The sequence below is a fragment of the Anomaloglossus baeobatrachus genome, chromosome 5 (assembly GCF_048569485.1).
Source record: "Anomaloglossus baeobatrachus isolate aAnoBae1 chromosome 5, aAnoBae1.hap1, whole genome shotgun sequence".
Classification (NCBI taxonomy): Eukaryota; Metazoa; Chordata; class Amphibia; order Anura; family Aromobatidae; genus Anomaloglossus; species Anomaloglossus baeobatrachus.
In genome coordinates this window covers 366860753-366921700 of record NC_134357.1, presented here as the reverse complement: position 1 = coordinate 366921700, position 60948 = coordinate 366860753, and the positions used below count along the sequence as shown (strand labels likewise).

General features: G+C 44.9%; 2 protein-coding genes across 5 annotated transcripts in view; both read right to left on the bottom strand.

Annotated features, from left to right (window-relative positions):
- Window positions 1-714: 714 nt before the first annotated feature.
- Window positions 715-28024, bottom strand: LOC142311483 (amine oxidase [copper-containing] 3-like). The gene is made up of 4 exons (XM_075349957.1): window positions 26409-28024; window positions 6683-6968; window positions 3570-3699; window positions 715-2437 (listed from the first exon to the last, which is right to left on the bottom strand). The coding sequence occupies exons 1-4, from the start codon at window positions 27988-27990 to the stop codon at window positions 2150-2152; spliced, it is 2286 nt and encodes a 761-aa protein (XP_075206072.1). The 5' UTR covers window positions 27991-28024; the 3' UTR covers window positions 715-2149.
- An 18482-nt stretch (window positions 28025-46506) lies between these two features.
- TMEM106A (transmembrane protein 106A) overlaps window positions 46507-60948 on the bottom strand; it is a 74306-nt gene continuing 59864 nt past the window's right edge. For all 4 annotated transcript variants that reach the window (XM_075347602.1, XM_075347599.1, XM_075347600.1 and 1 more), the window contains 3 exons: window positions 57126-57169; window positions 56919-56972; window positions 46507-47828 (listed from right to left, as the gene is read on the bottom strand). In XM_075347602.1, the coding sequence (XP_075203717.1) occupies window positions 47729-47828; window positions 56919-56972; window positions 57126-57169 (198 nt within the window). In that variant the 3' untranslated portion in view covers window positions 46507-47728. The remainder of the gene's footprint in view (window positions 47829-56918; window positions 56973-57125; window positions 57170-60948) is intronic.

Here is a 60948-nt window from a genome sequence, read left to right as displayed (position 1 = left end):
TATGCACCAGATTATATGTGTTGCTTAGCAATCAGCATAGATGTTGGTGCCAATTTGCCAGGATATATCATTAATATTGGACTGGGATGTCGTAATAAAAAGTGGCAGCTGTACCAGTAAACTTTGTCTCCATCAGTTTAACTTTTTCACATGGTTTGTTATGACGGGAATTGGACCAACCATGGGACCATTAACCACTACGCAAACAACCTCTTCTTAATCACAATAATAGCCCTTCTCACCTCACCGGTAGCCATTCCAGCGATTTTGGTTCCTGGTCTCCTGTGATTTACATGTTACGAAAGGCCTGCAGTCAGTCAGTGGCTGCTTTATTCTCACTTTCTTCAGACATAGCTGACATCTGAAGGTAATCAGAGAGCAGCAGAAAGCTCTCACTTCTTCCAGGTGTCACTTTCATCTGAAGGAAGTAAAAGTGAAGCAGCCGCTGATTGGCTGCAGGGCTCGCGTGACATAAAAATCATGGGAGACCAGGCACTGACATTGCTGGAATGGCGCCAGCACCAGAAGTGGGTATAGCTGGTAATATTTTATAAGAGGGAAATATAGTGATTGAGAAGAGGTTGTCTGCGTAGTGTATAGCCCCTAGATAAAGACAGTGAAGAAAAGGTAGCACAGACATTCCTACTATTGCCTGGCAAGACTTACTTTGTATCAACTGAAAATACTAAGCAAATAAAAAATACAGAACTAGAATTTCTTTTGACATATTCTTTTTATTCGAGAAATACAGAAGCATATGCAGGATCCCTTATATCTTTCTTTTTGAGTTCATAATTTGCTTCACTTTTTTAAGAAAAAATTGCATTTCTTAATTTACTTAAAACTCTTTTGATTTACAATTGCACCCAATTAATTATATTTCACTGGACTCTATTCCATCAAAAAGAACGGTACCTACACACAAGCTGACCGGCAGATATTTGTTTGTTTTTTTGCTTGTTTTTTTTAAAAACAGGCTTGTTGCACTTTCTTGCTCACAAAATAATTGTAAATACATTGTTTTGTGCACATAGCACACAATTTGTCTTGTCAGCACGTGTACTATTCACATAGAATGAGGTTCTGCTGAGAACATTGATTTTTAGCAAATGTAAAAATCATTTCACCAGACGAACAAGTGTTTTGCTTGTTTGTCAGGTGAGTGGCAACCTGTCCAGCTTTTCTAGGATTATCAGCCAGTCTAAATTCAACTTAGGCCTCATTTAGACGTCAGTGATGCAAAAAAACAGTCCAAATTTTACTTTCTGTCATTTTGATCAAATCTTTGTTTTCTATGTTGTGGATCTAGCAGTTCTCTGAATGCTGAGCTTTGTATGACCCTGCCCACACCACTAATTGGTAACTTTATGTATAAACGGGCTTAGGAAGAAAGATGCCAACTAGTGGAAGGGGATAGGTTATACAGAGCAGTAGGACTACATGACGCATGACAACTAGTCCTCTAGTGATAATCTTCTGCTGATAAAACAATGATTTTATTGAAAACACACACAGATCAGTAAGTGACTCATTGCTGGAATCAGCCTCTCTGACTCAAACTTCATACTGCTCTCAAATTACATAGCAATAATCCCTTGACAAATTTCCCTTAAGGCGAGGAAGGTGTTCAATGTCTCTATTCATGCTTCAAAATGTGATACTCGATAATCAATTTTTTCTCCAGTGATAGATTTGTTAGTAAATGTGGTTTCAATGTGACAACACGGGATGTTTCAAATACAATGAATGTGGTGGTATACTAATGCTTTTAAGTTTTTGAAGGAACATGATTTTCTAAAATGTGGTTAATCACTGTACAATAAACTGCTCCTTATCTATTTTCAGAAAAAGGTTGGATCAAAACTGTGCTACACCATTTATACACAGTGGCCCAAAAACAGGCAGATATGTGTCTACCCAACCTCTGGAGTTGGTGAGACCTCCACCAATATGTGCCCGTCTTCTATGAAAACTGCCAACAATCAATATACTAGTGTGGAATTCCTAAGTAATCTGGAATTGAATTTAGAAATGTCCTAATACTTCCAGCTTACCAATATTATAAACACTTTTATTTGGCCTCATCAATTTTATGGTTTAGTTTTTGAAAACTAAAATAAGGTTTACAGCCCTCGAAATATGAAGTTTGTTAGAGTACAATATACTCGTTATCAAAGCCATTGTAAGTAAAGGGAGGTGTTTGAGGAGCACACGAGGATGTTTGAGACAGACAGGCTATAGGATTGACACTACATGAACTGAAATCTTCATGTGCCTGGAAATACACAGCATCTTCCGAAAAGACTGAAGGGTCCTCATTGAAATAATTGTAAGGTCTGAGGTAAAAGCCCACTCCATTTCCCGCAGTCACTGTGTTAGGGATGTCCTCTGCGTGGGGAATGTGCAAGAAACCAGTGGTTATCCAAGCCACCAAATCCTATAAATAAAACACAACTTATTAAAAAATGTATTGCCAATGATCAAGTACCGTAGATGATATATAAGTATATTGATGGTATTATTCAAAGCTATAACTTTTCCTGCAAATATTGGCAACATTGGTGGAAAAATAAAAAAAAGGGTGTTGGAAATAGGGGGAGTAAAAAAAAAAAAGCACAAAACTAAAAAGTGGTTGCATCAGCAAGGAGTTAAAGACTGTTCAACTATCAACTATTTCTATCTATCATGAATGCCTACACATAGTATGCATAGTAGGTGGTAGAAAATGACTCCTCATGAAGCTATAACATTTTTATTAAATTGCAATGTCCACAATGTGAGGTGTGTAATATGAGGAGCAGTTGCCAGACTGGGATCAGGTCCAGAAATGCTCATGATAGGATAGCCATTTCTTTCAATTTATGTTGACATTTTTGCCCAACTTGGTTTCTGGGTTAAATTTCCATACTACACCCCAAAATGCTATCTGTACTTGAGATATTACGAAAAGGCCACAAAGGAACATGGACGTGGCCTAAAGGCTACTTTACACGCTGTGATATCGGTCCCGATATCGCTAGCGTGGGTACCCGCCCCCATCTGTTGTGCGACAAGGGTAAATCGCTGCCCGTGCCGCACAACATCGCGCAGACCCGTCACACATACTTACCTGCCCGGCGACGTTGCTGTGACCAGCGAACCGCCTCCTTTCTAAAGGGGCGGTCCGTGCGGCGTCACAGCGACGTCACTGAGCGGCCGCCCAATAGAAGCGGAGGGGCGGAGATGAGTGGCCGGAACATCCCGCCCACCTCCTTCCCTCCTCATAGCGGCCGGGAGGCAGGTAAGGAGAGGTTCCTCGTTCCTGCGGCGTCACACATAGCGATGTGTGCTGCCGCAGGAGCGACAAACTACATCGTTACTGCTGCAGTAAAGATAATCGAGAATGGACCCCCATGTCACCGATGAGCGATTTTGCACGTTTTTGCAACGATGCAAAATCGCTCATCGGTATCACACGCAGCAACATCGCTAATGCGGCCGGATGTGCGTCACAAATTCCGTGACCCCAATGACTCCGCATTAGCGATGTCGCAGCGTGTAAAGCCCCCTTAAGGTTCCCAAAGACTCACCTCATCTTGAATATTTTCATTGTCAATAAAGTTAGAGAACTGAACTGTCGGTGACCACGGATCATTTTGGTTATAAATGCTGCTGCTCATTTGCTCTTCTTCTTTGTGTTTGGTTACAGCCAATTTATACCTAGAAAGTAAAATAATAGCAAAAATTACATTGGAATGGTTCAGATCCCAGAAATTCATCATCACAGTAAATCCAATCAGGAGCACAGCTAGAAGGTTATGAAGATAAACCGGGTGGTCTTGCATCTGGGGGCTCAGATGGCTTTGTTCTACCGTACATAACAAGAGACCAGTATTCAGTATTATAAATGTCCCTTTTACATATTTTACTCTAGGGCCCAGGAGCTTCAAGATTCCGCTTTGAAACCCATTATATATAGAAAGCTCTCTTGAATACAAAACGACTAACATCATAATTACAATGGCATGTAAGGGTTTGGGCACCCCTGGTCAATATTAATGTTGTTGTGAAAACTTAAGCAAGTTGACGATGATATGATCTCTCAAAGGCATAAAGTTAAAGATGACACATTTCCTTTGCATTTTAGGCAACTAATATATATATATATATATATATATATATATATATGTATATCTATATATATATATATATATATAAATAAATATATATATATATATATATATATATATATATATATATATATATATATACACACATATATATATATATATATATATATATATATATATATATATATATATATATATATATATATATATATATATACACAGCTCTGGCAAAAAATTAGGAGACCACTGCAAAATTGTCAGTTTTTCAGATTTTTCTCTTTATAGGTATATTTGTGCGTAAAATGTAAATTGTTCTTTCATTCTATAAACTACTGACAACATTTCTCTGAATTTCCAAGCAATACATTTTGTATTTATTTTCTGAAAATGAAAAATGGTCAAAATAACAAAAAATGCATTGCTTTCAGACACCTCAAATAATGCAAAGAAAACAAGTTCATAATCATTTAGAAACAACAATACTAATAATGTTTTACCTCAGGAAGAGTTCAGAAATCAATATTTTGTGGTATATCCATGATTTTTAATCACAGCTTTAATGCGTCTTGGCATGCTTTCCACCAGTCTTTCACACTGCTTTTGGATGACCTTATGCCCCTCCTGGTGCAAAAATGTAATCAGTTCTTCTTTGTTTGATGGCTTGTGACTATCCATCTTACTCTTGATTACATTCCAGAAGTTTTCAATGGGGTTCAGGTCTGGAGATTGGGCTGGCCATGACAGGGTTTTGATGTGGTGACCCTGTTTGAGTGACCCTGTTCCTATAAGCATATTGACCCTGGTGATTATGAATTGTATTTAAAATTTATTTTAATTTTTTTAAACCACATTTTTTTTAAAAAAAATGTTTGTTAATAAAATTTATATATTTTATAAAAAATATTTTGTATGGTGTTTATGATTTTCATGCATGGCTTTCAGTCTGCCACTTATGCATGAAGTATTTTTTAATTTTCAATTATTATTATTATTATTTATTAATATAGCGCCATCAATTCCATGGCGCTTTACATGTGAAAGGGGTGTACATAATAGGGACAAGTACAATAATCATCAACAATACAAGACACAAACAGGTACAGGAGGAGTTTATATATTTATAGTTAGTACCTAGTTGCACCTCCTTTGGCAAGTAACAAAGCTTGTAAAATGTTTCTTGTAACTAGCCAAGAATCTTTAATTCTTGTTTGAGGGATTTTCATCCATTCTTTCTTGGAAAGTCTTCCACTTCTGTGAGATTCCTGGCTCAACTTGCATGCCCTACTCTTTTGAGGTCTAGTCACAGATTTTCAATGATGTTCAGATCAGTTAAAACCTTCAGCTTGCGCATTTTGAGGTAGTCTATTGTGTAGTTTGACATGTGTTTAAGATCATTATTCATTTGTAGAAGCCATCCTCTTTGCAACTTCAGCAGTTTACAGATGGTGTTATATTTGCATCAAGAGTTTGTTGAAATTTAATTGAATCTATTCTTCCCTCTACCTGTGAAATGGTCCCTGTGCCATTTGCTGCAACACAACCTCAAAGCATGATTGATCCACCCCCATGCTTAATGGTTGGGGTTATGTTCTTTTCCTATTCTGTGTCCTTTTTTCTCTACACATACCTTTAATCATTATGGCCAAAGAGTTCTATTTTAACCTCATCGGCCCACTGGACTTGTTTCTAAAATGCCTTATACATGGACTACGGGGTGCATTATAATAAATGGAGGACTATGTGGTGCAGTATATATGTAGTACTATGGGGTGCGTTATCATATATGTAGAACTATGGGGTGAATTATGATACATGAAGGACTATGGGAGTTGCATTATAATAATTGAAGGGCAATGAGGGCTACTTTATACATGGAGGACTATGGGAAATGCATTATAATACATGGAGGACTATGGGGATGCATTCTAATATATGAAGGGTTATGTGGGACCCTTTATACTATATGGAAGACTATGTGGGGGCCATTATTGTATTTAGAGAACTATATATATAAAGTTTTGTGCTTAGGGAAAAAGGATCTTTCCCTCAGCACCCAGCTTTCCCATGCTCTGCCATACATTTTCTCTCAGCACCCAGCTTTATCATGTTCTAATATGGGAAAGCTGGGTGTTGAGGGAAAGATGTATAGTAGAGCATGGGGAATCTGGGTGCCAAGGACAAGATGGATATCAGAACATAGGAAAGCTGGGTGCTGATAGAAAGAGGGATTTCAGATTATGGGAAACCTGGGTGCTGAGGTAAAGAACTAAGTGTCAGTGTCATTATCCTGTACCCCGAGTGTCGGCGTCATTATACCATACCCAGAGTGTCGGTGTACATGGAGGGGGGACCCAGGTCCAAAATTTCCATCGGGGCCCATCAAACTCTAGTTACGACACTGCCTAAAGTAATGCATTCAACATAACTCAGTGAAAAATTAATTATTCTGTGTTTTGATTAATTCCTCCTTCTCAGATGTGTTGTGTGATTAGAAGTGTTCAATAAGCCTCTGTCATTCTCTAGCGAACAGATAATAGACATATATATGCAGGACATTTTGACATTGCACTTACTTGGCCCAGTTCATTGATTTGTGCACAGAACTTTTCTCTGGGAGATAATCGCCTGCAAAGCTGACCATCTGGATCCTATAAGAACGCTCATGATTCCACTTATTCTTCTGTCTACTGGCAAACTGCATGTAGCGAGGCATGGGGCCATGCTGCTCAAATGCTGCCTGGTTTTCAGTTACCAGCACTTTCTTGGTAAGCTTAGTTTGCTGCAAATGCCTTTCTGGATTCCAGGGAACTTCCACATCTTCAAACTCCATATCATGAGCAACCAGAGAATTATTAATCCCTACAGGCAAATATTCACATAGGGTTAATTAGATATCATGCATTATCATAAATGATAGAAAATGCATTAACACAAAGTGACTTTTCTTCTGCCCAAATTTGTCCTTATGTACTTATTGATTTTCCTAGAAAGGTGTTGTATAAGATTTGAAAAATATGTCTACTTTCTTCCAAAAGCACTGCCATACCTGTGTAGTATCATAGCTCAACCCCATTCATGTCAATGAAGAAGAGCTCTAATAATTACTAGTTATTTGCATAGCGCAAACATATTTCACATCACTTTACAATTAAGCGGAGACATGTACAGACAATAAAAACAAAACGCACATAGTTATAGGTGGAGTGAGGTCCCTGCTCGCAGGCTCAGTCTATAAAAAAATAGGGTGACACAAGAGGAAGAACATGTTTGTTATGTACGGTCATCATTATAACAAATAAGGGTGTTCATAGTGCTGTTATTGTGTTCTATTGGGTGCATGGAAGATGTGGAGACAGATAAATTGGAGGGAACAGATTCTGATTAACATTTAGAAGGAGGGAACAGGGGAGAGTTAGGTTAGTGAGATGAGGTGATGAGGTGATAGGCCTGTTTAAAGAGATGTGTTTTTAAAGCACGCTAATAACATAGAGGCTAGACTTTAGTTTTGGGTAGTGGATTCTAAAACACTAGCGCAGCACGAAAGAAGTCTTGGAAAGGGAGGTGCGAGGTTTGGATTATGTATGATGTGAATCTTAGGTCAGTTACTGAATGGAGTGAACTGGTAGGGTGATAGAAATGAGGAATGAGGTATAGGATGGTGCAGAACTGTGAAGAGGTTTGTGAGTGAGAGAGATAAGTTTGTATTGTATTCTGTAGCAGATGGGCAACCGGTGTAATGACTGGCCCAAGGTGGAAGCATAAGTGAACAGGCTGGACAGAATACGCTTGTTGCCGCATTCAGGATGGATTAGAGAGGTGAAAGTTTGGTTAGATGGAAACCAATTAATATAGAATTACAGTAGTTTTTATGCCATCAGCACCCCCGCAAGACATTCCAGGAGGGATTTTTCGGTCGTTGATTCCTATATTATTCCCAATTACCCTTACCCGGTATCAATAATACACGGACACTGCTTGCGACTTGGTAAAAATGGCCACAGCAGCCCTTTATTGCCTATTGTTTACACACTAACACAAGGGGGCGCCGTTGGGTGTCCCCAACATTTAACAATAGGTAATACCAGGTAATACCATAATAATAATACAGTACGTAATACAATACTTAACCCTGGGTAGGCCCGGTCCAGAAACCACCTTCCACCACCAAAACATAATCCCTGGCCGCAAAACACACCGGGCCGGAGATGAGATATGAATCACCTACGGATCAATACCCCCACCTTGCAGGACCCATGCCTGAAAGATCCTTGTAACCGGAGCCATTATATCCTACAAGTGACTCTCCATTCAAATAACATTATCCGTTAAACCGCCTCTGGACCAGACCTACCCCTGCCACAGGACAGGCCATGTGACACCTTGCATGGCCTGGACCCCCACACACCCAACGCTTGCTTCTTCAACCTGCAAGCCGAAAACCAACCATTAAACCCGTCCATCCATCAACTCAAACTCTGAGCATCCCATATACGCACCAGCCAACGTTACCAACTCACCTTACTACACCGCACTCCCATCATCCTTGGTGACCGCATATGCCACCTCAAATCACATCTGGATGCCTTGGCACTGCTCCTGGTGGCTACCTACTAGCAGAAACCTATCCCCACCACCTGTGGCTTTAGTTAAGTCTCAATAGGCATTCAGGTATGCTCCTCATGGTCAGAGATCTTGCCTTGGTCCAGTGGGTACACTATTTTCCTCGCTTGCCCCTGCTGGGTGTGACAGTAGTCCAGATGAGGATGATTAAGTGTTTTTGCAGTTTCAAAAGGTGAGAAAAGGTCAGATTCTGGAGATGTTTTTATGATGCAGGTTACATGAGCTAGTGAGAGATTTTGGACATAGGTAATAAAGGAAAGTTCTGTGTCAAACAACGAGCATGCCGCTTGGGAATTATGGTTGAATCACCAGAAGTAATTGAAATATTGAGTATAGGTTGGTTAGTAGAGGGAGAAATAAAGAGAAGTTTATTTTATGTTTGGAGAGATTCAGTTTGAGATATAGGCAAGACATGATGTTGAAGACAGCGGACAGATAAACTCTGGTATTTTGTATTAAGGTGGTGGTGTTAGAAGAAGAGGTGTATAATTGGGTGTCATCGGCATAGAGATGATACTATAAACCAAATCTGCTGATGGTTTGTCCAATAGGGGCGGTGTGTAGAGAAAAAAGGAGGAGGCTTAGTACTGAGCCTTGAGGAACCCCGATAGTATGGGGAAGAGGAAAGAAAGAGGAGACGTCAAAAGATACAGTGAAGGAGTGGTCAGAGAGATAGGAGAAGAACCAGGAGAGAACCTTGAGGCCGATAGAGCTGAGCATGGTGAGGAGGAGCTTGTGATCCACAGTGTCATCAAAGGCGGTAGAGAGCTACGGGAGAAACAGCAGGGAGTAGTGGCCATTGAATTTTGCTGTTAATAGAACATTGACTTTTTTTAGAGAGTGATCTGAAAGATACCAGACACAAAGTAGTATTCTTTTATTAATTTTACTCATTTATGTAGCCCTATTAATTCTACAGTGCTTTTCACAAACTATTATCACTGACCCCATTGAGTATCACCATCTACGGTAAGTTCCCTATCAGTACAATATGTTAATATGTTTTTGGAGTGTGGGAGGAAACCATATTACTTAGAGGAAACCCATGCAAACATTGCCTAATTCATGACGAGCTGTGGCGTTCCCTACGCCTGAATTTTACTTCAGTCAAGGACAGAAGTAAGATCTCTGACGTTGCACATGCCACTCATCCAACATTCCTGTTCTGCACCTCTTCATGAATTAAGAGCATTTCGCACTACCACACCCTCTTATCAAAACCAGCGAGAAATCTTGATGAATGGGGACAATGTCTTTGGAGTGTGGAAGGAAACTGGAGTACAGGTAGCAAACATGGGGAGAACATACAAATTATTTGATGGCATATTTTTCTTGATGGGATTTAAACCCAGGACCCCAGTGATGGTAACCATTCCATTGAGCCACCATGCTGTAATATTTTCTAATTCTTTGTAATCTTTAAGACCATCATAGATGTAGGGATCATTAAGTCCAAAAAACACTTTATAATGAGCACTCACACTGATATCTATGGCAGGGGTGCACAACCTGCGCCCTGGAGGTTACATGTCACCCTCTATGGCATATGTCATATCAGCACTGGTAACAGCAGCACCGACATTGCTGAAATGTCGCTTCTCCAGTAGGTGAGTATAAAATGCTTTCATTTCAATTGGGCTACTAAATTAATAATGCAGTTGTTGTCTAATAGTGGCCAACCCCTTAAGAGTGATGGGCGAGCGTGCTTGGCACTGCTCATTACTTGATCGAGGAGGAACAGGAGATGGTTGTTTGCACTACGTAGGGTACTACCCACACCAGCTTCATTCTGTCTGTTCAGCGTAGGAGGCTGGCACACATAGTATTCTTTTTTTTTTTAACCAATCAGTTTTTATTAAAGATTTCCATAAAAGAAACAGATTAAACATAACAAGCATACAGAGAAAAAAATAAGAGAATATTAGCCACTTCAAGTTCCGTAGGTGGGCCGCTACCCTTGGTGTTTATATAATCTACATAATACATTACTGACAAAAATATACTTCCACCTGTGTTTTGATAGGTTATCTATGACTATTACATATTCATAGGTTACTGTTTGTCACCTTTTACTTTCCAAGGGCTAGACCCGCCTGTCTATATGAAGAACCTTACTAGGAAAGTGGTCAAAATATAGAGTGAGTAGATAGCAGAATTGAAAGAGAGGGGAGAAGGAGGGGACTTATACAAGGGGTTGCGGGAGGGAGGTAAGAGGGGGATTGTTTGTGCACTGTCACTAGAACAGGCTCCTGAATGCAGGGGATTCCTTGAACAGTATCCCCGGCTACCATAGTTTGGTAAACTTCTCATTTGTGCCCGATACCAAAGAGGAGAGTTCCTCCATGTGACAAAGATGCGTTAGCTCTGTCAGCCATTCCCCTATTCCGGGGGTCACTCTGGTCCTCCAGTGTCGTGGAATGACTGCTCTGGCCGCAATCAAAAAGAACCACAACAGGCGCTTCTTTTGGCATCCCAATGAACCGGGTAAAATAGACAGAAGGGCCATCTTAATGGAATGAGTTACGCTTTCTCCTGCCATTTGGTTGTAGGTCGCAAACACCTGAGTCCAAAAGTTGGATAGTTTGTTAAATCTCCACCAAATGTGTGGCAGCATACCTTTGTCTGAGCCACAGCGCCAACACTCCTCCGGGACCATAGGGAAGGCTCTATGGAGGTTGACCGGGCATTGATACCATCTTGCCAGTAGCTTAAAGCTCTTTTCCTGGGCATTGCATGCTACTGAGATCTTGTGGAAGAATACATATGCCTTTCGTTTTTCATCCTCAGTAAGGCTGAAACCTAATTCCGATTCCCATCTTCCAATGTAGCTGGGGTCCTCAGAATAGAGGTTCCTGTTCATCATATCGCAGATGAGGGAGATCTGGTGCGTTGGAGGCGAACTCTGCAGGAATAAGTGTTCGAATGGGGTGGACATATCCGGGGAGTGGGGCCTCTTCCCACCCAGCCAAGATTGCACAAAGGAGTGAAGATGTATATATTCGAGCCACCTCAATCTCAGCCCCGGGAACGCGGCCTGAAGGTCTTCAAAAGGGGGCAAGTCTCTGCCCTGTAATATCTGCCCCAGTCTGACATCCGAACTCCGTTGCCATCCCAGAAATCTCTCCACCATACACCCCGGAGGGAAGCCCGGATTGCCGAACAAAGGCAACAGAGGAGTGGGCGAGCCAATCAGGCCACTTTTCAGCTTTGTGGCCTCCCATGCCTCCAGTGTCGCTCTGAGCAAAATCCCACCTGGCTCCACCTGCCTCCTTACATCCTCCAACTCTTTTGGTAATAGCCAGGGAAGTGCCCCAAGCGGAACTGGGGAATGAAGCTGCTCTAGTGCCACCCACTGCTTGGTGTCCCAGTGAAAACGCCAGTCTAACAACCTAGCCACCAGGACAGCGCGGTGATAGGTACGTAAATCCGTAAATCCGGCTCCCCCCTATGTTTGGGTCGTATCAAAGTCTGATATTTGATCCTTGGTTTTCCCCCTTTCCACACAAAGCGAACCAGTGCGGACCTCAATGTCTTAAAGAAGGCCAGAGGGGGATTTATAGGTATCGCCTGAAAGATGTAAAGGAATCGTGGTAGTATGTCCATTTTGAATGTGTTTACGCAACCGAACCACAAAAGGGGTCGTTTGTTGTACTCTTCCATATCTTTTAGGGTTCTGTTTAATAAGACTTGGTAATTCAAGGAATAAAGTGTCCCCAAATTAGATGGGATCGTTACCCCTAAATATTTTATTGAGGATGCCTGCCATCGAAACGGGAACTTTTCTTTCAGTAGGGCGACTTTCTCTATTTTAAGGGAGATGTTTAGCGCTTCTGTTTTGGAATAGTTTATTTTAAAATTGCTCAAATTTCCAAATCGTTCGAATTCTTTTAGTAGTGAAGGCAATGTGATCAGAGGTTGGGACGTATAGAGCAGGAGGTCATCTGCGTATATAGCTGTCTTAAATTCCCTGTCTCCAATGCTCAGACCGTGTACATTGGGGTTCTGTCTAATGGCCACTGCAAGGTGCTCCATAACAATGACATATAGAAGGGGGGGATAAAGGGCACCCCTGACGGGTACCGTTTCTGATTTCCACCGGATCCGAGAGGGCCCCGTTAACCCGAAATCGGGCCGACGGTCTAGAGTGCAAGGCCATTATCTTACAAAGTTCGGGCCTAAACCAATTTGTTTTAATGCTGAGTTCATGAATCCCAATGTACACGGTCAAACGCCTTTTCTGGGTCTATTGAGAGCAGCCCTAAGGGCTCCTTTCTCGACGCGGCTCTGGCTATTAGGTGAATTGTTTTGTTCACATTGTCACGGGCCTCCCTACCCTGCACGAACCCAACCTGATCTGTGTGTATAATAGAGGGCAACAAAGGTGCCAACCGGCTAGCCAGTACTTTTGCGAAGATTTTTACGTCAATATTTATTAGTGAGATCGGGTGGTAGTTGGCTACCATTGTTTGGTCTTTACCATGTTTAGGTAGAACCGTGATGTGGGCTTCTAAGGATTGTGGGGTGAAAGGGGACGATTCTGATACTGAGGTATATACTTTTGTGAGGAATGGAGTGATTTGGGTTTTAAAAAGTTTATAAAAAGCAGGGGAGAACCCATCAGGTCCCGGGCTTTTACCGCTTGGGGAGATCTCTATCGCTGTGGCCACCTCCCCCTCCTCGATTGTTCTGTCCAATCCCCTGGCATCTTCCCTATCTAATGCAGGGAGAGCTGTCTCTGTAATGTATGACTCAATTCGGGTCTGTAATTCCTCCGGGGCCATATCTAAGCATATACCCCGTATGTTGTATAGTTCTGTATAGTATTCTTTAAAATGATTTAAATTTTTTGCGGGGTCTTGCATGTCTGAGTTTCCCTGAGTCTTTATTTTAGTAACGCGCGAAGCTGTTACACGTGGGTGTAATAGCCGCGCGAGTTGTTGCCCGCTTTTGTCCGAGTGATTATATAATAGCCTTTTGAATTGGTTTTGAAACCTAAGAAGTCTACAATTCAGTAGCTTTCTTAATTTGTCTCTTGTTGTTGTGAGATTGGCTAGAATATCCTAAGAGGGATTAGTTTTGTGTGTTGTCTCTAGTGAATTCATCGTTCAGAGAAGTTGGGCCACCTCCTGTGTTGTCTCTTTTTTGATCATCGTCCCGTGTTTTATTAGGATTCCTCTTATTACACATTTAAATACCTCCCACTGAAACGGTAGAGGTGTAGAGTCCGTCGCATGGGTGGACATGAAGACGTCCATTGTCTCCCTTAGATCTGTTACGCATGTTTCATCTCTCAATAAGGAATCGTTGAGCCGCCACGTCCATGCCCTGTTTGGGTAGTCCGGTGGGGAGATCTCCAGGAATACTGGGGCATGATCAGACCAGACCGCATTCCCTATTGCCGCGACCAGGTGCCACGAAATAACTCTTTGGCTGACCAGAATAAAGTCAATGCAACTGTAAGTCTGGTGGGGATTAGAGAAAAATGTATAATCTTTATCTGTGGGGTGCATGATTCTCCACACATCAACCATGTGGAGATCGGCTAACTTACGTTTCAGGGCACTCAAGCGTCTCTGAGGTATGGCACTTCTCCCCGTTGACACCTCCATTGTAGGATTCAGTGCAAAGTTGAAGTCTCCACCCACCAGCACCTCCCCCTCTGCGAATTCTGATAAATCCTTTAAAAAAGAGCAACATGCGTTAGTTTGGTTAATATTTGGTCCGTACCAACCCGCGATCGTGTAGACCACCGAGCCTATTTTAACTTTTAGCAAAACATATCTGCCTGTCTCGTCTGTCTTAAAGTCTAAAACCATGTGGACCAGGTTTTTGTGTATTGCGATTGAGACCCCTTTTGATCTTGATTCATTGTTCGTGCTGTGGAGCCAATGTGCGAAGTATCTGTTATGTAGATTTGGTATGTGGCCAGTTTTAAAGTGTGTTTCCTGAATAATAAAAATGTGAACTCTTTGTTTGTGCATCTCATAAAGAATATGTGATCTCTCTGTGATCTGAACCCCGGCATTCTATCCCAGCGCAGCACAATCTCCTAAGGTAAAGAACACTCCGGGTATTAGTGGATTAACACAGGGAAGAGGGAAAGGAGGGGGAAGGAAAGGTTATGGTTATAAGTGGGGAGAAGACTAGAGTTCCTTTAGAAGGAAGATGAATGTAAAAAAGAAGAAAAAAGAAAAAAGAATACGAGAAAGTCAAGAAGTCAGTACTTCAAGTCCACCTCTATCTCCCCGACTTTCCTCTAAGGGTGGGTCAGAGGAGAAGAAAGAGAACTTTAAATTCTCGTCTTCCTCACCCCCAGCCACAAGAAAGGAGGGCGATAATTTTAACTAATCCTCACAACGTGAGGAATAGAACCCTCTATAGGGGTTGTGCTTTCCAAGGGGAGAATCTTCCCCCGAGCCAAGAACTTTCAATATATGTAAACTTAACAAAATATTATTGCGAGCATTTGAACCGATGCCCCATACAGGTGTCAAAACTATATAATGGTACCAGGATTTGCTGTTGGTCTTCCTTTGTGGATCATATTATCAATGCATATATTTATCCACCTTCTTTATTATGAGGGAGCGACGGTCCCTCTCCACTTGCTCCACCGCTCCTCTGTGTTACTCCCAGGTTTGTGCTCATAGAGGCCGGTCACAGTGGGACCCTTAATTAGAGGCAACTGCCTCTAACCCTTAGAAAATATGCATAACTGGGTTGTCTTGGGACATGTGTGACCAGCCTCCGCAGCCCGACCATCAACAATAAATTTTACCAGTATAACCGTGATAAGGTCCACTCGCTCAGAGCCTCATTCACTACTGCTCCATTTCCAATTGTCTCATCCTTCTCCTCGGGTCTCTGCGCCGTTGTGGTTGCGGGTGATTCGGACCATTTGCCTGTAGACCCGATGGAAGCTCCGGCCACTCTGTTATCTAGACCCACGGGAGATTCAATGCTGCTGTAAAGTCCTGAAGCACCCGGCCCTCTCGGTGTACTCTCAGAGAAAAAGGGAAGCCCCATGAGTATGGTATATTGCGTTCCCTGAGGACGTCAAGCAATGGCCTTAGGGCTTTCCTCTTCTGTAGCGTCCATCTCGATAAGTCCGGAAGGATCTGCAGGCGGGTTCCCTGGAAACGAACATCACCCGCCGCCCGAGCTTGGGTCATTTTAGAGTCTTTCACTTGGTATCTGTTGACTCTGCAGATTACATCCCGTGGGAAGTTTGGATCCACAGGTTTAGGGCCCAGGGCTCTATGGGCTCTATCCATAGTGTGCCTCCCCGGGGGAACCGAGTAGGGAGTTAAAGATTTCTTTGAGTGTTGCATGCAGCTCTCCCGTGGGTACAGATTCTGGAAGCCCTCTGATCCTTATGTTGTTTCTTCTTCACCTGTTCTCAGCGTCGTCTATCATATCCGCCAGATAGTGGAGTTGAAAAGAGTGAATAGACGTATCCTCTTTTTGTGTTGTAATTTGGGCAGACAATGTGGATGCAGCAGCCTCAATTGCTGTGACTCTTTCACCCCATATTTCTCCATGTCATGTTTGGTTGGGATGTTTCTGATATGAACAGCCAGGCTTTGAATATCCATGGCCAGTGTATGGCCCCATAAAGCGGCTCTGTTGTTGTCTGTTTCAGCCTCTGTGCTTTGGAGCGGAGGAGGGAGCTCCCAATTTGTTATTGTATTGGTATGTGGCATTATTTTTGTATCTGCTTTCTGCCCCGGTTCGTGGCGTGCATTCATGTGGGGTAGATTAGAGTGAGAGGGAAGGCTTTGTTGGGGAGAGCTATGTGGTCTGCTGTCTGCTCCTTCATTCCCCTCCCCCTCATCACATTCCTGTTCTCAGCAGTTATCTCTCTCTGTGTGCCAGCTCCTGTCATGCACGCTTCTGCCTTATCACTGTTTAATGTCAGTGCATGTGGCTGCTCCCTTTGTCTCCTGCCGCCGCTGCATGAGATAATTAACTCCTTCTCCCTCCCTGACAGAGACTCACGTTCATGTGGTGATCTTTGTGTCATCAGCAGCGTCTCCTCTGCACTCGCAGCGCCATCTTCCCTCCACGTGGGCACTGACTCACTGCCTGTCGGAGGTCCCTGCAGCTCCTGATTCACTCCACCGGAGGCCCGCGGGGCTGTGCTGAGCATCGCTTCTGTCCCCTGCCTGTCTGCAGGACTCCTCAGGGACATGTGTGGGTGGATGGTCTCTGAAGCTGCTGCACAGTCCGCCATGCCCGCCTGACTGGGGCCTGTCAGGTATCTGGTTATGTCTCCCGTTGTTGCTGCGGGTGGTCTCACGGGTGCTGCTTTTGATCTCTGCCTCTTCCTGACTCTTATGGACTGGTTTTGATTGTGTATACTGCTCCGTTTCTCTGTTTATTCCTGGCTTGGGTCAGCAGCGGTGCTCACATGCGTCTTGTCTCCACCATGGCCAAGCCACGCCCCCACACATAGTATTCTTTATGTACTGCTGCCTTACCCGTAACCCTCGCGTTATACGCATTTTGGCAACACAGATAACTGGTTGTTCACCCTTCTCGACCCACACTACACGTAGAACTTTTCATCTATCCTTCCTGTGGTGGAGAGGTCTGCTAAAATGGTGCAATATCAGAAGGCCATATTTGAAGAATTGGTCAAAAAATTCCCATCTGACAACAAAGGTGATAGTTCCTTGGACAACTAAGGCATAGAGTGGTGGGAGACACACACTAAGTCCAAAAGAGGCAGGGGAACACTATCAAAGTTCTGGAGGGACAGTTCCATTAGATCCTCCCAGTTCCCAGGCCCTGATACACAGCCTACTCTGACAAGGAGGGCAAAGTTTTGGTAGATGGTGGAGTACCTAGCAAACTGTAACTGTGATTCCTCTGTGCCATACAACTATTAGGCATCCAAGCTGGCAATGTGTCATGAACTGTCCCTCTATGCCTTGGAGGTGCTGGCTTGACCTGACACTAGTGTTTTGTCCAAGTGGGGTCTTAGGGGGGCTTTGCACGTTGCGACATCGCTACTGCGGTATCGTCGGGGTCAAATCGAAAGTGACGCACAATCGGCGCTAGTAACGACGTTGCAACGTGTAAAGCCTAGATGCACCGATAAACGATTGCAAAAGCGTCGTAAATCGGTGATCTGTGTAGTGTCGGTCATTTTCATAATTTCGCTGCAGCGACAGGTACAATGTTGTTCCTCGTTCCTGCGGCAGCACACATCGCTGTGTTTGAAGCCGCAGGAGCGAGGAACATCTCCTTACCTGCCTCCAGCAGCTATGAAAAAGGAAGGAGGTGGGCGGCATGTTTACGTTCCGCTCATCTCCGCCCCTCCTCTTCTATTGGACGGCTGCCGTGTGACGTCGCTGTGACGCCGCACTATCCACCTCCTTAGGAAGGAGGCGGGTCGCCGGCCAGAACGACGTCGTAGGGCAGGTAAGTGCGTGTGAAGCTGGCATAGCGATAATGTTCGCTATGGCAGCTATCACAAGATATTGCATCTGCGACGGGGGCGGGGACTATCGCGCTCGGCATCACTACAATCAGCTAGCGATGTTGCAACGTGCAAAGCACCCCTTAGTGCCTCCGGGGGTATAATAATTGATAGGCACATTGGCCTGTCAACTGAACATGCTGACAAGCTGCTGACTCTTATAAAAATGAACAAGGCATGGATTGGACCAAACTTCTCACCCGACTTGTTTACAGCAGCCGATCATAAAGACAACTAAAATGTTCCTTTTTTGTAGTATATTCCTTTCCCACCCAAACAAGGGTAAAAAGTTCTCATTTTCTTCCTTTTTCGTGTCTTTTTCCTCCTCCTCCACCGTATCAACAGGGTCATGATGTAACCTTCACTCTTAAGTTTTCCAAGGTGTGTATGATGCCCTACTACATCATTTTTAGAGTCCTACCTCTAAAAATCTCTTTATATAAATATACTGTATATCATAATGAAGAACAGGATGAAACACCAATCTGCACCAGCACTTTATAGGTAACTTATCTTCACATACGAACTTTGTAATATTATGGCCACATTGGATTGTGACAATTTTCTTTTTCCATCTTATAACGTAATGATATGTAGCAAATAGCACTATTAACATATGTTTAAGTTACACTTTGCTCCTTTATTCTGTCATTGGAGTATTTATACTACTAACCACTAGGTATTTTTGTTAGAACAATTTTTAGTACTTGGAAAGGGATCCAACAATACAACTAGTTATATACTGTAGATATTCTACTATTGGTGTTAGGTAGCGTGTTTTTTATCTGCACCCACAATAATACGGTTTGTGTATATCTCTGATATTGTATTTACTAGTTGGTCCCTCTCTCATTGCTTACAGGCCACTGGCTATATATGTTGAATGCTAATATTATTATATTATTGGTGGGTATTTAAGTTATGTGGGCACCTCTTCTCTACATTTTTGTGCAAATATTTTTGTACACCTATTAATGATATTTTTACTATGCAGGTTCACTATTCTATTAATCAGAGCCTACCTTTTTTAGCCACGGTATCAACACTACACTGATGTGTATCCAGCTCTGTACTGATGCAATGGAGAGGTGGCTGTCAGTCAGGGCCGGGACATGGTTAAAGGGAACCTGTCAAGTCCAATGTGCACCCAGAACTGCTCGTATATTAGCAATTCTGGCCTAACTGTCCCTGTATAGGCTAGATTAAATAAAGAGATCTTTAGAAAAAGTATTTCTAAAGATCATTTCTTATATACTAATGAGGCCAGCTACTAGTTGCAAGGGAGATAGTTTCCTTTGATAGTTGGCCCACATAGCATGTTAGTGTGACGCCCTGGCAAAACCAGGTAGTCACAAATAGGCCCCCGCATAACACCTTTCCTCACCTAGGTAATACACAGCCGACCTAAAACCCTAGTCACCCCTCCCCTTAGGGAAAGATAGGCACACCAGTGGGCGGGACCAGGCAGTTGGACATGCCCACCCCGGGGTCTAGACAGCCTGGGGCGGGAAAACAAGTCAGTTAAGCTTTGTAGTTCAAGTTGAGAGGAGTGTGGGCTGGAACTAAGTGTAGCTCCAGCAGAGGAGGTTCAAGTTGAACGGTGCCATGGTCAGAGCCTTTGTGCCTTTGGCTAGGTGGCAGACGGTGGTCTCCGTCAGCAGGAGATGGGAAGACGGCTCGGCAGATCCGAGGTGGACCGAAACAGGGTTGTAGCCCGCTGGTACCGACACTGAGAACTGACCCGGAAACCGTAGCACAGAGGGGGTACTCGAACCCTGAAGCCAGTAGCGAAACCAGCGGCCTAGCTAATTAACCGATTGAGGGCAGGATTATAGGTCCTGTCCCACCCAAAGTCCCTAAAGAAGACAACAGCCCACCGATAGGGATAAGGCCACCGCCAGGACCCATAGATCCCATGGGCCAGCGTCTGCGGGCACGACTCCTTAGGCCACAGCCAGCTGGGAGCGGACTCCTGAGTTCCAGCCCAGGCAGTCCACCATACACAAAACAAGTGCAGAGGAAAAAGGATAGAGGCCACCAGCCCGGGTGGGGGACCTGAATGCAACCGGCCGCGGCGGCCGGCCACCAGCACCTTGGTTTACCAAAAGACTCGCGTGATTCATTTCCTGTGAGTAACCAAACATTCCCCTTCTTGCTCGGGCGCGCCGGCCCTTGCCGCTGCTATACCCTGCACAAAGAAACTGGGTCCCGGGACAACCATCCCTAACCATGGAGGGGTTAACATCCAGCTGCCACTACATCTCCCCCGGGTACCCCACAACAGCAGCGGTGGTGTCCCACCTCACCATGCACCGTGGGTGGTGTCACGAACTTAATACGGCCTAGCCCGTACATCTACGTCCCCCCTTTTTATTTGGCATGTCCGCGTGACCCACGGGTCCGGAGGATCCTTTGAGCCACAGACACACACAGCGGGTCCGGACCCGAGCAGTGGCGGCTGCTGGCACGGGGGCTGCACACCCCGAAACTTGGCATCACGAACAGGATTCAAACCCATCCACATACCTGGACAGTCAGCGGTGATCTGTTGAGAAATTTTCAGAAGTCGCCATTTTTAGGCGCGAAAACTGCAACCCAGCGTCTTCTTCCCCGAGAAAGGGCGTGAAGCTGAAGCCCCGCCCCTGGGAACACGGCCGGAAGGTGAACCCTAAGGTCGTAAAGCGAAACTAACTAGCCGCTCAAGTGAGTGCTTGCAAAAGACCAAGGGGGCGGGCGAAGAATCTGCAGTATGTAACTCGAGTAGATAAAGGGCAGAGACACCAGGACTCTGCCACCCTATTGTTCCTGGATCCCGACAGAGGAAGATGGCCGAAAAGTCTGGCAAGCCCGTCATGGAGCGATTTGTGCCCGGAATAGCCGACTGGGTGGAAGCCCAGGCAGCGTGGATGTGCCACTGGATACAGGCTCAGGCCAATGTGCTGTTAAGGTGATGAACGGCTAAGATGGCGGAGCTGGCTGCAGCCGTTCGGGCCAGTGAAGCGAAGGCAGCCTCGGAGGAACGGGTAAGCGACCTATGCCCCTATGTGCCACCGGGACCGGCCCACCAGGCTGAGGAGCCCGGTCTGCCCCCGTCCGCCACGCTGCCTCCCTCGCCGCCCGAACCTGTAGCGGACACCCCGCTCGGTCCGCTGCCACAAGCAATGGCAGCGTACCCGTCCTTCCTGCCTGTGAGGACACACCAGCAGAATCCTCAGGCCGTGAGCACTCCACCGATCCAGCACCCTCATTAGCTCCAAGCCAGACCGTGTCCCAGCAGCTGTCCCGTCTGGTCCCGAGCCAGGCCGCAACCCCGATGACATTGCCCCCGGTCCCGGAGAAGGCAACGCCCGCGATGACGACGGCCCCGGCAGTCCGCCCGGCCGCAGCGGAGACAGCCCCCAACCGGAGGTCAGCACCGCCAGAGACACTGACCGCTCCCAAGTTCCCGGCCTCGGCTGAGGCACAGAGGGGATGCACCTGCGGGGCAGCAGAGCAGGCCATGACACAGCGGGGCCCTCCATTGCCAGTGGTGCCAGTCATAACCGGCACGGAGGGACTCCGGCTTGGCCCAGCCCTCGCACAGGTGGAAGCCGAGCATGAAGCAAGTCCTCCGTATTGGGAATGGCAGCGGCGCCAGCTGAACAAAGAAATTGCGGCCTGGGAGAAGAGAAAGGCGGAGGTACTGTCCCGGACCTACACAAAAAGGACCATCTTCAGAACGCCACCTTCCGGGTGCGGGGCCAGACCTACCAAGGCTAGGTCCGGCACTTCAATGCCCAGAAAGGCTGGGGCTTCATTTACGAGCCGGGCTTGGAGGCCGAGATTTTTGTATCGCGGAGAGATGTGGCCCCTCATCTGCCCGTTGGCCATCCAGACTGAGACCTGGAGCCCGGAGAGCTAGTTTCATATACCCGGCACTGCGGAGAGAGGGGGTGGTTTGCCCTTGAGGTGAAGAAGTGGGTGAAAATGGGCACCCAGCTGCACACCCACCCCTCTCTGCCATCTTCACATGATTAAAATGTTAAGGTAGCGGTTCCCAGCTACCCAAGTTATGCAAGTCCCCATTGGGACCGTTTGCTGTTTACAGTTCCCGTTTTACAGTTAAAATGTCCCGTCACAGATCATGGACCATGGCTTTGGACTGGAAAGCCAACCCAAAAACTATTGGGTCTTGTAAATAGTCCCAGACCAACCTTCTCACCCTGCTGCAGTCTCCGGAGAGGCTGGTTGGAGGAAGGGCCTGTGGTACAGTCGGCAGAGGCCCAGTCACCATCAAAACCGGTGACTACCCTCCGGGTCAGGGGTCCCCTGGATGTGGGGCCCTTGAAAAAGACTGCTGGATAAGGAACTTTTTACCCGGCCCGTACGGGCAACACCCAGACCTGTCGTGGACTTGGGCAAGGGGTGCGCACTAGTGATGAGCGAGTACCAAAAAGCTCGGGTGCTCGAGGCTCGGGCCGAGCATCCCAAGATACTCGTGTACTCGGCCCGAGCACCGAGCCCAATGTTATCCTATGGGAGATCCGAGTATTTTTATGAAATGACCCCCGGCAGCATGTAGAAACCATAAAAATGTCACAAAAGTCTTAGAAGAGTGCTCAAATGACATGGCAACAGCATGGGGAAGACCCCTTGAAGCATTTATCACTCAAAAGTCACAGCTGTGAACAATTTTGTCCGAGTTTTACGTTTATGTTAAGGGCACATACCCAATAGTGAGATAGAGCTGGTGTATGTTACTTTTTGAGATTACATGAAAGATTTTACGTGAAAACATTGTGTGGCACTCCGATGTCCAAAACGCACGTTTTGTGCTTTTTACTAGCGATGTTGGTCATTTTTTTTTTTCATTCTATCTCCCTCAGTCCGTCGGTCGGTCTCTCTGTCTGTCTGTCGGTCTCTCTCTGTCTTGTCTGTCCCCCTCTCACAGTCTGTCGGTCAGTCTCCCCCCTCTCTCATACTTACCGTTCCCCGATCACTGCCGTGGCGCTGCACAGCTGTTCACTAAACTCCGGCGGCTTGTCCTCTTTTCAAAAAGCCGGCCGCTCATTAAACAATCTCGTATTCCCTGCTTTCCTGCTTTTCGACGCCTATGATTGGTTGCAGTGAGACACGCCCCCACGCTGAGTGACAGATGTCTCACTGCACCCAATCACAGCAGCCGGTGGGCGTGTGTATACTGTGCAGTGAAATAAATAATTAAATAATTAAAAAAAAACGGCGTGCGGTCCCCCCAATTTTAATACCAGCCAGATAAAGCCATACTGCTGAAGGCTTCTATTCTCAGGATGGGGAGCTCCACGTTATGGGGAGCCCCCCAGCCTAACAATATCAGTCAGCAGCCGCCCAGAATTGCCGCATACATTATATGCGACAGTTCTGGGACTGTATCCGGCTCTTCCCGATTTGCCCTGGTGCGTTTATTAACATGCTAATGAATGCTTAGTGACGCTGCAGCCTGCACATACCTCAGTCTTGAAGGCGGCCGGCGGAGGATGGATGCACACTGTGCATGATTGAGAGTCCTGGGGCTTCCGATTATGCACACTAAACTTGCTGGGTTTAAGCTTCCTGGGCTTAGTGAGGTATAGTACAGATGACCAGAAGTGTTGGCACTCCCGATCATGCGCAGTGTGAATCCATCATCCGCCGGCTGCCATCAAGAGTGAGGTATGTGCTGCATCGCTGTGCATTCATTAGCATGTTAGTACCCCCACAGGGGCATGCTAACTTGCTATGTGGACCAACTAGCCAAGGGAACTAATGCCCAGGGGACTAGTTGCTGGCCTCATTAGCATAAAGTAAACAATCTTTAGAAATACTTTTTGTAAAGATCTGTTTATTTATGCTAGCATATACAAGGACTGTTAGAGAGGGAATTGCAATGTGTACCCAGAACTGCTTGTTGTTGTGGGTGCACATTGGACCTGACAGGTTCCCTTTAAAGCTGCTGCTCCCTTTAAAGCTGCTGCTCACTGTTTACAGAAAACACAAAAAACCTGAGCTGAAGCAATGTTCAGTAAACATGCAACATTAAGCATGTGAATTGCAGCCTTAAGACTAGAAAAAAACCAAAGAGAAAAATTGCATGAAAAATACCCTGACTATAAATAAATAAAATTGCAAGTGCTTAATAACAGGGTACTTAGTGTATACATTTTTGCAAAAAGGTAAAAAGCTGTCTCACCTCGTCACGGTGTACCCATCTGAGACAGTCCCTAACCTACTGAAGTTAAAAACATTATCCATACCTGACTTGTGTCATGTCAAACTCCAATATGAATGGTGGCAAGTGGTCAGCTGTGTCCCAGATTAAATACACAGTGAAGTGAGATGCAATTAGTTGTTCAGTCTCAGTATTAGGAGGGCTGCGCCCCCAACTTGCAAAAAAGCAAGATAACATACAAAAAACACAAAAAACCTGAGCTGAAGCAATGTTCAGTAAACATGCAACATTAAGCATGTGAATTGCAGCCTTAAGACTAGAAAAAAAACAAAGAAAAATTGCATGAAAAATACCCTGACTTTTACTGAACATTGCTTCAGCTCAGGTTTTTTGTGTTTTTTGTATGTTATCTTGCTTTTTTGCACAAAGTCAGGTATGGATAATGTTTTTAACTTCAGTAGGTTAGGGACTGTCTCAGATGGGTACACCGTGACGAGGTGAGACCGCTTTTTACCTTTTTGCAAAAATGTATACACTAAGTACCCTGTTATTAAGCACTTGCAATTTTATTTATTTATAGTCAGGGTATTTTTCATGCAATTTTTCTCTTTGTTTTTTTTCACTGTATACAGAGTGGTGACTGAAACTGCTCCAGCCACACCTCTATGACTAAAAGCCCAAGCCTGCCGGCATTAATAAAGTGCATTTTCTCCCGGTAGCTGGGATTTTAGTGTGCTGACCGGGCAGCTTTACAATAATCTTAGTGTTTTTTACATAACAGGTTCCTTTTAAAGGGAACATGTCACCTAGAATATGCGTTCTGACCTATCAGCAGACGTATGTGTGCCCTAATTACACCTCCCTACCCATCCCTGTGCTATAAAATTGTATAATATGAAAGTAATAAAACACGTTTTACCACCTTCATATTTCCTATGTAAATAGCAGGGTATTTGGTCCCATGGGCGGTGCCTTGCCCTATGGACATCTACATACTTTCCGTGGTATCACGCCCCTGTGGGCGTGATACCAATGAGTCACATGAGCGACGTCCCCGTCGCTTATTCTATCCTGCGCGCATTGCGGCAGGCTTCTTTTCCGGATGTTCACTCGCCGGCTTCAGAGCGCACTGTCTGAAACTGACAAGGAGAACCTAGAAGAGAAGCCTGCCGCAATGCGCACAGGATAGAATGAGCGAAGGGGACGTCGCTCATGTGACACCATGGTATCATGCTCACAGGGGCGTGATACCACGGAAAGTATGCAGACATCCTTAGGGCAAGGCACCGCCCATGGGACCAAATACCCTGCTATTTACATAGGAAATATGAAGGTGGTAAAACTTTTTTTATTACTTTCATATTAATCAATTTTACAGCACAGGGATGGGTAGGGAGGTGTTATTACAGGACACATGCCTCTGCTGATAGGTCAGAACGCATATTCTAGGTGACAGGTTCCCTTTAAAGGGTTTTTCCAGGCTCTAGACAAATTTTTGTAGTCACTCTATGTATCCTGACAGTGTGCAATGCATACACTGTTACGATTCTCCTGCATTCCCAGAGAAAGTGAGCAGTAAATCTCATGCTTGTGGTCACTTGATTGTCCACTCACTTGAATTGTGACAGCAATTCTTTGGGAAGTTGCGCAAACAAAAATATTTATGCAGCTAGTCTGTGACGTAACGTGGCAGAAATAATTAAATTTAAATCCAAATTGCAAATAAGTTGCATGAGTCATAAATTTCATGCAATTTGCCCTTAGGTCTACAGGGTCAATGTTGCATGTTAGATGGCCATGTTGCATAGGTTATGGGTCACAGCGAAACCCCACTGATTGACAATCATTAGATGCAAGGTCACAAAACGCAAACACCGATATTCATTTGGCATAACCAGTGTTGCTTTTTAGCCCTAGCATAAGTAAGCCCTACTTTAGGTTTGTAGTTAGGTTGAAAAATTGTGAAGAATCTACTGATTGTAAAACAATTAATGTTTAAGAGGTTTAATATATAAATAATTTTACTTACCTCCCACATCCATGTCCACCTTATAGTTTATAAAATGTGTATGGATGGTACCCAGAGTATGAGGCCCCACTCTATTTCCATGGTGCGTCCCTCCATCCATGTAGAATGATGTAGTTATATATCCTGTTGCATGAACTTTTGACTCAATAGCCCCATTTTGATAGAACATAAAGTCAAAAACATAATCGTAGTTTCCAAGGGTGGCAATGGTTCTAATAATCAAAACAGTGTTGGCCAAACCACCATAGTAAGAAGAACCAAGAGTTGAGAAGTGCCGTCTCAAAGGAATACCGGAGTTGAGTTCAAATACACAAATGGATCCTTTGTTAATAACAGAGCTGTCTGAGTCAAGCAAATAATGGGTATCTATGAATTTAGAAAAATAGGGACAGTCAATGCCACGAACCAACTGATAGGTAGAACGACCAATGCCAAAATGCCCATCCATATATCTTGTTGACATTCCAGCAGGAGCATTGGAGCCATAGATAGAGATAGCTTCTTGGATGCTAAGCTCATAAACTATCCTTTCCCCTTTAAACTTGATGTCATATAACCTGAGTCCTCTGTTCACATTAACCCCAAATGCAAAACGCCAGTGTTGGAAGAGCACCTGGTTGTTCTTGACGCTATATCGAGCACCTTGTGGTTCATACTGCATAGGGATATTAGAGACTGAACTTTTGGGGGAATTCAGAGAAGCGATGTTATTTTCAAAATGTGGCTTTGTCATTTTCACTACCTTCAATTGTTTCTTCTGATATATCTCCTCCAATTTAGAAAAGCTTTCAAAGTACTCACCATTATAAAACACTCTCTCCACACTCCACTTATTAGAGTTAAGGTCCTTATGGTCCATCAAAAATTCTAACCCAGTTGGATGCAGGAAATATCCACTACCCTTTGTATTATAGAAGATACCAAACCAGGTTTTTCTTTCTCCAGATGCAAAACCTCTTGGTGCGCTAGTCAAAGCAGTAAAAAATTCAGTGTCAGATTCATTGTGGCCCAATACTTCCTTGAGAAAAGTTTTTGCCTTGCTTGTCTCTTTGAGGAGAAAGTGATTTCGTATCTGATTGTACTCACTACCAATGACTGGTCTACGGTGATAAGCCAATTTTCTTTTATATTTCTGAAGAGTAACATCATTCCTGTATGTAAGATTTGGAAGAGGTCCTACAACAAACTCCTTAAGTTCAGGTTCTGAATGACTTCCAAAATATACAACAGCTATTGCTTCTCTCCTGGGCTTAGGTCCTCCTTTGTCCAGGTACAATAAGGCATCTTGTTTGTTTGGAGGTAATAGCTCCACTGAATATATGCAGTTGGAAGAAGGATCAGCATTGGAGATGTCCACTAGATTTTCATTGATGTTCTTCTTAAGATAATCCACCACCTTGGCCAATTCTTCAGGTGTTAGGTCGGCAAACACCAAGCTCTGATCATTGTGCTTGAAAACATATGGTTTCTGATCCCCAGAATTACAATATTTCAATCTGGATCCAAACAGAAGTACAGAAACCAAAGCTAAAATGGTGGCAACTGCCAGGATCAGAAGCGCGGAGACTATTTTAACATTCATGTTTGCCTTGCATTAAACCATCAGGTCCTGTGCCTTGGCTCAGAAGGAATTTCTATCACTCATTCCTGGCTATTTAACTTGCTGGATCCTACAAGAAAACTGGGAGGGGGGAAGGAACTAGATGCTGAAGAATAGATTGTGATTTGTTTTTTTAGCTTTTTTAATTAACCCTAGCTTGTAACATATCCAACCCTGGCTCTACATATACAGTCTTGCAATGTGAAGTTGTAGGAAATATTTTTAAGGGATACAAAATGTGCTCAGCCTTAAGTCACAGACAAGAAATTTTGTTGTGAAGAACAATGCCAAATGTAATTTTTTTCTTTTTAGTGTAAAGTCTTAATTCCTAAATGCTATACATACAATATCATGCCACACCTTTCTAACTACACCCCTGCCAATATAGAACGTTATTAACAGTTACTTTTGTTTATTCTTTTATTGCCCGTAATTATATGGGAATGTTCATGCAATATCATTAACAACCTGATGTCCAGCAATGTTTATATGACTGTCTACTGGTACATCTGCCTTTTATCAAGGAGAGGAGGGAATACAAAAGTGAGGAGAGCAGGGTATCTTCTTTACAATCTGTTTATCTTTATGCTTCCACTCAATGATCACTTTCTTACAACTCTTTCAAGTGTACCTATAGTTTCAGGCAACCACTGTGTGAATATGTGAGAAATAACACTATTTCTCACCATTTTTTACTTGTATCCTGCATATTTTGCAGTTTTTCCCATCTAGTGAGAGGAGACTAGTACACAAATAGTACACAGAGGGAGATGAATTGCTGCACCTAGTTCTGTGTAGCACACAGAGAGAAGCAGCAACATGGAAGACCTTATACAGCAGCACTGGATGAAGCAGTAACATGAAAAACATTGTACAGCAGTACTGAGCTGTGCGGCTGTGAATGTGTGGCGCCCTGGACAAGCCAGGACGTCACAGGTACTGCAACAACACACCCCACACCCCGGCTAGGCACACCTAAGTCAAACACAAATCCTTGTTGCCTCCCTCCAGGGGCTGATGTCCACACCAGAGGGTGGGCCAGGCTGTTGGCCCCACCCACCGAGGAGTTCACAGTCCTGGAGGCGGGAAAAGGAAGCCAGTTCAGTTAGGGAGTGGAAAAGTGAAGTGGCAGTAGAGGAGACTGACCGTGTCCGTGTGCGTGGCCCGGGCACATACAGCAAGGTTGGCAGACGGTGGTGACCGTCTGCAGGAGAGGCTGATTGAAGTGAACCGTAAGGACCGGGGACGGGCGGTGGCCCGCCGGTACCGGATCGGGGAGCGAAGAGAAGCCAGCACCATTCGGCAGGGCCTACGGACCCCGACCAGGCTAGGAGTCGCCGTAAAACCGGTCAAATCCGTTAGCGAAGGGAACCTCCGGGGTTTCCCAGCAGTCAAGACCCGATTGAAGGCAACAGCTCATACGTGAAAGGAAACACAGTCACCGCCAAGGCTACAGTTCCCAGGGCCAGAGCCTGCGGGCAAAAGGGGCTCCCTCAGCATCCATCCAAGCTGGGGAGCGGGTTACCGGTGGGAAGCCATTGGAACCGTGAACACAACACAGGTGCAGGGAAAGGCAGTCACCATCAACCTACCGGGAGAACTACCGCAGCCGTCTGTGGGACCCGTCCATCCAGCCGTTTGTTTTACCGGAGACTTTGCATTGATCATTGGCTGAGTGAGTACCACTGTGCCATGCAGCACAGCACTGCCCCCACGACCCTGCACCTCCCCAGGCCCCGTAACCCGCCTGCCATCCCTAACCCTCACCGGGCCCCGGGACAACCAACCCCCTACTCACGGAGGGGAGAAACAACATCCAAGCTGCTCCCTGTCACCGCTCCCGGGATACCCGTCCAGAGCAGCGGTGGTGTCACAACCTCACCACAACCGTGGGTGGCGTCACGGACAATATCCCTACACCAAACCACCCCCTTTCACTCACGGGCGAGGAGCGCCGCTCGAGTCCCCGGGATCCGGCCCACCCCTTGAGCCACCGACCGAGCGAGCAGCAGCAGCAGCCGGACCCGAGCAGTGGGTGAGCGCAGCGTCCCCTCCTCCGCCAGCGACAAATGCAGGACTAGATGAAGCAGCAACATGGAAAACATTATACAGCAGTACTGAGCTGTGTGGCTGTGAATGCAGCACTAGATGAAGCAGCAACATGGAAAACATGCAGCAGTACAGAGCTGTGCGGCTGTGAATGCAGCACTAGATGAAGTAGCAACATGGAAAACATTATACAGCAGTACTGAGCTGTGCAGCTGTGAATGCAGCACTAGATGAAGCAGCAACATGGAAAACATTATACAGCTATACTGAGCTGTGTGGCTGTGAATGCAGCACTGGATGAAGAAGCAACATGGAAAACATACAGCTATACTGAGCTGTGCGGCTGTGAATGCAGCACTGGATGAAGCAGCAACATGGAAAACATTATACAGCAGTACAGAGCTCTGCGGCTGTGAATGCAGCACTAGATGAAGCAGCAATATGGAAAACATACAGCAGTCAGAGCTGCACTAGTTGAAGCAGCAACATGGAAAACATTATACAGCAGTACTGAGCTGTGTGGCTGTGAATGCAGCACTAGATGAAGCAGCAACATGGAAAACATTATACAGCAGTACTGAGCTGTGTGGCTGTGAATGCAGCACTAGATGAAGCAACATCATGGAAAACATTATACAGCAGTACTGAGCTGTGTGGCTGTGAATGCAGCACTAGATGAAGCAGCAACATGGAAAACATACAGCAGTACTGAGCTGTGTGGCTGTGAATGCAGCACTGGATGAAGCAGCAACATGGAAAACATTGTACAGCAGTACTGAGCTGTGCGGCTGTGAATGAAGCACTGGATGAAGCAGCAACATGGAAAACATTATACAGCAGTACTGAGCTGTGCGGCTGTGAATGCAGCACTGGATGAAGCAGCAACATGGAAAACATTGTACAGCAGTACTGAGCTGTGTGGCTGTGAATGCAGCACTGGATGAAGCAGCAACATGGAAAACATTGTACAGCAGTACTGAGCTGTGTGGCTGTGAATGCAGCACTGGATGAAGCAGCAACATGGAAAACATTGTACAGCAGTACTGAGCTGTGCGGCTGTGAATGCAGCACTAGATGAAGCAGCAACATGGAAAACATTATACAGCAGTACAGAGCTGTGCGGCTCTGAATGCAGCACTGGATTAAAGTTAAACAGATGCTTAAAGCTACAGCAATATCTGCCTGTTTGTCACTCTTCTCTTCCTCCTCCTATTTCCTCTGCTCTCTATAGAGCATAATAAGAGGTATAAGCTGATACCTCATTTTGGTTGGAGAAAGATGAATTTTAGCTTGCTTTTTCTTTCTTTTCTTACAGTGGATGGTGAGTTCAGGAGGTGGGGAGGATGAGAAGTGTCTGGTAAGTGAAGAAAGAATCATATTTCTTTAATAAAATATATTACAATGTTTGTATAGTCACATATACTATTAATGTATGTAATATTTGCTGAAGGAAGAGGCCATTTCTAAATATTTGGTTACTAACTTGAGTTATTATTTTCTGGACAATGTGTGTATATATATATATATATATATATATATATATATATATATATATATATATATATATATATATATATATATATATATATACACACACACACCTTACTAAAAGCAAAAATAAAATGTATGGACACATTAGAAAACCATAATAAATCAGTATGAGTATATGTATATGATTATATCTTATACATGTCTACAGTCTAGAATTCTGATATGAGGTCATTAACTGCATTCTCTGTAAAGTGTAAAATGATGAAAATTACTGTCAAAATAATCAGTATATGTTTCTTCAACTTTGCGAACTTTGCCTGTGCAAGCTATGCTCAGACCCTCTTATGAGTCATGGGTTTCCCCCTGGGGATTCATGGACATCGATTCAGTTTTCTTATTCTACAGTCTTTTACTAACAGTAAAGTGGGCTTTACACACAGCGACATCGCTAGCGATGTCGTTGGTGAAAGCACCCGCCCCCATCTGTTATGCGTCACAGGCAAATCGCTGCCCGTAGCGCACAACATCGCTAACACCCGTCACACGGACTTACCTGCCTAACGGCGTTGCTATGGCCGGCGAATCGCCTCCTTTCTAAGGGGGTGGTTCGTGTGGCGTCACAGCGGCGTCACTAAGCGGCCGCCCAATAGAAGCAGAGGGGCGGAGATGAGCGGGCCGAACATCCCGCCCACCTACTTCCTTCCTCATTGCCGGCGGCCGCAGGTAAGCTGTAGTTCCTCGTTCCTGCGGTGTCACACATAGCGATGTGTGCTGCTGCAGGAACGACGAACAACCTGCGCCCTGCAACAGCAACGATAATCGGGATTAGAACGACCGGTCAACCATCAACGATTAGGTGAGTAATTTTGATCGTTTAACGGTCGTTCGTACGTTTCACACGCAACGACGTCGCTAACGAGGCCGGATGAGCGTTACGAATTCCGTGACCCCAACGACATCTCGTTAGCGATGTTGTTGCATGTAAAGCCCGTTTTACGCAGTGTTTATCTTCACATCATCACTGTGGGAACAAGACTTCAGCATTGTAGGCATGGAACATTTGACTTGAAAGCACACTTCTACTGCAGACTACTCCATCGTTATTGATATTACTGCTGCTGTTCCACGGTCCTCTCCCTTACTATCAGACACGACGGTGCCACGCAGTAAAATCATGGAGTTCCACACGGCCATGGTTGCCTCCAACCCTTAGAGTTACTGCTACTGTTAATGGCTACAAATGACCGAGGTGCCAACACAACAGGGTTAAATAAGCAATTTAAATTAAAAAAAACAAAAAACAAAGCCAAACAAGGTACTCAAACTGGCAGAAAATAGGTCCACCCAGGCTATCTGCAGTACAATCAATTGGAGCCTCAGAAAAAAACCCAAAGCAAATAGCCAGAATAAAAAGTAATTTTTATTTAAGCAAATTAAAACCCAAGTGACAAAATAGTGATTTAGAAGGGAACACAACACAGGCGTAGAAGAATGTAACCACTCATGTGGCACCAGGGGGTTAAATAAATTCAATCTCAAATGTGAGCCATATGACCCCTGTGCCACCAGGATGCCAAGTAAGGACAATGTGTGGTTTATTGATGAATACAAAGGTACCAAGAAGATTTCAATAGACAGAGGGTGAAGTAAACGTATACAGTACCTAGTGGCATCTGCTCCTGCTGGCACCACACAGCCTGACACTAAGGTTTCACTCAGTAAAGTCATGGAGTCCCACACGGCCATGGTCACCTCCAACCCTTAGAGTGTTGTTACTACTAACAGTTACCGTCTTTTGTTGGATAAAGCTTGTCTACTGGGTTTCTCCGTACTGACTTGTTGGCCTAAAGCGGGCTTTACACGCTACGACATCGCTAATGCGGAGTCGTTGGGGTCACGGAATTTGTGACGCACATCCGGCCGCATTAGCGATGCCGTTGCGTGTGACACCTATGAGCGATTTTGCATCGTCGCAAAAACGTGCAAAATCGCTCATCCGTGACATGGGGGTCCATTCTCAAATATCGTTACTGCAGCAGTAACGAAGTTGTTCCTCGTTCCTGCGGCAGCACACATCGCTCCGTGTGACGCTGCAGGAACGAGGAAGCTCTCCTTACCTACCTCCCGGCCGCTATGCGAAAGGAAGTAGGTGGGCGGGATGTTATGTCCCGCTCATCTCACCCCCTCCGCTTCTATTGGGCGGCGGTTCAGTGACGCTGCTGTGACGTCGCCGTGACGCTGAACGAACCGCCCCCTTAGAAAGGAGGTGGTTCATCAGTCACAGCGACGTCGCTAGACAGGTAAGTATGTGTGACAGGTCCGGGGGATGTTGTGCGCCACAGGCAGTGATTTGCCCGTGTCGCACAACCGATGGGGGCGGGAACGCACGCTAGCGATATCAGTACCAATATCGCAGCGTGTAAAGCGGCCTTTAGTCTATATGTCAGGCCTCTGCTCTAAGACTAGTAGCGCTGGAAACAGTCATGACCCGAGGTGCCCCAGTTGGGTTCTAGTATTCACTACGGTGAGATAGGGGTACTCTGTTGTCCCATCCTGCGTTAGAGTCTTTACTTTCATTTGGCCTTGCCACAGTGTTCGCTCAATTCTCTGTCAGGCCTCTGCTCTGGGACCAATACGGCTTGAAACAGTCGCAACTCGAGTTGTGTGGTAACCACAGAAGGGGAGGATGGAGGAGTGCATAATGCCAAAAAGATAAAAATAGGGAGCAAAAGCAAGGCACTGATGCCCATAATGATTGCTAAATATAAAAGACGTTATAACAAGAAGTATGAAGAGATAGATATATATGGTTATGGTTAGTATTTTATATTAATTTTTGATTATCATTTAAGCAATTTATAGTGTATATCTATATATCTTTAATAATTTTGTACTTTTATATCAGCTTTATAAGTGTTATTCATAAAAGCAATAACACAGGGTGTAGTTTCGGTTATAAAAAGGTCTTTGTTTCAAATGTCTTTGTTAATGAAGGTATAGAAAACTGGACAAAACTGAATTAAAGGAATGCAGCAGGATCTATAATTTACGATGTTATTTTCAACCTATGTACCCATTTAATGTAATCTATTAAGCCATGCCCCTTTCTTTGTGGTAGTAATAAACTAGTGTTTTGGGCATCTGAGGGTCAGACAAGCCTAGCACAGACACAACTGGCTGTGTGGGTCCTTGTTCTCCGACCAATCGACAAAGCTGACTGAGGCCCGTTTTACACATCCGGCATTTCGCCGGATGCCGGATCCGGCACCCATGAAGAACAGTACATTCATTTACAGTGGAAGTACAACTCCAGGCAGACAAATGCGGTTGTGCATGAAGCACACAACTGCATGGTGTCGCGCTTCCACTGTAAATGAATGTACTGTTCTGCAAGTGTGCCGGATCCAGCATCCGGTTAAATTCCGGTTATGTAAAACGGGCGTTAGTAAAGACTGGCAAACGTGTGAGACCATTTGTCTTTCTCCTAAAACTTTTTCTACAGCAAAGTTTCTGCAACAATATTTATATATACAGTACTGTATTTATAAAAAAAAAAAAAAAAAAAAAAGAAGTACATAGTGCAAGATAATCCACATGAAAAAAATAGATACTGTGTACATATTCTTCATTCACTATATAATGCTGAATGCGTTGTCCTGTTCAAAGCTGGGAGTGAACCATTTGGCCGGTACGTGCGCAGTGCTATGTTAACGTTGTAGTTGAATTCTTCAATAAAATGGCACCCGAGTCAGCGTGTGCACATACTACAAACTCTGGCGCCATTGTATTGAAAACACTGTCTCTGTGAATATCACCATTCAACAGTTTGTTTCAGATGATTCAAAAACAACGTAAAGACAGCACTGCGCACGCACCGGCCATAGGGATAATAGTGGCGGATACGGCGCAAAATTTAAATAAAAGGAAGGAAAGCAGCCAAGGAATAGATAAAGAAAATCCGACCCACAATGATCCACCGCAATGCTAAATGATTGCCACCCGGGTGAATGGGTTCAATAGCTAGTTGTTCTATAACGACGATTGGTGTCTTCAGGGCGGGCACTCAGGCCTAGCACCCTCTTACAGACTGTCCTGGAATTTGTGGACAGTGGGAAACCCTGCCTGCTAGGTGGTAACATTGGTAATTGTACATACTGAAAAGACAAAAGGGAAATCATATAACCTATCAATATTTATTTAACTCAAATATAGCGCCATTAATCCCACAGTGCTCTAGAGAGATTATCATCACTGTCCTCCTTTAGGCTCACAATCTAATGTCCCTATTAGGATAGTTTCACACATCCTGCTTTTCGCCGGATTACCAGATTCGGCGCACGCCAGTACAGTGTATACAGTACAATGGTATGGCGACAACTTCCGGGTCACATACTCCGGTCACATGGCAGCATGTGACCAGAGCTTGTCACGCTGCCATTGTACTGTATACACTGTACTGGAGTACGCCAAATCCGACGAAAAGCTGGTTGTGTGAAACTAGCCTTAGTATGTCTTTGTGGGAGGAATCCGGAAAACACGGGAAGAACACACAAACTCTTTGCAGATGTTGTCCTTGGAGGGAATTTAAACCCAGGACCCCAGCGGTGAAAAATGAGGAGCACATGGATACCATATAAGTTTTCAATATGTTTCTTACTGTTTAATAGGAAGACAAAACTGACATATGAACCAAAAAAAGGATAAAAACTTAAATACACGACGCTGATAAAAGTGGTGTATTTTTGTTTCATATAAAAAAAACAAAAAAAAAAACAAACAAAAAACAAAACCATAGACCTTTTAATGGGACCAGACCCTAGACTGACCTCCAATTTACTTCACAATTATGTAATGTACTGAATTGCAGTGTAGTACAGAAAGGTAATAAATATCTTAACTTTCTATATGCGAGATAGGACGTTTGTAATGAGACCTTTGACCTATCGCTGCATGTTAACCTGTCACCTATGAAATCTGTCATCACTGAATTGAAGGCAAGGGACCATTGAATATTACAACTTTGGCATTACACCGCCCCCTGGTGGTAACAGTAATGAATAATACAAAAGTATAAGCAGTACTATGCTGGAGCTATGCGAAAAATGGCAAAATCTCCGGTTACTTTCATCCTTAGCAAATGAAGAGGCCACAACAGTAGCCAAGCGCTGTGGCTCCTTCAGCATTCTGCCTCCACAATAATACAGTAGACCATTCTTCCAAGCAATAAACTACAACTGTGACAGACAATTAAGTAACTTCAAGCTCATTGGCCTCAAAGTTAATCTTAAACAGTAGCCCAATCTACCATAATAATAATAATAATATTTATTCATTTATATATGTTCATGATGTCCTCCTATGTGACAAAAAGACCTTTGTAGCCCTTCAGCCATCAGGTTCTGGGTGTAACAACTCCTCACCCAAATCAAATATGCCTCTGCGAAGAACACATGTACGGGCAATGTGTATATAGCGCCAATCAAAATTAATTGTTGTTTACAATAAACCAAACAAGAACAATTTACAGAACTTAAAACAACTAATAGTACAAGTGTTTTGTTTATTTTTATTGACTACTGCAGTCTTGGAATAATTCAAGCACCTGTTTAGAATCCCTCATGAGAGCCACATTTGCAGATCAAAGGGTGGTCTCAAGTTAAAAGAACACTGGCCACACTGCCGGGAAGTGACAGAAAGAAGTTATAACCGCTGCCTTGAGTGATTGCAGAAGACCTGCAAATAGATTTGGTGGCAGCAAGCAGTGAGGTTTCAGTTCGCAAAGTAAGATAACTACTTAACACTGAAGTTATCCAACACCTAAACTGACCCAAAAGCACAAGAAAAGTCATCTCCGATAAGCTCAACATCATATTATTTATATATATATATATAATATATATATATATATATATATATATATATATATATATATATATATATGTCATATGAAAAGTTTGGGCACCCCTATTAATGTTAACCTTCTTTCTTTATAACAATTTGGGGTTTTGCAACAGCTATTTCAGTTTCATATATCTAATAACTGATGGACTGAGTGATATTTCTGGATTGAAATGAGGTTTATTGTACTAACAGAAAATGTGCAATCCGCATTTAAACAAAATTTGACAGGTGCATAAGTATGGGCACCTCAACATAAAAGTGACATTAATATTTTGTAGATCCTCCTTTTGCAAAAATAACAGCCTCTAGTCGCTTCCTGTAGCTTTTAATGAGTTCCTGGATGAAGGTATTTTTGACCATTCCTGTTTACAAAACAATTCCAGTTCAGTTAAGTTTGATGGCCGCCGAGCATGGACACCACGCTTCAAATCATCCCACAGATTTTCAATGATATTCAGGTCTGTGGACTGGGATGGCCATTCCAGAACATTGTAATTGTTCCTCTGCATGAATGCCTGAGTAGATTTGGAGCGGTGTTTGGGATCATTGTCTTGCTGAAATATCCATCCCCTGCGTAACTTCAACTTCGTCACTGATTCTTGCACATTATTGTCAAGAATCTGCTGATATGGAGTTGAATCCATGCGACCCTCAACTTTAACAAGATTCCCGGTGCCGGCATTGGCCACACAGCCCCAAAGCATGATGGAACCTCCACCAAATTTTACTGTGGGTAGCAAATGCTTTTCTTGGAATGCCGTGTTTTTTGCCTCCATGCATAACGCCTTTTTGTATGACCAAACAACTCAATCTTTGTTTCATCAGTCCACAGGACCTTCGTCCAAAATGTAACTGGTTTGTCCAAATGTGCTTTTGCATAAGTCAGGCGACTCTGTTTGTGGCGTGCTTGCAGAAACTGCTTCTTTCGCATCACTCTCCCATACAGCTTCTCCTTGTGCAAAGTGCGCTGTATTGTTGATCAATGCACAGTGACACCATCTGCAGCAAGATGATGCTGCAGGTCTTTGGAGGTGGTCTGTGGATTGTCCTTGACTGTTCTCACCATTCTTCTTCTCTGCCTTTCTGATATTTTTCTTGGCCTGCCACTTCTGGGCTTAACAAGAACTGTACCTGTGTTCTTCCATTTCCTTACTATGTTCCTCACAGTGGAAACTGACAGTTTAAATCTCTGAGACAACTTTTTGTATCCTTCCCCTGAACAACTATGTTGAATAATCTTTATTTTCAGATCATTTGAGAGTTCTTTTGAGGAGCCCAAGATGCCACTCTTCATAGGAGATTTAAATAGGAGAACTACTTGCAAGTGGCCACCTTAAATACCTTTTCTCATGATTGGATACACCTGCCTATGAAGTTCAAAGCTCAATGACGTTACAAAACCAATTTAGTGCTTCAGAAAGTCAGTGAAAAGTAGTTAGGAGTGTTCAAAACAAGAAATTGATAAAGGTGCCCATACTTATGCACCTGTCAAAGTTAGTTTAAATGCAGATTGCACATTTTCTGTTAGTACAATAAACCTCATTTCAATTCAGAAACATTATCAAATCCACCATTAGATATATGAAACTGAAATAGCTGCTGCAAACACCCAAATTGTTGTAAAGAAAAAAGGTTAACATTATTGTATATACATATATACACACACACACACACACACACACACACACACACGCACACAGTATATTGCTATTGATGTAGGATTCTATTTTGTGCAGCAATGAAGCAGAACTAGAACTTTTCATGCCTATAGATTAGCAGTATGTCTGAAGGAAGAAAGCGAGAGGCATATGATAAAAAAAAACACCCTGCCTTCAGTGAAGCATGTTGGTGGCTTGTTGATTCTTTGTGGCTGCATTTCTTCCTTTGGCACTGAAAACATGCAGCATATGTGGAGGGAAAAATTGATTCAATGAAGTATCAAGAAATTCTAGGAGAAAACATCATGTCTTCTGTGAGTGAGCTGCAGCTTGTGCAATATAGCATCTTACGACAGGACAACTTCCCCAAGCATTTCCCAAAGTATATCAGAATTTGTTTCAGAAAAATTCCAGGAAGATACCAAAGTGGTCATCAGAATCGCCTCACCTAAACTTGATATGTGACGCCCTGGCAAAACCAAGTAGTCACAGATAGGCCCTCGCATAACACTTTTCCTCACCTAGGTAACACACAGCCGACCTGAAACCCTAGTCACCCCCCCTTAGGGAAAGAAGGGCACACTAGTGGGTGGGACCAGGCAGTTGGACACGCCCACCCCGGGGTCTAGATAGCACGGGGCGGGAAAACAAGTTAGTTAAGCTTTGTAGTTCAAGTTGAGAGGAGTGTTGGCTGGAACTAGGTGTAGCTCTAGCAGAGGAGGTTCAAGTTGAACAGGGTCAGAGCCCTGGTGCCTTTGGCTAGGTGGCAAACGGTGGTCTCCGTCAGCAAGAGACAGGAAGATGGCTCGGCAGATCTGAGGTGGACCGGGACAGGGTTGTAGCCCGCCGGTACCGACAAGGAGAACTGACCCGGAAACTGTAGCACAGAGGGGGTACTCGAATCCTAAAGCTAATTAACTGATTGAGGGCAGGATTATAGGTCCTCTCCCATCCAAAGTCCCTAAAGAAGACAACAGCCCACCGATAGGGATAAGGCCATCGCCAGGGCCCAAAGATCCCACGGGCCAGCATCTGCGAGCTTGGCTCCTTAGGCCACAGCCAGCCAGGAGCGGACTCCTGAGTTCCAGACCAGGCAGTCCACCATACACAAAACAAGTGCAGAGGAAAAAGGACAGCAACCACCAGCCCGGGTGGGGGACCTGAATGCAAGCAGCCGCGGCGGCCGGCCACCTGCACCTTGGTTTACCAAAAGACTTGTGTGATTAATTTCCTGTGAGTAACCAAACATCCCCTCGCACATCCGAGCGCACCGGCCCTTGCCATCGCTATCCCCTGCACAAAGACACTGGGTCCCGGGGCAACCATCCCTACCCACGGAGGGGTTAACATCCAGCTGCCACTACATCTCCCCCGGGTGCCCCACAACAGCAGCGGTGGTGGTGTCCCACCTCGCCACACACAGTGGGTGGCGTCACAAACTTAATACGGCCTAGCCTGTACATCTACGTCCCCCCTTTTAATTCGACGTGTCCGCATGACTCCCGGGTCCGGAGGATCCCTTGAGCCACAGACACACAGCGGGTCCGGACCCGAACAGCGGCAGCTGCTGGCACGGGGGCGGCACAGATACACCAGGGGTGGGCATTTAAATTTTCCCAAGGGGCCACATGAGACACTGACTGTAGTGTAGGTCAGAACATAACAGCCAAACTTCACACTGCTCATTGTTATTGTTTTATATTGAATAGGGAGTCTGGGCTTTTCAGAAAAGACTGCAAACACTATGACTGCAGAATGGTGAATCCTCACATCATGTGCTGTGAGGGTCCTCCGGTGCTGGTGGTGAGACTGAGCGGTCTTGTGATCACAGGTATGCAATATGCATACTCCTAGCCACATTCCAACTAGACATGCGTGGCCTCGCAGTAGAGTGACTGCAGAGTTTTGTGCATAACCTGGACAACCCCTTTAAATTTTTTACACTTAATATTGAGCAGAATTAAGTATGTTGTTTAGCTGCTACTGATAATACAGGTTACAACTGGGTTTATTTTAATGTGTATTTTTACCTGTAGCCGCTAAAACCATGGAATTTTCTGCTTTTTAGAATGAATATGCTCCCTGTTATTCATCTCCTGAACCTTGACTAACAGCTCCCCACAGTATAATTCCCCACAATAGGATGTCCCCACACAGAGCCTCATCCCCTTAAACAATATGATGTCCCAAAGTGTACCCCTCATGTCCACATAAAGTCTCTTAAACAGTATGATGTCCCAATAAAGTAGCCCACACAGTAGGAAGTCCTCACAAAGCCCCACACACTGTATGATGTCCCCACACATGTGCTGCCAAAGCCCCAACACAAAATGATGCCCCTACAATGTACTGTTAAAATAAATAAGAGCTTCTCACCTAACCCGGTCCCCCCCATTACTCCTGCCTGTGCCTCTCAGAAGCATAGGCTCAGGGATGGAAGGGGTCTGTTACAGCATTGTTTTCCCCAGTATCTGCATCTTGAGGTTGTGGAATGCCAACAGCCAAGAAATTGCAGGTCAGTCCATAAAAATAGGACACTTTTTGCCCTGTCTGTAAATAAATAAATTTGAAGGCATCTGACTTTTTTTGAAGCTGTAGAGACTTATACAGATTATTTTGACTGTAATTATATGTACAGTCTACACTACAGTAACAGCAGTTCATGTCTACCTATCAAAATTATGGGCAGTAGACCAGCATCCCTTGTAATCATGATTTATTATAGTTTTCCAATGTGTCCCTAATTTTCAATAATTCGTACAGAAAGTAAAAGAATCAAGTTGTCAACTGTGATGAAGGTGAGATACGTGGTGCATTGGAACAGCCAAATGGCCATATGTGGCCCACAGAACGCAGTTTGCCGAGGTCTGCCATAGACAATCTTTGGTAGAATTAGGTGGTTGCAGAATGCTAATGTAGTGCCCCACGGAGCAGGTGGTTAACCTACTCGCTGCCGGGCCATTTCGGGTCAGGTCAGGCGATGTCGGGTGGCCTTGCCTGGTTCAGTTGCCCCACGGCGTATAGTGAATGGTGGAGAAAGCTGGGTAAGTTGGGAAAGTTTGTCGTGACGCCACCTGTGATATGCGACCAGGGAGTAGCTGCAGCATTCCTCTCCGGAGCAGGTGTTATGGCAGCTGGGACGGTGTCGGTGCGGAGCGGGCCCCGTGTGGATCTCAAAAGGGAGAGGTTGGGAACCGTATGAAAAATTTAAAAAAATTGATAAAAGGTGACATTGCATGAATGCTGAGGATTATTTGAAGAAAAAAAAAAAAGTTATTTAACTAATGTATTGATCCAATTCATTACTGCCCGATAACCACTTCACAGTAATCTCTTATTTATCGGGTCCCTAACCAAATGTTACCTCTATAGAGGTTACATTTGGTTAGGGACCCATACACACAAGCAGGTTTTAACCGCAAAATGAATTGATCAATACACTAGCTAAAAATCTTTTTTTTTTTTTTTTTTGTTTTTTCAAATAATCCTCAGCAGTCATGCAATGTCACATTTTTCAATTTTTCATATGGCTAGTTGTGTTTTTCATTTCTTTATGTATTATAGAGCAGTTATGCTTATTCATATTTCTCTGAATTTGATGTGCAGCTTTCACTTTATATAGATTGTGTATTTTTTTTTTTTTTATCTACCACCCTGTTCACATTTACAATGGTGTTCGAGCAGTCTTTTTGATTGTTATACTGGTTACAGTGGTGATTGGAGTCTCGGTCCACAACTAGGTAGTCCATAAGGCACACAGTACCCGGTTAATACTAGAAGTCCCAGAGAGGGGTCATTTAACATTTCTACCTTTGGAACCCAGGGAGCTCGAAATTTCTGGGACTTCTAGTGTTAAATGGACACGATTTCCTGTCGTGACGCCAAATGTAGCGCCCCACGGGGCAGGTGGTTAACCTACTCGTTGCTGGGCCGTTTCGGTTCGGGTCAGGCGATGTCATGGGTGGTCTTGTCCGATTCCGTTGTTCCGAGGCGTACAGTGAATGGTGGGGAAAACTGGGTGTTTGGGAAAGTTTGTCGTGACAGCACCTGTGGTATGCGGCCAGGGTGTAGCCGCCGCTGCAGAATTCCACTCCGGGGCAGGTGCTATGGCAGCCAGGATGGTGTCTCTCCCCACAGGCGGAGCGGGCCCCGGGTGGATGACGAAGGGAGAGGTTGGGAACCGTCAGTGCCAAAGTGCTGGGTGGCAACGGCGATAAGGAAAAGCTGACAGTCTCTGCGGGTTCAAGGTGTAGTTTACTCACAGCTTCCGTCGCTAGTCCAGTAGTACCGGTCACTGCCGTGATGGGCTCTGGTCAATTCCGGATCTAAGAAAGGTCAGAACCAGTGCAGTAGTCTGTGGGCCCTTCCTTGGTGTGCTTTGTAGTGCTGGTCCCTGTGGCTTGAAGCATTTAAGAGTCCCCTTCCGTACTAGGTAGAGTACTGTTCCCTATGCCAGTAGCATGGATCCCCTTGAGTCTGACCGTGATCTAGGCCCCGGAAACCTAGGTGTCACCTGGCTCTGAAAACTTGTGTGGTCAGAGGAGCATGGAACCCCTCCGTCCAGCAGAATCTGATGGTGCAACTTGGAATTACACCACCCTAGGGTGCAGCACCCTGAACTGCGCTGACCCCAGGAGAACTGACACGGTATCTCCACAGTGACCGTTAAACTCCTATGTCCCACAGGAGCTACCGGGAAAGACGTCCACTCATTGTCACTCCTGCTGGAGAACTCCTTAATTTCTGGGTGTTGGACTCCTAACTCCCCCTGGTGGCTGTTCCTCCCCTCACCCAGGTCCTAAGCTATTGGATTGAGGCCCCTGTTGCGAGGGCATCCTGTAAATGCCACACTGTTGGCAACCCCTTTGGTACCCAACCCTAGCCCAGTCCCCAGTGGGGAAGGAGCACCCATGTGTGTATGTGGTTGTGTATGGTGCAACCGGCACAGACCTCCCATGGATCCATGATTAGTACTACACCCCAGCAGGAGTACAGTACGCTGTGGCGACCAGAGCCTCAGGAGCGCCACACTAAGGCTAATATTCCTCGAAACGCTGACAGAAGCTGCAGTTTTGACTACATTTCATGTTAGTAGAGCACTTTTAGCTGTAAATACCTGCTGCTAAGTACTAAAGATGCTTATCATGGAGGAGTTAAATAATTCTGAGACTGCAGTAATCATTAAAACTTGGCATTTTGGCATTTTCACTTGGTGAATTTGGAGAAGCCATTTGCTATATTTGTTATGTTGAGGTGTGTAAAATGTTCTGGATTCATTGGTTTATTGCAATCAGCAGAAAGTTTGTACATTTTTCTAATAAACCTAAATTGCAATGGGATTTGAATAATTTTTATTGCAACTTTAGCTTTAGGTGGAAGACCATTAAGCCAAATCAAGGGTGCCCTGCCAGTGTCAGGGGCCACATGCCGCCTGTAATTGCAACAACTCTATTTACTACTCTGAAGAGGAAAGGATGTTGTGTGTGAAACCCTCTACATCTTAAATTACAAGAGATGTGAAACTCTCAGCTGTTTCTGCAATTCTCTGAAACTACAATATGGAGAGTTGCACTTATGTCTGATCATCTCAATCCCTTTTCTCTAAAGTGCCAAACAGAAGGACTAGGAACCATCACCCTCTAGATAAGAGCAAGTTATCAGAAAAAAGAAATCTCACCTTCGTTACTGCAGAGTTTGGCAGTAGTACATCTAATATGTGGCCTGGGATAAAAATTGCTGCGCATCTCTGTTCTATAGCAAGTACTGTGCTGCCCTCTGGTGGTTAACATCAGTACACACAAGTACTATTCAGTTTCAAATATTATAGAGAAAGGGTGTCAAATTCATTTTCACCAAAGGCCACATAAGTATAATGGTTGGCTTCAAAGTGCCACTTATAAAATTGTAAGGGTTCATGCAGATCTCCATGGAACACGGTACGAGAATGGACTGCAATGCACAAACTGGTCAGGGCTACCCGACAGCTGTCCCTGCTTAGCGGGCCTACCCGACAGCTGTCCCTGCTTAGCGGGGCTACCCGACAGCTGTCCCTGCTTAGCGGGGCTACCCGACAGCTGTCCCTGCTTAGCGGGGCTACCCGACAGCTGTCCCTGCTTAGCGGGGCTACCCGACAGCTGTCCCTGCTTAGCGGGGCTACCCGACAGCTGTCCCTGCTTAGCGGGGCTACCCGACAGCTGTCCCTGCTTAGCGGGGCTACCCGACAGCTGTCCCTGCTTAGCGGGGCTACCCGACAGCTGTCCCTGCTTAGCGGGGCTACCCGACAGCTGTCCCTGCTTAGCGGGGCTACCCGACAGCTGTCCCTGCTTAGCGGGGCTACCCGACAGCTGTCCCTGCTTAGCGGGGCTACCCGACAGCTGTCCCTGCTTAGCGGGGCTACCCGACAGCTGTCCCTGCTTAGCGGGGCTACCCGACAGCTGTCCCTGCTTAGCGGGGCTACCCGACAGCTGTCTCTGCTTATCAGGGCCAAGGGCGCTGTCTCTGCTTAGCAGGGCCAAGGGCGCTGTCCCTGCTTAGCAGGGCCAGGGGCGCTATCGATGCTTAGCAGGGCCAAGGGCGCTGTCCCTGCTGGTTGTATTGACGTAAAATGCATCTAGTACGTAGTAGAGCATAAGGGGCATGTGACATCTTGGATTTTAAGTTTCGGCACACACCTCCACACTGCCCTTTAAAAGAAATTCAAAGGCAGTGGACAGAAAAGGACCGGATATCTGTACAGCGAAAGTGCAGAGACAATCCTTCTGTGTCTTGACCTTGCGGTCCACATAAAATTAAATGGCAGGCTGGATTTGGCCCAAAGGCCTTGAATTTGACACCCCTGTTTTAGAGACATTTTCCCCTCTAAAAGAGATGGCTAATTATTAGGATATCACATCACTTAATCGTGGAGGTCTGACCACTGGGACCTCCCACAGAATCTGTGAATAACTTTACATTTTTTCCAAATTATCAGCTCTCCAGGACTGTACTGTGACAGTCGCTGGCCTATTCACCCATGTTACTTTATCGCAGGATTTTATCCTAGAAATCAGATGTCGATCAATCATGACGGGATATCCTAAAGATGTGCTATTACTTTTTAGGAGAGTGGAAAATTATTTTAAAGTTACTGTAAAGTAAATGACTAAAGGTGGAAAATATAGATAAATAAATACTGAAAACCGAGTACGTTTTCCATCATCTACAGAACCTTCTAAATGTTGGCCTGAGCCCCTCAGGTATCAGAGGAACCAGTTGTGGTTTGTATTTTTGCCCCATGAGGACATATTGCTTTGCGGAGGGTTCGGCTCTGGACACGATTCATGGCTAGCCAACAAAGCCAGAACTTAAACTACTGGTATATTGTAGACTTATGCAAATTTGTCACAAGAACAAGAATCACTTTTAGTAGAAATAAAAAGCAATTTTATTGGAATCAAGTTTAATACAAAGTACATTTAGTAGTAACTGTTTTTACAGATGGAACAAAATCACATTTATAGAAAAGGAAGAATATCACCAAAGTGGATGAGCGATGTACAGTGACCCATCTTCCAAACATTAGCACTGCGACCAACCAATAGCCTAATAAAATGCTGTTGGCACTGTATACATGGCAGGGCTGGAATGAACAGTTGGAGACTACCACTTCCATAGTGTAAGGGAGAGCACACAGACTGCATGTCGATATGCCAGTCCTTGGTATGAGGATAAGAGTTCCTTCATAAACTTGAAAAACCACAAATCATGTGCTGAAATTCAATAAAATCATGTCTATATGCAAATAGCATTCAAAACTAGAAAATTGTAAGGGTATTACAGCGTTGTCCGAGATATCTGTACCTCTGAATTGCAATGTATCCCTATAAAGGACAAATATCACTGGCATCTTCAAGTCCCATTGATTGTGGAATACAACTTTAAAAGCAGTCAGTGGATTGCTCTTTGGGCTTCCAGATATTCCATCACAATGCACATGGCAAAGCATGAACAAGTCGTCATTGAGACAGAGGGAATTAGCCGCTGCCAGATGCCTCAAGTAAAGCTTATCTTACCTGAGAACAGGGGTCAGGCATTTCATTTCAAACTCCTCGATCCTTCTTTCTCAAATGTCAGTGGAGAATTAATAGGCCTCCATACACAAATAATTTGACGACTTTGCCCAATTTGGTCAACTGTCCTCTAATAATGTGCAAGGGCAACTATCTTGAAGAAAGAAACCTAAATAATAATAAAAAAAAATATGCCAAATGCACAGATTGAGGTGCATGGCAGTGATTCAAAGAACCCGCTTCGTGCCCTGCGCAAGGTGCAACATATTGTAGACTTTTTTCTTGAAGGTTTTCCTTCTACATTTTAGATAAAGGTCAGCAGATTAATCGGATGTATAAAAGGCCTCCCATTCTTTGGTGCCATTATTGATGATAACACATGATCTGTGCCTCAGTACCTTCGCTATATAGAAATAAGCAGTATTATGTCAGTGGCAAATAGAAAAATCTTGTCCTTGAAAAGTTTCTACATCATCCACTTTCCTGGAATTCTTCACCTCTAGTATGTCAGAACACGAGTTTATCACAAATCTTGTATATCATTCTATAGAAGCCTGAAACATTTTAAAGAATTTAGTGAGGGACTGAATAGTTGCTGTGACAATCCAGGTACTCATAACCATCAAATGGTATCTGCTCCATATGTCCAAGGTAGGAACAATTCATGGAACCCCTGAGAAGAAGGAGAACAACAATTAGATTTGGTTGTGACAATTTCATTGTATTCCTTACTCATATACAGTTGAAACCAGAAGTTTACATACACTATTTAAAAAGACACATATGTATGTATTTCTCACTATCTGACATGAAGTCAGAATAAACCTTTCCCGCTTTAGATCAATTAGGAACCAAAATTATTTATATTGCCAAATTAGAGGAGAGGAGAGAGAAACATTTTGGATATCCTTCCACAAGCTTCTCACAATAGTTGGTAGGAATTTGGGCCCGTTCTTCCTGACACAACTGATGTAACTGAGCCATGTTTGTAGGTCACCTTAGGGTATGTGCGCACGTGTGCGTATTACATGCAGTTACGCTGCGTTCTGCACCGCAGCGTAACTGCATGCGTCCTGTGTCCCCTGCACAATCTATGGAGATTGTGCAGGAGCCGTGCGCACGTGGCATGTTAGAACGCAGCGATTCGGCTGCTTGCCGAATCGCTGCATTCTAAGAAGTGACATGTCACTTCTTCCGTGTGGTTTGCATGCTGTCTATAGGGAGAGGCAGCATGCAGAGCGCACGAATCTGCCAGCACCATGCGCTTCAGAACGCAGCTTTTCAGCTGCGCTCTAAAGCGCACATTTTGGTGTGGTGCAGAGCGCACACGTGCGCACATAGCCTTACTCACACCTGCCTTTTCAGCTTTGCTCATACATTTTCAATAGGATTGAGATCAGGGTTTTGTGATGGCCACTCCAAAACATTGACTTTGTTATCCTTAAGCCACTTTGTAACCAGTTTGGCCATATGCTTGTGGGGTCATTGCCCATTTGGAAGACCCATTTCCGCCCAAACTTTAAGTTCCTTCAGATGTTGCTTCAGCATTGCCACATAATATTCTTTCCTTATGATGCCATCTATTTTTGTGTAGTGCACTACTCCGTCTTGCAGTAAAACCAGAAAACATTGATACTGCCACCCCAGTGTTGCACAGTTAGGATGGTGCTTTTAGGCTTCAAAGCTTCTCCCTTTTTCCTCCAAACAGAACGAAGATCATTATGGCCAAACAGTTCATTTTAGTTTTGTCAGACCACAGGACAGGTCTCCAAAAATGAAGGTCTTGGATCCTGTGTGCATATGCAAACAATCTGGCTTTTTTATGTTTCTTTTGGAATAATGGCTTCTTCTTGGTAGAGTGGCCTTTCAGCAGATGTTGATAGAGTACTCGTCTCATTTTGGATAATGACACAATCTTACCAGCTTCCGCCAGCATCTTCACAAAGTCTTTTGCTTTTGTTCTTGGGTTGATATGCACATGTCTGACCGAAGCATATTCACTTCTGGTACACAGAACTTGTCTCCTTCCTGAGTGGTATGACGGCTGGACATTCCCATCTTGTTTGTACTTGCATATAATTGTTTGTTTCAGGTATCTGGAAATTGCACCCAAAGGATGAACTAGACTTGCACAAGTCCACAATTCTCTTCCTGAGATCTTGGCTGATTTCTTTTGACATTCACATGATGCTACACAAAGAAGCGTTGTGTTTCAGGTGTGCATTAAAATACATCCACAGCGTGTCTCCAAATACACACCCTTATATACATGCATCTACTGTAAGGCTACAGTGCTGGCCAAAAGTATTGGCACCCCTGCAATTGTCAGATAATACTCAGTTTCATCTTGAAAATGATTGCAATCACAAATTCTTTGGTATTATTATCTTCATTTAATGTGTCTTCAATGAAGAAAAAAAAATTGTCAAAGCCAAATTGGATATAATTCCACACTAAACATAAAAAAGGGGGTGGACAAAAGTATTGGCACTGTTTGAAAAATCATGTGATGTTTCTCTAATTTGTGTAATTAATAGCACCTGTAACTTACCTGTGGCACCTAACTGGTGTTGGCAATAACTAAATCACACTTGCAGCCAGTTGACATGGATTAAAGTTGACTCAACCTCTGTCCTGTGTCCTTGTGTGTACCACATTGAGCATGGAGAAAAGAAAGAAGACCAAAGAACTGTCTGAGGACTTGAGAATCCAAATTGTGAGGAAGCATGAGCAATCTCAAGGCTACAAGTCCATCTCCAAAGGCCTGAACGTTCCTGTGTCTACGGTGCGCAGTGTCATCAAGAAGTTTAAAGCGCATGGCACTGTGGCTAACCTCCCTAGATGTGGAAGGAAAAGAAAAATTGACGAGAGATTTCAGCACAAGGTTGTGTGGATGGTGGATAAAGAACCTCGACTAACATCCAAACAAGTTCAAGCTGCCCTGCAGTCCGATGGTACAATAGTGTCAACCCGTACTATCCGCCGGCGTCTGAATGAAAAGGGACTGTATGGTAGAATACCCAGGAAGACCCCACTTCTTACCCCGAGACATAAAAAAGCCAGGCTGGAGTTTGCCAAAACTTACCTAAGAAAGCCTAAAACGTTTTGGAAGAATGTTCTCTGGTCAGATGAGACAAAAGTAGAACTTTTTGGGAAAAGCCATGAACATAGAGTTTACAGGGAAAAAAAAAAAGGGCATTCAAAGAAAAGAACACGGTCCCTACAGTCAAACATGGCGGCGGTTCCCTGATGTTTTGGGGTTGCTTTGCTGCCTCTGGCACTGGACTGCTTGATCATGTGCATGGCATTATGAAGTCTGAAGACTACCAACAAATTTTGCAGCATAATGTAGGGCCCAGTGTGAGAAAGATGGGTCTCCCTCAGAGATCATGGGTCTTCCAGCAGGACAATGACCCAAAACACACTTCAAAAAGCACTAGAAAATGGTTTGAGAGAAAGCACTGGAGACTACTAAAGTGGCCAGCAATGAGTCCAGACCTGAACCCCATAAAACACCTGTGGAGAGATCTCAAAATGGCAATTTGGAGAAGGCACCCTTCAAATCTCAGGGACCTGGAGCAGTTTGCCAAAGGAGAATGGTCTAAAATTCCAGCAGAGCATTGTAAGAAACTCATTGATTGTTACTGGAAGCGGTTGTTCGCACTTATTTTGGCTAAAGGTTATGCAACCAAGTATTAGGCTAAGGGTGCCAATACTTTTGTCTGGCCCATTTTTGGAGTTTTGTGTGAAATGATCAATGATTTGATTTTTGTTTCATTCTCTCTTGTGTTTTTTCATTGAAGACAAATTAAATGAAGATAATACCAAAAAATGTTTGATTGCAATCATTTTCAAGAAGAAACTGAGTATTATCTGACAGAATTGCAGGGGTGCCAATACTTTTGGCCAGCACTGTAGGTGTTTTGCCGAAATGCATATTTGGCACTGTTCAAGTTTACATTGTTTTATTCGTACACATTTTGGTAAAAGTTTACACACATACTGTTTTGTTTTTATTCATTAAGTATGCAATTCATCTACAATTAAGATCATTCTTGGATAGCAAATTTCTCAGTTTTAGGTGTACAGCTCTTCATCAAGAGAAAAAAAAAAACCAACATGTTGTGGTTCAAACATATTAGACGGAGATAATTAGTCTGTTCTCGGAAACATGGAGAGGTACTGGTGGAGTAGGGTATTATCTCAGAATATCATAGAGAAAGTATTCATCACTCTATTGCTTTTTAAGCAAATACTTGAATGGAATTTGAGATCCCTCCACTGCTACTTATGAAATTTCTCATTTTAGATTTCACAATATGCTTATTTCACAATAAAAACATGCCACGGAATTGAAACCCTTGAGTGTATGATGAAAGTTTGTCTACATGGTTCAAACATAGCAGAAATTAAAATAAAATAATAATAATAATAATAATAATAATAAAATAATTTATATAATTGGATGTGCTTAAATAAAAAAAATAAATAACAATGTTCCTGGGCAGAGATAATCATATATGTGCCCCTGCTATGTACTGTGTAATGGCTGTGTATGACCGTACAGGAACATGGTCTGATCATACCACAGTAGGTGAGGAAACAAAAGAGTATACAGAAAGCACAGCATGGGATTATAGCAGATTCTTTTTGTGAGGTTAAACATTTCAATGCCTGTTTTTGAAAAACATTTTACCTTATAGAAATAATAATTTGCGATCCCTAAGCTGTAACGTCTGTATACTAGTGTCCTCCTCTGTCCAGGAGATGTGGTATGATCAGACCATGTCCCTGTATGGGCAGACACGGCCATTACACAGTACATAGCAGGGACACATACATAGGATCTTCGCACAGGATTTTTTTTCTTTTTCTTTTAAATACATCTAATTGTACAGTATAAGTTATTATTATTCCAAGATCTATTGAATAAATCAACTTTAAATTGAATGTGGTTTGTGGAAAATCTCTTCACGATAAATATGCAAATTGCCTCTTCAGAGAGGAAGAGGACTTGGAACTCTAGTGGCACGTATTGAAAGTAACAATCCTAAGAGTCTATATGGACCCTTTGACATGCCTTGCCATATGACTTAGGAATCTCAATTTACAGGCATCGTGTTTCGGGGTATTACCCCTCGTCAGTGCAAAGTATGAGATCTGCTTTGGCTAGGTGAGAGGCTAAGACTGAGATTTAAGGGTTCAGTTTTCTCCTTGTGGAGAGTAACATGCCAGGTCTGGTGTTCTGATTTGGCTTATATCCTAAGTCATACGGCAAGGCTCCTTAAAGGGTCGATATTTACTTTTAGAATTGCCACTTCTAATAGGTGGCAGTAGAGTTTAAAGGTAGTGTCACACATAGCGACGACGACAACGTCATCGCTGCTAAGGCTGGAAACACATCTATGCGAGTAAAATCGGTCCGACTGGGCGGAAAAAAAAACTCGGCTGATTTTAGTTCACGTTAGGTGCGATGCTTTTTCTGAATAAATTAATGATTTTACTAGCGTGTGTAATGCGTGTCTAATGCGTGTGTAATGCGTATTTTTTACTATGTCATCTGCCATTCAGCTCTGCTACATGGCCGCTGACAGCAGACACAGACAGCCATGTAGCAGAGCTGAATGGCAGATGACAGCAGACACAGACAGAGCAGCACGATCAGAATGAACTTGGGTGAACTTCACCCGACTTCATTGTCATGCCGCGGCTCTGTCTGTGCCGCGTCCTGATTAGCGGTCACCTGTGAAGGGCTCACCAGTGACCGCTAATTACCTGAGTGACTGAAGTTAGCAGCCCTCTCTCATATACTCACCGATCCCCGGCGCGGCGCTGCACGGCGTTCACACTGCTCCGGCGGCTTTTACTATTTTGAAAAAGCCGGCCGCTCATTAAACAATCTCGTATTCCCTGCTTTCCCCGCCCACCGGTGCCTATGATTGGTTGGAGTGAGACACGCCCCCACGCTGAGTGACAGGTGTCTCACTGCACCCAATCACAGCAGCCGGTGGGCGTGTCTATACTGTGCAGTGAAATAAATAAATAATTAATAAAACAGCGTGCGGTCCCCCCCAATTTTAATACCAGCCAGATAAAGCCATACGGCTGAAGGCTGGTATTCTCAGCAATATCAGTCAGCAGCCGTCCAGAATTGCCGCATACATTAGATGCGACAGTTCTGGGACTGTACCCGGCTCTTCCCGATTTGCCCTGGTGCGTTGGCAAATCGGGGTAATAAGGAGTTAATGGCAGCCCATAGCTGCCACTAAATCCTAGATTAATCATGTCAGGCGTCTCCCCGAGATACCTTCCATGATTAATCTGTAAGTTACAGTAAATAAACACACACACCTGAAAAAATCCTTTATTAGAAATAAAAAACACAAACATATCCTCGTTCACCACTTTAGTAAGCCCGAAAAAGCCCTCCATGTCAGTTTTAATCCAGGATGGTCCAGCGTCGCTTCCAGCTCTGCTGCATGGAGGTGACCAGAGCTGCAGAAGACACCGCTGCTCCTGTCAGCTCCACGCAGCTAATGAAGGGAATAGCGCAATCAGCTGAGCTGTCACTGAGGTTACTCGCGGCCAACGCTGAATACAGCTGATTGCGCTATTCCCTTCATTAGCTGCATGGAGCTGACAGGAGCGGCGGTGTCTTCTGCAGCTCCGGTCACCTTCATGCAGCAGAGCTGGAAGCGACGCTGGAGGTCCGTGGATTACGCCGGACATGGAGGGTTTTTTGGGGCTTATTAAAGTGGTGAACCAGGGAATTTGTTATTGTTTTTTATTTCTAATAAAGGATTTTTTCAGGTATGTGTGTTTATTTACTGTAACTTACAGATTAATCATGGAAGGTATCTCGGGGAGACGCCTGACATGATTAATCTAGGATTTAGTGGCAGCTATGGGCTGCCATTAACGCCTTATTACCCCGATTGCCAACGCACCAGGGCAAATCGGGAAGAGCCGGGTACAGTCCCAGAACTGTCGCATCTAATGTATGCGGCAATTCTGGGCGGCTGCTGACTGATATTGTTAGGCTGGGGGGCTCCCCATAACGTGGAGCTCCCCATCCTGAGAATACCAGCCTTCAGCCGTATGGCTTTATCTGGCTGGTATTAAAATTGGGGGGGGACCGCATGCCGGTTTTTTTAATTATTTCCCTGCACAGTATAGACCCGCCCACCGGCTGCTGTGATTTTTTTGCAGTGAGACAGCTGTCACTCAGCGTGGGGGCGTGTCTCACTGCAACCAATCATAGACGCCGATGGGCAGGGAAAGCAGGGAATACGAGATTGTTTATTGAGCGGCCGGCTTTTACAAAATAGTAAAAGCCGCCGGAGCAGTGTGAACGCCGTGCAGCGCCGCGGATCGGGGAACGGTGAGTATGAGAAAGGAGGGGAAAATGACCGACAGACTGTGAGAGAGGGACACAGATAGTGACGGACCGACAGAGAGAGAATAGAGACCGAGAGGGAGAGACCGACTGACAGAGAATAGTGATTGACAGACATTGTGAGACATCACTCGTTTCCAGTGTTTTAGGAAACATGCGAGAAATGTATTTAGAAAATTGGATGTCACTAGGATGGTGTGAGTGCCGTCTCGTGACATCCGATTATTTACACGCTCCCATAGACTTGCATTGGAGAGACTCGCAGTAGAAACTCGCAAAAAAGCAGCATGCTGAGTTTTCTCGGTCCGATTTGGACTGAAAAAAAAAAAAAAAAAAAAAAAAAAAAAAAAAATCGCAAATGCGAGCTGAATCATTGACTAACAAGTGTCCGATTCCAATGCGAGTTTTTCTCACATTGCTTTACTGCGAGAAACTCGCATGTGAGAAGCAGCCCTAAGTCACCATTTTCTGTGACGTAGCAGCGACGTCCCGTCGCTGTGTGTGACATCCAGCAACGACCTGGCCCCTGCTGTGAGGTCGCCGGTCGTTGCTGAATGTCCTGCTTCATTTTTTGGACGTTGCTCTCCCGCTGTGAAGCACACATCGCCGTGTGTGACAGCGAGAGAGCGACGAACTGAAGCGAGCAGGGAGCAGGCGTCTGACAGCCTGCGGTAAGCTGTAACCACCCACGGTAAACATCGGGTAAACCAAGAATCCCTTTCCTTGGTTACCTCATATTTACCTTAGTTACTAGCGTCCGCCACTCTCACGCTGCCAGTGCCGGCTCCCTGCTCCTTGCATACGTAGCTGGACTACACATCGGGCAATTAACCCGATGTGTACTCTGGTAGGAGTGCAGGGAACAGGGAGCCGGCACTGGCAGCTGAGAGCGGCGGATGCTAGTAACTGAGGTAAATATCGGGTAACCAAGAGAAGTGCTTTCCTTGGTTACCCGATATTTACCTTAGTTACGCTTCCACGCGTCGCTGCTGGCTGGGGGCTGGTCACTGGTGAGATCTGCCTGTTTGACAGCTCACCAGCGACCATGTAACGACGCAGCAGCGATCCTGATAAGGTCAGATCGCTGGTCGTGATCGCTGCTGCGTCGCTATGTGTGACACCACCTTAAGTCCTCGTCCTCTCTGAATATGCATGCTTCTCTGGGAAATTGAATATGCAAATTGCAAGATATGTTAGTCTTCTCATACTGGTAACCAGACTTTGTGTGTCACTATCCACAATGAGAAAACTTACCCTTCAGATAACAACAACATTTAGGAAGTTCCAGGAAACTTTGAAGATATCTGGTGAAAAAAAATTGCAGTGCATACTCACATGTGGCTACCTAAACTTACATTAAAGGGAATGTGTCACCAGGTTTTTGCTCCCCTAAGAGCAGCATAATGTAGAGACAGAGCCTGATTCCAGCGATGTGTTATTTACTTTGATGTTATCAAAATGACAGCAAACAGCTATGTTTGTTTGTTTTCTCTGTTGCAGATATAGCAGTTATACAGAGCTCACGAATATGCTGGACTACCTGGCAGCAGGACAAGTAGTCCTGTAGTGATAAAATCACTGATTAATCAGCAATAAATTATCAAAAGTACTCTAAGCAGCCCAGTAAGTGACATCGGTGGAATCAGGATCTCTGTTCCTTAGTTATGCTGCTCTCAGATTAGGTGGCAAAAACCTAGTGAAAAATTCCCTTTAAGACCATCACTCCCAGCTTCTGAAATGTCCAGACATTATTACTAGAGATAATCTGCATCAGGGTAGGTGCATGGAAGAGAGTAAATTACTACTACATAAGAGCAAAACTGACCACTTTTGACCCAATAACAAGTCTTTTTTTTTTTACTTTTGTTAATTATTTCTAAGGACCAAGTTACAGGGAAATCACTTGTGGGGGAGCACGGTTCCCTGTACGCAGAGTATTCTGACAACGGGCTCGGTTGTCAGCTCACTACTGGTGCTATGAGCTAGAAGGGAGAACGCAGTCATCGTGCTCATTGTGCTGGGACTATCCTGGTCCCTGAAACAAGGGTCACTGATGATGATTTGTTTCAGGGAGGGGTAGAGGCAATAGACTCTGCCCCCTGATGATGCTGGGATTCTCAAACAAAGCGTCATCAAAAAAATAAATAGAGGAAAAAAAAAAATAGAATAGCAGATAGTGTAGTTAGGAATTTTTTAATTCAAGTATATTAGAAAACAGTTTAAATAATAGGGATTTAGGAGAAAGTTACTCTGGACTTCGGATCACCGCTTTAACAGGGAAAAAACAGTCACCAGGTTCACACTGGATACAGTCGCAGCTAAGCAGACATTTTCCCCCATTAGTTGTGATTTGCACTGTATACTTACTGCACATGTAGCAGAATGTTGTGGACGTGTATTCGTTCCCAAGTGCAAACATCACTGAAATTAAAAAACAGCAAAAGAAAAAGAAAAATTAGAACAAAAAGTCTAAGTGGACATGGATGGAGGTGGAAAGGTGATCGGTTAAAAGAAAAAAATCTTTCAGTTTATTGAAGTGTTAGCAGCAGCAGTTTGTCCCATCTCCTGACTTACTATGTGCTGACATCCTGGACTTGACTTTCCACAGTATAAAAGATCTGCCGGACAAAATAAACGGAAATTAACATAAAGACCACTTAAGGCTATGTGCGCACTAGAAAAGTGATTTTTTTTTTTTTCAAGAAAATTTCTTGAGAAACTTCTGGGAGTTGACGATTACCGCACTTGCGGTAAAAGAAAAAAAACGCACCAAAACCGCGGGAAAGAAGGGAATTTTGTTTACTTACCGTAAATTCCTTTTCTTCTAGCTCCAATTGGGAGACCCAGACAATTGGGTGTATAGCTACTGCCTCCGGAGGCCACACAAAGTATTACACTCAAAAGTGTAAGGCCCCTCCCCTTCTGGCTATACACCCTCCCGTGGGATCACGGGCTCCTCAGTTTTAGTGCAAAAGCAAGAAGGAGGAAAGCCAATAACAGTTTTAAAGACAAATTCAATCCGAAGAACATCGGAGAACTGAAACCGTTCAACATGAACAACATGTGTACCCGAAAAAAAACAAAAATCCCTAAGAAAACAGGGCGGGTGCTGGGTCTCCCAATTGGAGCTAGAAGAAAAGGAATTTACGGTAAGTAAACAAAATTCCCTTCTTTGTCGCTCCATTGGGAGACCCAGACAATTGGGACGTCCAAAAGCAGTCCCTGGGTGGGTAAAAGAATACCTCGTGATAGGGCCGTCAAACAGCCCCGTCCTACAGGTGGGCAATCGCCGCCTGAAGGACTTGTCTACCTAGGCTGGCGTCCGCCGAAGCGTAGGTATGCACCTGATAATGCTTGGTAAAGGTGTGCAGACTCGACCAGGTAGCCGCCTGGCACACCTGCTGAGCCGTAGCCTGGTGCCGTAATGCCCAGGACGCACCCACGGCTCTGGTAGAATGGGCCTTCAGCCCTGAAGGAACTGGAAGCCCCGCAGAACGGTAGGTTTCAAGAATTGGTTCCTTGATCCACCGAGCTAGAGTGGATTTGGAAGCTTGCGTCCCTTTACGCTGACCAGCGACAAGGACAAAGAGTGCATCCGAGCAGCGAAAGGGCGCCGTGCGGGAAATGTAGATCCTGAGTGCTCTGACCAGATCCAACAAATGCAAACCTTTCTCAAATTGATGAACTGGATGAGGACACAAGGAAGGTAATGTGACATCCTGATTGAGATGAAAGGGGGATACCACCTTAGGGAGAAACTCAGGCATCGGACGTAGAACCACCTTGTCCTGGTGAAACACCAGGAAGGGAGATTTACATGAGAGCGCAGCTAGCTCGGACACTCTCCGAAGAGACGTGATCGCTACTAGAAAGGCCACTTTCTGTGAAAGACGGGAAAGTGAAACGTCCTTCATAGGCTCGAAAGGCGGCTTCTGGAGAGCAATTAGAACCTTGTTCAGATCCCAGGGCTCTAACGGCCGCTTGTAAGGAGGGACGATATGACAAACTCCTTGCAGGAACGTGCGTACCTGAGCAAGTCGTGCTAGGCGTTTCTGAAAAATACAGATAGCGCTGAGACTTGTCCTTTAAGGGAGCTGAGCGACAAACCTTTTTCCAATCCGGATTGCAGAAAGGAAAGAAAAGTAGGCAATGCAAAAGGCCAGGGAGAAACTCCCTGAGCAGCGCACCAAGATAAGAATATCTTCCACGTCCTGTGGTAGATCTTGGCGGAGGATGGTTTTCTAGCCTGTCTCATGGTGGTAATAACCCCTCGAGATAATCCTGAAGATGCTAGGATCCAGGACTCAATGGCCACACAGTCAGGTTCAGGGCCGCAGAATTCAGGTGGAAAAACGGCCCTTGAGATAGCAAGTCTGGTCGTTCTGGTAGTGCCCATGGTTGGCCTACCGTGAGGTGCCACAGATCTGGGTACCACGATCTCCTCGGCCAGTCTGGAGCGATGAGGATGGCGCGACGGCAGTCGGCCCTGATCTTGCGCAGCACTCTGGGCAACAATGCCAGAGGCGGGAACACGTAAGGTAGCCAGAATTGCGACCAATCTTGAACTAAGGCGTCTGCCGCCAAAGCTCGGTGATCGTGAGACCGTGCCATGAAAGCCGGGACCTTGTTGTTGTGCCGTGACGCCATCAGGTCGACGTCCGGCATCCCCCAGCGGCGACAGATCTCCTGAAACACGTCCGGGTGAAGGGACCATTCCCCTGCGTCCATACCCTGGCGACTGAGGAAGTCTGCTTCCCAGTTTTCCACGCCTGGGATGTGAACTGCGGATATGGTGGAAGCCGTGTCTTCCACCCACGTCAGAATCCGTCGGACTTCCTGGAAGGCTTGCCGACTGCGTGTTCCACCTTGGTGGTTGATGTATGCTACCGCTGTGGAGTTGTCCGACTGAATTCGGATCTGCTTGCCTTCCAGCCACTGCTGGAAGGCTTGTAGGGCAAGATACACTGCTCTGATTTCTAGAACATTGATCTGAAGGGTGGACTCTTCCTGAGTCCACGTCCCTTGAGCCCTGTGGTGGCGAAACACTGCTCCCCACCCTGAGAGACTCGCGTCTGTCGTGACTACCTCCCAGGATGGGGGTAGAAAGGACTTTCCCTTTCGACAAAGCGGTGGGAAGAAGCCACCACCGAAGAGAATCCTTGGCCGCCTGAGAAAGGGAGACGTTCCTGTCGAGGGACGTCGACTTCCCGTCCCATTGGCGGAGAATGTCCCATTGTAGTGGACGGAGATGAAACTGCGCGAAAGGGACTGCCTCCATTGCTGCTACCATCTTCCCCAAGAAGTGCATGAGGCGTCTCAAGGGGTGCGACTGGCCCTGAAGGAGAGATTGCACCCCTGTCTGTAGTGAACGCTGTTTGTCCAGCGGAAGCTTCACTATCGCTGAGAGAGTATGAAACTCCATGCCAAGATATGTTAGCGATTGGGTCGGAGTTAGATTTGACTTTGAAAAGTTGATAATCCACCCGAAACTCTGGAGAGTCTCCAGCGCAACGTTCAGGCTGTGTTGGCATGCCTCTTGAGAGGGTGCCTTGACCAGTAGATCGTCCAAATACGGGATCACAGAGTGACCTTGAGAGTGCAGGACTGCTACTACTGCTGCCATGACCTTGGTGAAGACACGTGGGGCTGTCGACAGCCCGAAAGGCAGAGCTACGAACTGAAGGTGTTCGTCTCCTATAACAAAGCGTAGGAAACGCTGGTGCTCTGGAGCAATCGGCACGTGGAGATAAGCATCCTTGCTATTGATGCTAGAAAATCTCCTTGAGACATTGAGGCGATGACGGAGCGAAGGGATTCCATTCGGAACCGCCTGGTTTTTACGTGCTTGTTGAGCAGTTTTAGATCCAGAACGGGAGGGAATGACCCGTCCTTTTTTGGCACCACAAACAAGTTGGAGTAAAAACCGTGACCTTGTTCCTGAAGAGGAACGGGGGTCACCACTCTTTCCGCTTTTAGAGTGGACACCGCTAGCCGCAGAGCATCGGCTCGGTCGGGAGATGGAGAAGTTCTGAAGAAGCGAGTTGGAGGACGAGAGCTGAACTCTATCCTGTACCCGTGAGACAGAATGTCTCTCACCCAACGGTCTGTGACCTGTGGCAGCCAAATGTCGCCAAAGCGGGAGAGCCTGCCACCGACCGAGGATTCGGAGAGAGGAGGCCGAAAGTCATGAGGAAGCCGCCTTGGTAGCGGGTCTTCCGGCTGTCTTTTTTGGGCGTGACTGAGTCCGCCAAGAATCTGCGCTCCTCTGATCCTTTTGAGTCCTTTTGGACGAGGAGAATTGGGACCTGCCTGAGCCTCGAAAGGACCGAAACCCCGACTGTCCTCTCCTCTGTTGGGGTTTGTTTTGTCTGGGCTGAGGTAAGGAAGAATCTTTACC

Excerpts from the sequence above, each read along its gene's own strand:
- LOC142311483 (XM_075349957.1), bottom strand. The coding sequence starts at position 27,990 with ATGAATGTTAAAATAGTCTCCGCGCTTCTGATCCTGGCAGTTGCCACC. Across the intron at positions 6,969-26,408 it reads GGTGGACATGGATGTGGGAG|GGATTAATAATTCTCTGGTT; the intron begins GTAAGTAAAATT and ends ATTTGCCTGTAG. Across the intron at positions 3,700-6,682 it reads AAATCAATGAACTGGGCCAA|GTATAAATTGGCTGTAACCA; the intron begins GTAAGTGCAATG and ends TTTACTTTCTAG.